The sequence below is a fragment of the Ostrea edulis genome, chromosome 1, assembly GCF_947568905.1.
Source record: "Ostrea edulis chromosome 1, xbOstEdul1.1, whole genome shotgun sequence".
NCBI lineage: Eukaryota > Metazoa > Mollusca > Bivalvia > Ostreida > Ostreidae > Ostrea > Ostrea edulis.
In genome coordinates this window covers 100,472,136-100,543,767 of record NC_079164.1, presented here as the reverse complement: position 1 = coordinate 100,543,767, position 71,632 = coordinate 100,472,136, and the positions used below count along the sequence as shown (strand labels likewise).

Below are 71,632 nucleotides of genomic sequence, written 5' to 3'. Positions count from 1 at the left end.
GCCCATTTTTCAATACCTATTAATATATAGCGATTGTGTTTTGGGGTTAGTTCGTTCTAGATGTGTTTTAGAATCTTCGTTCTAGATATTTTACGTTGACACTGAAGAAGTACAATTACTGTAACTATTTAGGGTACGAGTGACATTTAAGCAATCAATCAATTGTTGTAGCTTTTTACATGTAATTTTAACAATGTTTTTTATAATGCTTTATTTCTATGCTACATATATTGATACGTATTATGTAAACATTGAGTTGTATATAGTCATACAGACATGTTATCGCACATTTAGCTCACTCATGTATAGATTCAATAGATTGAAAGCGTAGGACTTTTCAACAACCTCAACCATTCCTCACGATAAATTAAAGACTAGACATTTTTTGACATCATAGACAGTTGCTTTTTCAACAAAAATGGAAAACGGAAATATTAATTTTTAGTTATTAGTCATCCAAAAACTTACTTTGTTAAACACCACTGATTCCACGCACAAGTACTCTAAAGTTGAAATTAAAAAAGCCAGAGTTCCTCATTGACAATATCCTCGTAGTCTTCGGTGATCAGGTCTTCCACCAGTCTGTTGGAATTCCTATGGGCACGAATTGTGCTCCTTTGTTAGATGGCCTGTTTTTATATTCTTATTCTTTATTCAAAATTTCTACGTAAGAAGACAAAATCTCTTGCTATGGCCTTCAGTTCGACATTTAGATATATCAACAACGTATTATCTATTAATAATAATTTTCATTCATATGTCGATTCGAAATGTCCCTTTGAACATAAAAGACACCACAGAGTCGTCCACTTCTGCTTCATACTTAGATATTTTATTGAAAGTAGATATTAACGCCAAATTAACAACGCAACTTTTTTGACAAACGGGATGATTTCAGCTTCTCCACTGTCAACATCCCATATTTATGCAGTCTGATTAAAATCAAACCCCAAACTCATTATCATATCGTTGGGATATGATAATGAGTGTGGGGTCTGATTTTAATCAGACTGATATTTATGTAGCAATATTCCATTATCACCTGCATATGGTGTTTATATCTTTCAACTGAATCGATTCACAAGAACTTGTTTTCATACACCCGTCATTAGATGTGACGTATTATGGTACAGCGATATCTGTCTGTACGTCCGTCCGTCCGTCTGTTTCGGGTTTTCTGTTTCTATTTTCATTTCTCTCTCACATATTTTGAAAGCTGAAACTTGCTATGTAGCTTAGTTGTGGGTCACTCTAGATCATGTTGCAATTTTTAAATTTATTTCGACCTCTCTTGCAAGAGTTGTGCCCCTTTATTTGGAAATTAATGTTATATGGAAGGTACATAATTTGTCCGGCTAACTCTTCCCACAGTTTTCATGTGAGGACTTTCTTATTTGTTAGAGTGTTTGTGTGGGTATTGATTTTGATTTTCCTCAAGTTTTCAGAAAATCACAAGTTGTTGAACTTAGTAAATTTTGAAGAAATATTACAGTTTGTGGAGGGTACATAACTTGTCTGGCAAACACTCCCTACAGTTTTCAAATGAGGACCTTCTTATTATACGGATAATTTGTATGTGCATGTGGGAAAGATTTTGATTTTCTTCAATTTCTGAGGATATCTTATTCATACAATACTTTAAAAAGTATGTCAGAGCTACATGATGGCTGATACTACCTTTAAGGTAGACAGGAACACAACCTTTGTTTGGAGTCTTTTTCAATAGTTATTGTAAAAAAATAAAGTGCACCGCCACGGCACATGATACGCCCGTCACATATTGTTAACAGTATAGATTGTACCCATTAAAACATTTTTTTTTATATCAACTTAATTAAATGTCACAGTGACCTTAAAGTAGGATGCGACACACCTTCTACCTAAGATGCATTAGTTGACCAATTTTGGTGATTCTAGGTCTAATAGTTTTCAAGTTATGAGCCGGACAAGTTTTTGCCATATATGGCCATATCTTCTTAATGAAAAGTCACAGTGACCTGGTTTTAATGTGCGACACACCTTCTACCCAAGATGTATCTACAAACAAAGTTTGATGATTCTAGGTCTTGTAGTATTTAAGTTACGGGTCGGACACGAAAAAGCTAACAGACGGACGGACAGACGGATATCTTCTTAATGAAAAGTCACAGTGACCTGGTTTTAATGTGCGACACACCTTCTACCCAAGATGTATCTACAGACAAAGTTTGATGATTCTAGGCCTTGTAGTATTTAAGTTACGGGTCGGACACGAAAAAGCTAATAGACGGACGGACAGACGGACAGACAGACAGACGGACAGACGGACGGACATGAACCCATACCATAATACGTCCCGTCTTAAGACGGGCGTATAAAAATCTTGTTAGCTATGAAATATTTTAAAAGTTTAAGTTATATTATTGAATCCAACCTTGCCAATACCTTTTGAACAGTAAATGTAAATTTGACCTACTTTTAAAAAAAAAATGACATTGGTCATAACTTCTAAATGGTAAACGTTAGAGCTTTCACATTGCAGATCAACATTTTTTGTGACACGATCTTACTACTGGTACCAAGATATTTGTCCTTGTGACCTTGGCCATCTTTGGATTTGGCCATTATCGGGGGCATTTGTGTTTCACAAAGACATCTTGTTTGATATCGCATTGCATTTTTTTGTTATTATTATTATTTTAAAAATATCAAACATGCACATTGTTCCTCATACGTGGATTAATTTTGAGTTATTCTAATCTTCCAAATCGGTGACTTTTTTTATAAATCCCGAAAAACCGATGGTCCGGAGAAGCAGATGAAATAAATAGAATAATATTAATTAAGTACAATCTATGTACTCCTAGTTTTCCAATTCAATTTAATTTCACTGTTACACCAAAGGGAAATTTGAGGCTCTGTTATGACATGAAGTTTTCCAAAGAATATACAGGATGAAATTCGGTATCTCGGACATCGATATCTCGAATACCATGGATATGTCGAAGTGATTCGGAAGTCCCAAACACTTATTCCTTAAGTATTTTACCCTCGATATCCTGAATCCTCCGATATCTCAAAGTTTTTTCTCTGTCCCATCGAAGTTTGACAGTATTTCAAAATGTTTCTGTGATGAAACTGGGTTTTTTTTTTCCCTTTTATAATTCAACATATGTGAAACTGATTGAACCATTTGGTCATGGTAATTTGATTTTTAATTTCCCTCAAGTTTCCTCTGTGTGATTTCTGGCATTCCTGAAAATGATACAAGTACTGTTACATTTATCTTTATCATGCAGTTATTTTGTAAATTATATCTATAATCAATAATATAAAAGCTTCCTACTGTCTCTCTGTTATATCTTTATTTTACATCAAAAATCTACAGACTTTTATTGTAAAATAAAGATAAGACAGAAATACACTATACTTATATTCACCCAAAATTTCTAAAAATGCCAGAAATGACTTTCAATACGATCATCTATATATGCAGAGGATGCTTTAATTATATAAGAAGTAATGACGTGTAGTGCCAATCTTGTCTTTGTGCTTGCTGTTGCACCTTTTATTTATATAGACCTCCACGTTGTGGTACTGGGCAATTCTCAGCGATATGCTTTATTCATGTCTGCTATTTCTAACACAAAAGGAATGTTTCTTTTTGGTCCAATTTGATATTAGCATTTCACTAATTAATTATGTGTGTGTATGTCTGTTTCACATCTATCTGTCTGATGTTATTTCTAAAGTAATATTTGCATTTCTGCCTAACCCTGGTAGGCAGAATCATGCTAACTTTGAAGATATCGAGTCATCGACAATTTCGTATCAATACTACATACAACAAAACACTCTCAAACATATACTAAACATAGAGCAATGCACATAGCTAATCAGATTTAATTAACTTATACACTTTAATGGTGTTTCTGTCCTACATCTTACAGCATATTCAATTTATCAATAGGACAAAGTTTAAAATGTACAGCTTTGATAAAATGTGGACTAGATGGAAGATTATTTTTGACTGATTTGTTTTTTACTAATTAATTTTCACTTGTGTTTGTTTGGTTTTTTTTTTTTGGTTTTTTTTTTTTAAATCTACATGTATTTATTTATTTTGTACAGCAAGTACCGGGTAACCACAGATTTAATAATCATATTAAAGAATGAATGAATCAGTGTGAAAGGGTAGTATATGTATGTATGTATTTATGTATATGTACATGTATGTGGCAAAAAACCGAATAAATTATTTTTTTTAAGGATAAAGTTACTCACTTTGATTTATTACCTTGAAAAGGAAGGGAAAATAAAATTTTAAAAAAACTATACAATTTACATGCAAAATAAAAGCTCAAGCATGAAAATATCTAAACTTGCAAATTGTTTTAGCTATGAAATGACTGATTCTACCATATACATACATACATACACACACACATATATATATATATATATATATATATATTAGAAGTTGATTCGGCACAGTTGTAAATAAATATTGAAAATCAGAATGACACATTCCATAAAAAACAATCATTTACTGCTAGCGCTTTCTCCATGTCTACATGGTTCATCAGGCAGTTCAAATATATTTGATATTTGATATTTGAACTGCCTGATGAACCATGTAGACATGGAGAAAGCGCTAGCAGTAAATGATTGTTTTTTATGGAATGTGTCATTCTGATTTTATATATATATATATATATATATATATATATATATATATATATATATATATATATAATCCAAATAGAAAGAGTTGATATCACACAGTCAAAATAATTCAATAAAAAAAGCAGGAAAATATACAGTTCCAAAATATATTTTGGAACTGTATATTTTCCTGCTTTTTTTATTGAATTATATATATATATATATATATATATATATATATATATATAAATTGAATATTTCCAAATTAATACATATTAAGTAAACAAAAATGTTTCTTAGTATCGAGTGCATTAAAATTTATTAAACAATGTTGAAATAATAAAAGAATGATATTGTATGCGTACATGTAATACAAGAGTGCTTTAAAACTCTATGTACATTACATTCTTATGACCCGCGACTTTAACAGTCGGGGAATTTACCCCTACTCTTCCGTCCGTTCGTGCATCATGATGCGCGTGATTTGTAACTCCCCCTACAGTTTTTACACCACACTCAGACTGCATGAGGCTGTGAATATTCCCTACATTTAATTTTCCTAGAGGTTTCTACATGTGACAAGATGTCAAACTTTGTCATTTTTTCGGAAATTAATAATATATTTAATCCTGTCCTGTTTTGTTATATTCGTAAGGTTTTCTACACTTCAGTCAAGTCTACTGGGGGGTGCGGGGTGGGGGTGGGGGGGGGGGGGGGGGTCATGTTAAGCCTACTACGGAGTTTCAACATCTTTATTTTTATGTACAAAGTATATCACATTTTTATTGGAAAAATCTATCATCAAGTTCTTTCGCAGATCATATATATTACAGCTAAAAGTATATTTTGTATTCAATATATGCTTATGTTATTGTATTATTGCAATAATTGATATTTATTTCATGCTAGAATTATGGTTTTTCTTACCGTAACCATATCAAGAGTTGTCTTTCTTGCAATTTCTCCTGTCACTAGTTTAGTATTCCATCCGAGAGCAAATTGGCATAAACAACTACAACACCTCAACCCACCCACCAACGAAAAAAAGACAAAAAGAAACATTTACATCTAAAGTGCACTTTTTTGTATTTGCTGTCTTATTGAATGTCTTCTCCATGCACTTAGCTCCGGCTTTAAAAAAAAAGGTTCCACACTGAAAATACAGAAATTCCATCAAAATTACATTGTCCGTCCGTTTGTATGTCCGTCATCGCTTTCTTTATTACACGAACTGTGCAAAGGTAATTGATGTCCAGATGTCTCTAGATTTTTAGCTCACCTGAGCCGAACACAGGTGCTTGTGGACAGGACTTCCGGTACCCCCCTTCTTTTATTTTTAAATGTTCAATTCCTTGGGTATTTCGGACGTATTTTTGATAAAATATGTAACTTCAGAGTTTATCTATTTCAATGGAATACACAAATCTTGCATAGAAACCTTTTTAAAAATGTCATATCACCGATCATAATATGTTCATATTAATCTATCTTATATTTCAAATTACCCGCCGCTAAGAGAGCGGCCATTGAATTAATATTGATTTAATTGTTAAGCAAGGATTTTTGTTGTTAAAGAATGCTGCCATTACGATATCAGTAAGTAATACTTTATTCATAAAGGCAACAATGTGGTTAGGGTTGCCTTTCCCTTTAAATTGTATAGCGATGTAAGTTATGATAACAATGCTTTTGTTTTTTGTTTTTGTTTGTTTTACGTCCCTTCCAGAATGTCATCAGCCGTCTGAAGGTGAAGTCCCGCAGAATGTCATCAGCCGTCTGAAGGTGAAGTCCCGAAGAATGTCATCAGACGTCTGAAGGTGAAGTCCCGCAGATTGAAACCTAAAACTTTGGTAGACACTTTGTTTGGCTGTATGAGGAGAATTTTTGAAGAAATAACACACTTATACTGTGTGGGCCTTTAAGCCCCGTCATAACACCAGATCACCTGGTCAGGCATTTCACAGTTTTGATAGAGGCATCTCTGCTCTTTATGACTATACCCGTCTTCTAGATATTCCTAAATACAACAAGAGGTACTGTGAGCAATACTCACTAAGAATACCCCCCGCTTACCCCAATCTCCCAAAGGGTGTTGTTAATAGGTATAAATTACCTCTTTCCTGAGTGTAAAAATATGGTATGCCTTTGTAGAAGAAAATGGAAGATATAGTCCGAACACAAATCCATGGCATAAACCAATAATTTTGACCTTGAGATCAAAGTTCAAGGTCATATAGAGGTCATGAAGGTACCCGACACATCGTCTCATGGTGATACACTCATGTGTCAAATATGGTGTGCCTATGTCAAAGAACAAAGAAGTCATGGCCCGGACACGAATCTGCAGACGGACAGGTAGACAGACAGAGTGATTTCTATATACCCCCCTGGACTTCGTTCGGGGGGTATAAAAATAGAAATTTCAAAGATTCCATATTTTTTAAGGTTTTGACTCCCCGCCCTAGCACCGGAGATCCAGGACCTAAGAACCATACATATTTCAATTTTGGAGGACGCTTCTCTCTGTGTGTTCGGTTAGGATGTTTGGTGTCATGGAGTCACAAATATTTTTTAGAAAGAAAACAATGTCTTTCTACTACCTAACCCATAAAGTCCTGTCCTCGCACCAGAACGCCTTGCCCTGGGGTCACGTGTCTCATACTCCAGCCAAGTCTTATCTTATTTCTATACATGTACTTAGTTTCATTGTTGGGTGGTCAAGAATTACAAAGATGATTTTTATAATTATGATACATTTTAACCATATGATCCCCCCCCCCCAGCTGCAGAATTCTCGACCCAGTCGAGGAAGCTGATTACGTTCAAATGTTATCACATGGCGGACGACGGACCAATCAATAAGCAGGACACTCATCATCGTCGCAAACCACGCCTATTGTCTACCACTACGTCATAGATAGGGTAGATAATACCGACCTCAGTAAGCATGGCTAGGGAAGATGGATACTCAGAAGCTGTTGGTTGATGACAAACCGGATGACTTCAGCTTCTCCGTCGTCAACTTCTCATATCTGTGTAGCAATCTGTATATGGTGTTTATCTCTCTCAACCGATATAAACATAGTCTCGATACCCGAAAGCATTTTCTGCGTGTGATCAATTCTTAAATTGAGACAAGCTATTGACAAAGAAATTGATGTTGCAGGGTTTCAACAGTTTCTTATAAAGTCAGCTTTTCGCAATTATTATGGTCGTTACGATAGTTTACTGTAATTTGCAGACACAGCCTGTCATTAGGTTGAATACTGTCTGACATGTTTCATACTGGCTGTTAGGCCGTTCTTTACATACTGATTTTGAATACGGGTTAGTTACTCCGTTAATCTGATCAAGGTACAGGGCTCATGGCGGGTTTGACCGGTCAACAGGAGATGCTTACTCCTCCTATGTATCAGATTGACTGCTTACGCAGGTCGTAATTTTTTTCTGCAATGCTTACTACCTTTATCAACCGATAAAACAAAAAAGAAAACACTTCATTGTTTAAATAAAGTAGTTAACTAGATAACAAAGTCATGTGCAAGACACTGTTAGTATGTATTGATTGTAAAATACACTGGTCTGTTTGAAACTTGAACATATTTTGCGGGAAAACTCGATTTGGAATCTATCGCAATTTGCTAAAGCTACAAGTATATGTGAAGTTCAGTTTGTCCCGCTTCTCTACTGAAACCAAAATGTTTTCAATAATTAAAACCATGAATTGACCTCATTATGAATTATAGAATACATCATTTTTATATTATTTTGGCTGGATCTTCAAGGTGTCTTTTTGATTGAACTAACCCTGACTGAGACTGTGAGAAGTGACAAAAGTATCGTGTGATTTCGTTGGAAATTCGGGTAAAGTGATTTGACTAGGAAGACCGTATATTGGCAAACAATTGCATAACATGATCATATGGGTCTATGTACCATCTCCACACCGTCTATGTTTGCATATTGTAATGCAGTGGTGGATCCAGAGGGAGGTCCGGACCCTCCCCCCTTTCGTCAGAAAATTTTGCGCTAAACAAAGGTGAAAATAACGCATTTTGAGGGTGGAAACACACACACACACACACACACACACACACACACACACACACACACACACACACACACACACCTCCTGTGAAAACCAAAATTAATGGTACATTTCCCCTTTCAAAACTTTCTGGATCCGCCCCTGTAAAGTATTCCCATCAGCAAACATACCACAATAGAAATTAACAATTTCTTTGCCCATTAAAAAATCGTTCGTACCAACAACCCGAGATTATTTTCAAACGCAGATTTCAAGGTGTCCGGATAACGCAGAGGTAGAGCTCTCGATCCTCATGATCAGCAGTGGTTGTGCATGAGAGGGTATGGCGGTCGCCCGCTCGGACACGTGGGTTTCCTCCGGGTACTCCTGTTTCCTCCCACATAAATGACCCCTAGCGCCAACATCCTTGCATCAAAGGACCCCATTCGAAATAAGCTTTCAAGTTTCCATGGGTTATCAGGGGCGGATCCAGGAATTGCGGTTACAGGGGGCGCCACTTTATGATGAAGGGGGTCTGGGGGCCGCCGTGAGGCCCCCAGTGAGTTTAGGGCGAAGCCCTGGTGGGGGTCCAGGAGGGGGGAAGTTCCTGGATTTTACTCATTTTATAGGGCTTAAAATGTTTCTCCTATTAAGTCATTTGTACTATTTTCTATCATTTTTTATAAGATGAAATTAATAAAATGACCTAATTTTTAAGGGTTTTTAGAAAAAATTAAAGTTCTCCCAATAAAGTAATTCAAGAAATCAAAAGATTTTGTCATTCATTTCTACGGGAGTGGGAGAAATTATTGCTTCTTTTATATTTTTTAAACAAGATACCACGATGTACATGTACCTTTTTGAAATGTTTAGGGAGGGGGGAGGGGCGTGTCCTTGGTATGTACGATTATTTGTATGGGGAAAAAACAATGCTCACCACTAATCCGTTATCAATGTCCACTGTTTCTATAAAATTTCATTTGAAGTTAATTATATACTAGTAGCGTGACACTCATTCTGATAGGAATATTAATATGCCGTTCGACTTTGCTATCACGTATGGTCAACTGAATTAATCTCAGACTACTTTTTATTTGGCAGTAATACGCTTCCGTAATATAGAGATTTAATCGGTGCACGGAAATGTCTGTTGAGATAACAGACCTGTATTCAAAGTGCAGTCAAACTTTCTGTTGAATTCTGGAAATCCCACTAAGAAATGGAACCCATACGTTATACTAAAACACTGTCAAAAATTGGATCTGCAGTTGCCAGCAATCAAACAAGACGCACTTGACCTAGCTAGCTTTCTTAGTAAATAATTTCTACTTTCGTTAAACTTTTTCAAGGTTAGTCCGTGCACTATATACACTGTATAGGGAATCCCAATAGTTTCGTGGCACTTAGAGCGGTCGATCTAATTTCATATTAAATACCCATTTGGTATTTGTTCACAAAAAGAATATGGATAATAAAAATCCCCGTCACCGCTTTTAAAGTTGTCACCTAGTTGGGTAGTACTTGCCGGTTCTACGTGGGATGTTATTCTCTTTAGAGAAGTCGAGAGGCATAGCCTTCGTCGATGAAGGCTATGTCTCTCGACTTCTCTAAAGAGAATACGTGGGATGTATGTAGATTGATCACTGTTATATATCTCCACTTTTCGATATAGCTGAACACTTTTTTTTCAGTATTTGGTCTTTTGATTGTCACTTTTTCCCTTCTTTTCTTAATAAGCTTGTATGCCGACAGGGCCCAGAATTGGATTTGTAAATAAATAAAGAGAGAGAGAGAGAGAGAGAGAGAGAGAGAGAGAGAGAGAGAGAGAGAGAGAGAGAGAGAGGGAGGGAGAGAGAGAGAATGTTTGTACAGAGCTACATAAAATTCTAGATCCCGATAAATTTCAGAGTTAAATATATTTTCAGAAATCCTTTTTCTACAAGACTTTCAGCTGTTTTGTATGCGGTGTAAATGTCACTTGTAGGGATCTCGGAGATGGTGCTGGGGTCATTGTAAGGGAGAGATTGTCTCAAGGATATTGCCCCGGAATCTGTTTTTTAAAGGTCATTGGACAAAACGGTCACCCTTGAGTACAAGATTATCACACTTCCAGGAATACTGCATTGGATCCATTTTCAATGTTAATTATTACATACTGAAGAAAATATTCATATTTGAAAATAAATAAGGGTATGAACTGTCCAAAATATGAAATTTACTTTTCATATTTACATTATACTTTTTCCCTGTCCTGTCGGAATCCCCAGTCGTTATAATAGACAAAGTATGTTTATCAAGATTCATACGCGCATTGTCCACAACTACATTGCATTAACGAGGAAATGACTATCATTACAATTGGCAAAGATATCGAAAGCAAAAACATTAAAAATGTAAATGATATAACGAAATGGATTACAAAATATTGAAGTAATCTTGAGGAGAGAGAGAGAGAGAGAGAGAGAGAGAGAGAGAGAGAGAGAGACCTTCACACCAATTTACATGACCAGTGGGTCGGGGTCAAGGCCGGTACTATTGCTAAAGAGGAGAGGCTCAAAGACTCATCTTGTGAACATGCAATTTATTTCTTTAAGCATCATATCAAATAATAGAGACCGAGTATGCAGCAATAAGGATTAACGAGAGAAGCCTCTACCAAAATTGTGTAATTCGTGAACCATGATTCAGGAACTTCGATGCTAAGGTGGGGCTATGTAGTCATCAGGGCGGGGCTCTGTAGTCACTAGGGTGGAGTTCAGTAGTCACTACGGCGGGCCTCTCTGGTCACTAGGGTGGGGCTCTGTGGTCACCACAGCGGGGTTCTGTGATCACTAGGGCGGGGCTCTGTAGTTATTAGGGTGGGGATCTGTAGTCACTAGGGTTGGACTCTGTGGTCACTAGGGTGGGGCTCTGTGGTCACTAGGGCGGGGCTATGTGGTCACTAGGGCGGAGCTCTGTGGTCACTAGGACGGGGCTCTGAAGTTATTAGGTCGGGACTCTGTAGTTACTAGGGCGGGGCTCTGTGGTCACTACGTTGGGGCTCTGTGGTCACTAGGCCGGGTCTCTGTAGTTATTAGGTGGGATTCTGTAGTTATTAGGGTGGGGTTCTGTAGTTATTAGGGTGGGGTTCTGTAGTCACTAGGGTTGGGCTCTGTAGTTACTAGGGTGGGGCTCTGTGGTAACTAGGGTGGGGCTTCGTGGTCACTAGGGCGGGGCTCTGTGGCTACTAGGGTGGGGCGCTGTGGTTACTAGGGTGGGGCTCTGTAGTTACTAAGGCGGGGCTCTGTAGCTACTAGGGTTGGGATTTCTGTGGTTACTAGGACGGGACTCTGCAGTCACTAGGGTGGGGCTCTGTAGTCACTAGGGCGGGGCTCTGTAGTCACTAGGGCGGGGCTCTGTAGTCCACATGGTGAACAAGCAACATTTCTTTAAAATCCTACTACAAAGTCCCGTACATCCAACAAGCAAATCAACAGGTAGGCTTGGCCCTCCATCTATGTTATAAAAAATGAAGATAACGAACAACGGCCAAGCTCAAAAGTCCTATAAAGATACATTGAGAGTATAATAAAAAGGGACCCCTGGAAAAACATCAGCATTTATTTATAGTGTAGTTGTAAAGTTCACACAAGATACCGATATTGATTACAATAGGACAGTGCGTCATGACAGATACTGGGTTTTGTTTTGTTCCTTATTTGTTTAACCCCCCTTAAAGAAGTTTTGACGACAGTGTGTTGTAAACCTGAAACATGCGTGGTAGTTTGCCTCTGGTAAGGTCAACAACAAAAAGATAATGGAGAAACCTTAGGAAAAATAAACGGCGATCACTTTCGATCACAACCAATTCTTACTTTCCGATATAAGCCATGGCGAGCTTCAGACCTGGTTACAGAGGACGGCGATAATGCATGCGCGTTTTGGTCAATTTTGGAGCTACTTTTAGCAGCAGCTCATGAAACATTTCAAGCCCTATTTAAAGTCGCCATGTGATTCCCTTTCTACCTCCCCTCGTCATATTTTCGTAGTTTTCAAAAATCACCGTCTCTTTATCCATGGACGTATCCAGTTCCTCATTTGCTGTCGCCGCCGATTTCTTCGTTGCAGAACTGCGGCTGCAGCAACGATTACCCAATAACTGTTGCGCATGAATTTACATTTGTAACAAAGTCCTTTCATCCTAGCCATTCTGATATGCTGTAGAATCCAAATTCTGTGACCAGGTCACCAAAAACTGGCTACAAGTTATAAACAAAGACCGAGTTGTGATTGATTCTGCTCGCACGATCATCTACATCCGCGATTAATCGTCCGCTGTATCTGCGGTTTTTGACATTTCCAATTGTCGTAAGTACTTCGTATCTAAGACGTAAGCTCGGTGTACCGAAGGCTGAAAGATATTTGCTACAGACAATTTTTTACCTCCCTTCGAAGAATTCCAATTATTTACAATTTTCGACAAAAGGCATCTTTGAAAGTTACCGTGCTATAGAGTATTTATTGAAACATGATGCACCCAGATTAATTTGTTAATCAATGTGTGAAAAGAATTCAAGCGATTGCAGAGTGTCTCTGTAAGGGAAAGTTCTGAAAACAAATACCCTATAAACACTATTAATTTGATCAACTTGCCTTAATTTTGCTACCTTTACAGGTTTTGAATAATTATTCACATTTCGTACAGAAATATTTGAAAACAGAAAAGATCGATTTGTTTGTAGCAAGTGTTCCAGCTTAAGGAATAAATATTCAAAACATGCAAGTCTGTAAACCACTTGAACTTTTTTTTAATTACAATTTTGGTAATGGATGACCTACTCCTTCTAAATATCTATTTAATTTCAATTTTGTATCAATCGCATTGAAGAATATGTTTTGAAAATTCGTCATTTTCTCCAGTTTTTGTCCCTCCCCTAAGGCCCCAAGGATGCAGGGATCCTGAAATTCGCAATTAAGGTCCCCCTTGTCCAAAAATGCTTCGTACTAAATTTGAAAAGAATTTAAATGGTAGTTATCAAGAAAGTCAAAAATGGATTGGACCCACCCTGATACCAAAACCCTACTTCTGGGATCATCAAATTTACAATTTTGGTGAAGGACTACCCGTTCTTTCTAAATATCCATTTAGTTTCAATTTAGTGTAGCACTAAAGAACATGTTATTTTCAGTATGTTACATATAAACATCATTATACTAGTACCAAGTTTGGCCCCGCCCCGGGGTCAAAACTTCAACCCCGGGATCATGAAATTTACAATTTGGGTAGAGGCCTCCCTGCTCTACATCTACTTGCATTTAGTTTTTTGTTTTTACACATGTGTGGTTGTACAGGTAGAAATATTTTTAAAATGTGTCTCTTTTTGACAGTTTTTGCCTCGCCCCTAATGTCCCAGGGGTGCAGGAGCCCGGACATTTACAATTTACGTCCTCCTTGTCCCAAATATGCTTCATACCAAAGAGCTGGGTACTAAAGGAAGCATCAAAATCGGCTCTGTATTCAAATTATGTATGGTGTCCACAACTTGCCAATCGGATCACATCGGCCGATTCCATTTCATGTAGGGTACCGGATTCTGTCGAAGTTTGCCGAATGCCCAACCTGTTGCTGCCAGAACTTCGTAATTTTTCTTTATATCTCATTTGGTTTTCTTTTAAGAGTAAGTTAAACATAGCATTGTTTTTTATTTCTTGTTTACAAAACCCCACAAATAATGCCATGGCATCGACGTTTGAAGTGACAAGCGAAAAGATTACGTGCGCGGATTTAATGATTTACATGCATATCTTTCCAGTGCTAAACGGAACAGAAAGAAATCAGTAAAAGAAATTTGTATCTGGTTTTGATTAACTGTGGGATCAAAAACGAAAACACTATTTTGTCAAACACATCGAAAATGACTTAGTCGTTCATGTATTTACTCCAGCTACGATGCCCTTCCTAAGAAACAGTTAGGATTTTTATACTTAAAGCCAGTGTTTTAAGTGGTTTACCGGGTACATATAAACACTATTTATCGGCCCCACCCTGGGGTCAAAACCTCGGGGATCATGAAATTTACAATTTTGGTAGAGGCCTTCCTGCTTAAAATCACTATGTATTTAGTTTTTCTTACACGTGTGGTTGTAGAGAAGAATAATTTTGAAAAATGGTAAAAAAAATTCCTGCTGCAATGGTTCCAGGGGTGCAGGAGTTTATGTCAGCCTTGTCCCAAAGATGCTTCATACCAAATTTGAAAAGAATCGGAATGGTAGTTATTAAGAAGTTTAAAATGCTTCTTTGTTAACGCACGACAACGGACACCAAACAATTGCATTTACTCAGGTGACCTACTAAAACTTACTGGGCGATTTGTCGTTATATTAGTAGTACTTCTAAGTATGTGTATTATGTCACCAGGAGGACCAGGAAGAAAGACCGAATATCATTTCTAGGTATTTAAAAAAAACCCTGCTGTTTCATAAAATTAAAGTACGCACTAATCTTGGTAGTATTTTTAGTATGTGATTGACGCAAGATATGATTCTTTGTCAACGTAATATAAGCTGTAATTTATGTCAATGTTAATCAGCGTACTATCTGTGTAACCTTGCTGAGTGCAGATCCCGTGTTGTTCGTTTGTTTATTTTGATTATACATTGTAGTGTATCAATATTCTAGTTTAATGAATTCACAGATCTATAGAACTCTATTTATACAGCCCGTTAATTTATTCATGGTTTGTTTAATTAATTTTAGGTAACTAATTCTTGTCTATGATCGATGTCTGCTTCCAACTGCTACATTTATTTTCATAACATTTACATGATAATACTATATCGATAATGTTAGAACTTGTTCCTATTGATTGCATAAAAAATATGTTAAAATGTTTCTAAACTTGGTTATGATTAGATGACTTATATTGATTTTGAATAATTGCCAGAGTGTTAATAATTTAATTAGGACACTAAGACTTATACTCTGTCATGTGCAGCTGTTTCAGAATTTAAGTAAAAACAAACACGTTACTCAAATTCATGAGGAAATGGCTATCATTTCAATTGGTAAAGATATCGGAGGTGAATACATTGGAAATGTAAATGTTTTTGCAGTATGAGCGTTGCCCTTGTTCATTTTGATATACATGTACTAGAGGGCGAAGCCCTCTCACGGCCTGAAGGGCCGTGAGAGCGGAGCTCTCCCTATAGGTAACACGTATATACATGTTTAAAAGGAAAATATAGGAAAATAATGAAAATTAAACCATACCTATGGAACTTGAAAAGTTTGGTACCAATGGCGTCGATTCGAATATTAGCGCGTGGACATGTATTTCTCCATTTTGAATCTTGTCTACCCTAGTTCGCGTCGTTCTGAGATGTTACACATAAAATCCGTAAAAGCATGTAAATCTTATTTTCTTAATATATAATATGATTACGGTGTGACCGTTGGGGCGAGCGCAGCATATCTGAATACATTTTCAAAAAATCTATGTTGAAAACAAGGAAAACTGATCTGGTTCACTGTCAATACGTAGGATTACTGTCTTGCACTTCTCGCCAATGTAGGAACCAGTTTAGCGGGAAATGCAACGAGCGTGTTGTGTCGACGTAGTCTGGTAGTTGTGACGTGACTGTTTACATTTCTTTAGACAATATTTTAAAAAGAAAAAGAAAGGGGGAAGAATATGAATGTCATCCTTTCCTTTCAAATAAGAAAGGTTTGTAATACTTCAAAGATTTTTTATTATTATTATTTTACGAATCGAACCATCCGCCATTTTGTACGAGGTACTTCTGGGATTGGCGTCAAAAAAACATTTTTGTTAGAGGTTGAGATTTAGCTCGGATTATTTCCCGCGCTCTAGTCATTAGCGCTGGCTCGCTGCAATCACTCCACGATTAACGCCATGTTTTTTGTTGTGGTTCAAACGCTATGTTTGTAAATTTGCTAAATAACGACGCTAAATATGACGTCACAATGTACTGTTTTCATCAATTGCGTTATATTTCCCGCGTTCAATAAATAGGCGGATCAAATGTCCAAAATTTAGGATGCTTTGATACAGTTCCGTCCGCGTGCTAACTTCGGGTTGCTTTTGTCCTGCTTTGGATATAGATACTAATGCCAAAACTTTTTTGCTTCGCCCTCAAACACGGTCACGCCGTAAAACATATTACCCTTGCTTAGCGTCATAAAACTAGACAAGGATAAGTTGATCTTGGGACATTTGAGACAAACAGCTCATATATACAGCGTACTCTGTCAGGTCAACCGGAACACTCCAACAAGATCATCACGCTATTCTACATCTCAAATTGACAAACTTTCAATCATTCTGTCCGGACATCTTCCTTTATATTCCACTATATAGTTAGAGAAGACAAACAGAAAAACAAACTTCATATATAAATCATAAATGTATATCAAACAACATAGGAGGAACAAAGTTATAAACATGTATAATACGAATAGCGTAATAACAAGCAATGTACTATATACAATGTGCATATCAGGGGTGGATCTAGGAATTAGGAGGCGCAACTTTTATGAGGTAGGGGGTTTGGGGGGTCGCCTTGAGGCCCCCAGTGGATCCAAGGCGAAGCTGGGAGGGGGGTCAGGGGGACGGGTGGAAACTCCTTGATTTTATAGGGCTTGAAATATATCTCCTGTGTAGTCATTTTTACAATAAAAGTAATTCAATAAATCAAAAGATTTTGTCATTTCTTTCTTTGAGAGTGGAAGAAATTATTGCTTCTTTTATAGTTAACATTTTTTTTAAAACAAAAAATCCATGATTTACCTTAAATTTTATGAGTGTTTGAAAGAAAAGAAGTATGGGGCAATTTTGTATAAAGAACAAATAAAGATAACGAACAGTGACACGGGGCATCCGTTCTTAAGGTCATCTCCGAGGACCCGTGACATTCACACCTGATGCGGAGCGTTTGGCGATGGAACTGTCACTACCTGTTTTAACGACTTAGGTCTGTCGCGGCCGGGATTCGAACCCCGGCTTTCCGCATGCGGGGCGAACGTTCTAACGTCTTGGGCACCGCGGCGGTAAAATGTGAGTGTTATAAATGTAGACCTGTATACGGCATAATATATAGTAGGTAAGTCGGAATATTTAATATTTTTTAGTGGACGAGTGGCCTGTAAGTCCAGTGGATATATAATATGTAAAAAAAAAAAAAAAGAAAAGAATATGAATGATATCATGATGGTGATATTGAAATATTGTGTAATGTAAAACTTATACGGTACCAATATTGATGCCTCAGATGCGCATTTCGTCAAATAATGTCTCTTCAGTGATGCTCAAGCCGAAATTTTGAAATCCGAAATAACAGTAAACTTTTAAGAACTAAAAGGAAAAACAGAGTGCCAAAGACTGGAGTCAAATTCGTATAAGGATCAGAGTTATGCATGAGGGAGATAATCCTTAATTTTGAAATGAATATCTAAATTTTATCACAGCAATTAGATATACATCCGTATTTTCAAGCTAGTAACGAAGTACTAAGCTACTGTAACTGTCACTCAAAACGACGGTAATCGTCCGTGCTTTTTGGCGTCGGAACCATGTAATTATTTTTTACGTCTAAAGGTCAATGAGATCATTTGAAGTTTTGCCATTTAAAATGAAAGACAAAGGATCCTGGCCTTGCTGGACGCCATCTCATCTCTCTACCAGAACAAATAAACTCTTCACCATGATGAAGAGAATCGACAGGGACGCTGTACAGCTACCAGCTCCTGATGTAACGGAACCAGATCTTAGATCTCCGGTCATGTTTTGCCTTGACGCTATTTCTGTGGTTGTGTCCAGGACTTTCACAATTATCTCTGTTTCGCTGCACAAAGGTAGATCTGTGGACAAAAATAATTGTTAGGTAATATGACTGTATACAAATTTTTGGGATATTTTGAATATTTGAATATTCAGCTTGATTTGAAAATATTGTCACAGTACCTCCCCTCTTCAGGATCTGATCGGAGTTAGTTTCATTGCACTTGAAAGTATATATTCTATTTTCACTGTAGGTGATGCAGTCCATTTTCGTTATGTCACAACTTCGCAAATCTAGATTTTGGGTTATTCTATCACATATTCTCACCACCTGAAAAATTGGCATCCATTTTTTTTTTCATTTTCATTCCTTTTCCAAACACAGTTTGTTAAGTTGGTTAGGCAACCATTGTTTGATACACGAAGAAAATACTAGTACCTGTAACATTTTACTTTCACAAAACATTCCGGAGTAACCTTTGGGACAATTGCACGCGATTTCCGGTGCCAACACATCCTTGGTACAGGTCAGATTCCCGCCATTAATGCAGGGCCCTTTGTTATCGACACTGTGCTTTTTACAATCTGAACCTAAAAAGTTTTTCACAGAGTTAGAAAATGAGGAGGATATACATGTAGGTCGTCTTTGAGATCCTTTCAAATCAAAATATTTCTGATTTGGGAATTTTACGGAGGAAGAAGTCCACCCCTAGGCAATATTTTCAGGAGGTGCAATCAATATCTATGGTTTAATATTCAGTATTGCATAAAACTAGGTAAAAAAGTGAATTTTGATCAATCACGGAGGGCGTCCACCCCCTCTAGATCCGCACTTTTAATTTGTTAACTGAAAGTTATCAGAATATTTCATATCTTTTGTGTGCACATGTAGTTTTCAGCTGCAAATAGAGCTTTACTTTCCTTTTTCATATTCTAATCTCTCACTCTTTCTCCTTACATTTTAGTTTCGGTACGCTGTCCGATTTTTCACCGGCTTTAGGACAGGCAGTACGGTTATGGTACTTGGCCTCCAGTACGTTCAAGACAGTGCAGATACACTCGGGTTTGATGTACACACCACTATGGCCACATTGCAATGCGTTTCGTTCTGAAATAACAAGTTCTCATATTAAATACACAATTTATACACAAGAACTCTCACTCACTCCCTCTTCTCTCTCTCTCTCTCTCTCTCTCTCTCTCTCTCTCTCTCTCTCTCTCTCTCTCTCACCAACGAAACCTGAAACTAGTGACAACGTTCTCGTAATGTCTGGGAGACAATTCACAAATGCTATCGTAAAGGCAAAAATAATGTACCATTTCAGGTACAGGTAGTTATAAGGACATACATGAAAGATTCAATATTCTCTTTTAAAATTTGAATTCTGAAGAAGAAAAAAATATTTTTGAGAGTGAATACCACTCCCCACACCACTTGTTCCAACTAATCTAATATCTTGTATCTAAACCTTTAACATTGCGAGTTACGCTTACGTGTGAGAGCGCTCGCATACCCGTAAGGACAATGTTTGTCCTCGTAGTGCACTCGTGTCCTTACAAAGCAGGTCAGAGGGTTAGGAGTTGTCCTTATTTTGCACGTGTTATCTGTCCTTTCATGTCCGCCCCCGTGTTAAGATTGTTGTGACTTAGAGACTTACCTTGTTTTCTGATTTGACAGGCTGCTGCTGCTGCTGCTGTGTTGATGAGAAAATCTGGAACTAAATATGTATATTGAACATTTTAGATGCAAATCATAGGAATTCCACATATTGCAAGATACAAAAATGAATCCCATCGACACCTAGTTTTTTTCCCCTTTCTATTATTTTGTCTTTTTTCGATAGTTCAGTGACTGAGGGTTCACTGGTACAGACCTCCCTACATGAGCGGGAGGTCGTGAGTTCGAGCACCTGCTGCTACAGACGCAAGTCGTTAAAAATAAATAGTGACTGTTCTTTTCCCAAGCGCTGGACACAATTCACAATTCAATTATTCACTCAAACCATTCATAATGGCGCATGAGGTACATACATGTACCCGGTCAATATAATTTTATAATTACATAAACAATATTGCCAAGGATACAGTTATATAAATAATACATGCACATATATATTCATTAGCACAAAATAGAGGTGGGGAATAATGCATACAAAAAGATTCCGGAATTCGGTGTGAATATGTACGTCATCAGGAAGGACACCAATCTAACTCCTCAATTTTAATAAAGATGCAAGTTTTTTTTTTAATGTTTAAAGTTTGATGTTTATTCACATTTACTTATGTATTTGGTATGTGGCAATATATAGAAGCCAAACATTCTTTCCGTAAAGTGAATAGGGATTTACATTCTACGATAAAGTGGTATTCGCCAGCGAATTTAGTCTTTGTTTAATTACAGCAGTAATCCATTTGACATTAAACATTACAGAGCGCTGTCCTGTCCAAATATTAGAAAAACCACAGGAATCTAAAACATTTCCTATAAAAATAACTCATGAGTTCACAATCTCATTATTGTACATGCATTGATTAAATAAATATCTATATACAGTAAACACAGTTTTATTTTCTTGGCCTGGAAACATGTTTGTCCTATACGAGATTAACCTTGAATATATAAAGAAAGACAGAGGAAAACAACCTGATTCACCATAGACCATACATGCTGGCGTACAACTTTTCATAATATATTTCAGAAACTTTAAATGTACTCTTTCGATAACATCCAAATTTTTATATCCCCAAATATTTCACAGCCATAGAGGTATTACTACTTTATCAAACAAATCAAACTGGTGTTCTAATGGTAAATTGAATTGTCTTATTTTTCTAATAAAGCCCTACATTGCTTTCTGTGATTGTTCGACTAGATGTTTTTGGCTTTACAAAAAGATCCACTTCCAGAAAATTATCAGCGTAAAATGATATAGAAAACTATAGGTACAAAAACAACTCATCTTCGATAGAAGTACTAATACTTTGTTTGTAAACCAACATTTTTTTCTATCTAAAACTCTTCTAGGTCATTAATATAAATGGAGAATAGAAAGCGGGATAAACTTTCAACTTGGTGAACTCCGACATTAGCAGAAAAAAATCTGATGACATCTATCTTATACTTATCTTGGATCGTATTCCTCTATACATATCTGCACACACTGTAGAAACTTGTACGTATGTTTGAAATTTTACTTAAATTTGACTGATCAAATAAAAGAAACTCAAATTTAAGTTTGATTTGTTTTTAAGAAATCCAATAAAGGTGTTCCGTTTCAGTTTATCTTTTGGTGACATGATGGTGCATTTGATTACAATTGTCATAGGAATTATAACTATTTATGTGGAGGAAAAAATCACTTTATGATTATACACGTTATGATACGTTGTTATGATACAATGTACACGTGATGATATTGTAATGATATAATATACACGTGATGATATTGTAATGATATAATATACACGTGATGATACATTGTAATAATGTAAATACAATAAATAATGTAATGTACACGTGATACTTTGTAATGATATAATGTGATATAATTTTATTTTCACGTACCCTTAGGCAACATGTATTGTTGTTTATCCTGTATAATGACGCACTGTGTCGGTCCTTCTGTAGAATGAAAAGGTGAAAATAACGAAGTGATCATACAAAATTAAGAGTTGGGCAAACGCGGATTCCTGGACATACTAGAGGAGGAGTAAGCATCCCCTGTCGACAGGTCACACCTGCCCTACATGCATATCTCGATCAGGTAAAAGGAGTAATACGCAGTCAAAATCAGTGTGTAAAGATCCGTCTAACAATATGAAAATATTGGTACAGTAAAACACGGTTATAGTAAACGTCTAGGGCCAGTGGAAAAGGGTTCGTTATAACCAAAGTTTATTATATCTAATGATATTCTAGATAGCTTCCTATCATAGGGGAATACACATCACTTCGCAATAAGTGTGTATTTGTTATAATCGTGAATTCGTTATAAGCGTGTATTCGTTATAAGCGTGTATTCCTTATAAGCGTTTATTCCTTATAAGCATGTTCCCTATTTCTAAGCGTCTTCACTGTATGATATATCGTTATTTCTCTTATTTACTATTACGGATCGCATATCTTGTTTGTTTTAATATAAAACCAATGCAAACACTGGGGAAATTTGAAACCACAATGCAAACAATCATATAGAAAGTTATTCCATATCATGTACTAAGCTCATTTTAATCTATAGATAGATAGATGTATTGCAAGGCCATTTCTGGAAATAGAAACAGCACAGGTCTGATATTGACGAAATGTCAGTAAATGTTGTTAGATAAGAAGAAATCAAGCATTACATCCAAGACAAAAAACTGAAATAGATATAATGATATAAAATCAATTATGTGTTTCTGTTTTACTTAATCAACTTGCAAAATGTAATCTACCATGACTGGTGTGGATGAAAATAGATAACAACGTGGATTGATGAAAGTTCGTGTTTATATGTGAATACAATAAATTCATTTATGCCTAACCATTCACTGGCGCAATTATTTACATAATAGAACAGAATAATTTAAATGGCCTGTAACTAACAGAAAGAGAGAAGAGAGAGAGAATGAGAATTTGTATCATTTGAAACTAAGCACAAAGTCGTTTACATTGTTATATCAAATGATATTTATTTGGTTAAACGTTAAAAGTCAAATTATCTAGTTTTAGGTGCAAGAATAATGACTCAACCGGTGAGAAATGATTTTCCAACACGTATCAACATATCAAATTGCAAGTGTTCTGTAAAAACAGTAGTTCCTTGAATTGGTTATCTTTTCTAACTAGCAGGTTCTACCAAAAGTGCACCATTGTAAGAAAAACAAACTTACCCAGCTGTTTCATGGAATAAACTGAGCGTACAAAAAGAAATGTTAGCAGAAGTTCAGACCAAGCTTCCATCTTTATGCTTCGTTTACTACAAAGTACAAAAGATACATCTGAAGAAAAAGAAAGAAGGTCATGAGCCTTCAAGGTCATCCGAACTCGTGTATCACGTGACCAAAACAGTGGCATGTTTTTCAAACTCTGGCAACTGAATGGTTATTTTTGGTTCGTTTTTTAAACGGTAACCGTAATGGTTATCGTTTAAAAAATGAAGCAAAAATAACCATTCAGCCTCATGACCTTCTTTCTTTTTCTTCACCAAATTGCCTCGATTTCGGATCATGATATAATACTGACTGTGTCAAGCTTGTACTGCCAAGGCATCAAAATGATAGCATTTTAATTTGTGTGGGTGACTACATCCAAGCTCAAACCACATTATATACGGTACATGAGGTACATTAGATAAACATACATTTGAGTACGAATAAGGTCAGAGTATGTACAAATATACAATATACATGTAGTGAAAATATTTCCAAAATATGTAAAGGAGGACAGACGAACTCATAAATTTTCTGAGATAAACATATATAGTTTTTCAAGTGTATAAATCTTACTGGTTGACATAATTTCACGAAATTTAATAAAGTTAGGTCTCGTTTATACGTATATTGTGTAGGTAATCTTTTCTAAATTTGACAACGCACTGCATTCTAATATATAATGGAATTCGTCTGCAATGTTTTATTCATTACACAAAACACAAAATCTTTCATTATATGGAATACTAATCCATCTGCCAGTCTACTGGAAGGTGATGATTTTTGGTGCGAAATTTAAGAAGAATAGTTCTGAATATTTTAGACAATTTCTCTACAATATTTTTCAAGTTCAAAGTCTATCTCAAAAGTTCTGTATATTCTACCTTTAGATGAATTAAACATATCGCTCGACCATGTTTGAATAAATTGATATTTAAGTCTTTGACAGTATTTGTTATCAATTTTTCATTTACGTTCTCTTGGTGGTGCCATATATTTGAAAGTCCACACATTTTTAAAATTCTATTAATACATTGTCCAAGGCATTGGTCTATAATTGGCGTGATTGGCTTTGTCACCCTATTTGAATATTGGAGTAACTTTAGCACGTTTCAAATTAGAGTGAAAATTCAAATGAACCTTTACTTAACATCCTCTGCTGTTTCTGCTTCACAAAGCTGTTGATCAGAGACATTGCAAAATGGAGTGACGGAAGGTAGACAGACAGACGGACGGACAGATAGATGGATAGATAGATAGATAGATAGATAGATATATGACGGGCATTATAGTAGAACTGATATACACAGTGTATAAGGGGTGTAAGGTTGTAAAGTTCACTCGTACTGACAGAAAGTGTAAACATACATACAGGTATCACACAGTATAAACATTGTTTTCAAATCTATTATAAATCTTAATTACGTCAAATGATCAGGATTTGCATAACATTCTTTGCACAAAATGTGAATTTCTTACCTGTCTATATCCACAGCAACAACAATATGAATTCATAACTAGGTCAGCCAACTAAATATGCGTGTCTTTTCTTGATATGATAACTTTCGTTTTGATATCTAGCACAGCATTACGTGGATAGCAAATGTGAGAGAGAGAGAGAGAGGGAGATATATATACATCATATCAGGGGTAGTTCTTGCATTGCGTGCAGTCAGAAAAAAGAGGAAAATTAAAGATAAATATTCCGTCATTTATTTATTGCCCATTAGTCATCTGACAGTGGGGATTTTATTTTTGAAAACACGTAAAAATTTATAATTTCATAGTAGTTATTTCTTTAAAGGGATTTTTTGAAAACGATATTCATATTCATAACCCATAATACAACTAATGAGCTCTTTGCCAATAAAAAAATAAATCTTCCCGGTCATGTTCTTTCATTTCAAAGGAGTGTTAAAAACTGGGTGACTTTGTTTTCTATGGCATGTCAAACGTTGCAATATTTGATCTTTTCCATTTGAATTGTATAATTTTCCATTTGTGTTCTATATTTTCCATTTGCATTGTATAATTTTTCATTTGCATTGTATAATTTCCATTTGTATTGTATAATTTTCCATTTGTATTCTATATTTTCCATTTGCATTGTATAATTTTTCATTTGTATTGTATCCAGGGAATGTTTATTTTGATTTGTTACGAAGGATTTCATTAGTTAACGTCATTTATGTTTATCAGCTTCTATTACCCAAACTCTGCTCACCGTAGCTCGTTTTTGTTGTCATAAAAAATCTGAACAAAGAATGATTGAGATTGAAAATTTGTCATTTATTACAATACCAAATGACGAAAGAAATCTTCAACATAAGATTTTGGGGGAAATCAGATAATACATTCTACATGAAAGTACCTGCAAAGCTAAATTACTCAAAGTCTGATTTCCCCCAAAGAAGACAAAATAACTTAAATAATGCTACGCTATAAGATGACAAATAAAAATTCATCAAAACAAACCCAGAGCAAAAAGATGGCGAACAAATAAGGCCACAAGATATGAAACACAGTATCATATCGGCGCCATCCAAGGTGAGCAGAGAGAAATAACTAGTTTGACTGTGGAGAGTTAATAAACATCTATCACACATGAACAGTTAAATACTGACCCGATTGCAATTAACAGTGTATATGGTTACCAAAGTTGACACATTCCTGTGCTATAACATAAAGGATATTGTATATAACAAGACATACTTTGGACATATCTGTGTATAAAAGGATAGCGTAACTAAGTGAGTCAGTAAGGTATATTGCACCAACCACATATAGCAATGTATACAGTACCAATGTGTAGCATATAAAACAGAAAAAATTTCTCTACAACTTGCAAAAAAGAATTACTACAAAGAAAATATAACAGATACCAACTTGCAAAAAACCTATTTTGTTTAAATATTTACATAGTACCAAACTTTTTGCAGCAGTTAAACACTGACCTGCTCGAAGTCTTAAAATTGATATAACAGTCAATTGATACAGTCCTTAGCAGCAGTTAGACACTGACCTGCCCAAATTTTCAATTGATATATGCACGCAAGTGATGCAGTCTTTAGCAGCAGTTAGACACTGACCTGCCAAAGGTTGTTGCTGAACCTGAATGCGCCCTGACTACCAAGTAAAAAAAAAAATCAGAGGATGGGGTAGAAAATAAGTTAAAGGTTGAACGCAGGTATTCTTATGTAGCGACGAAAGGCATTAGAGTTCCATCTGCCTAATTGTTTGATCAGATTCTCAGAATAACCCAGACTTGTGGCATATGTAGCAGCACCTATTCTAAAACTATGACCTTTGTACAACTTTGGGTTCAGACCAGCAAAGGTTGCAGCGGCATAGAGTTGAGTGGAGACATAAGAATATGTAACAGGGTTTTCCCCTATGAACTGGAATAAGGGTCCCGAAGAATGCTTGAAATGTGATAACTAGCGATGCAGAGCTGCCACAGGGCACATTGTTGGATCTATGCTGCTCACAAGTGTAATGACAAAAGGATTGTTATGTTTCTGATTTTTGAAATGATGTAGAACTATCTGCACTGATTTCAGTAAAGAACCCTCAAATTGAAAGGCTACATTTGACCGCTGCACCACCAATCTGTAGACGTGCTTAGCACACAGGGCCGTAGCAATGACGGTTCTTTATCGTGCTAACGCCTGTGCAGCGATACGGAATATCTGTTTTAAGGTCATTACGGAAAGACCCGTGATTCTCACTTTTAAATGCCGAGTGTTTGGCAAAGGAGCAATCACTGTCTTTGTTTATGTCTTAGGTTTGATGTGGCAATGACAGTAACGGTTCTCGAACTCACGACCTCTCGCCCACAAACCAAGCGATATATTACTGAGCTACCGCGATCAGGCCCATGCAGGACTAGTTATTTTTGAAAATACGTAGCTAACTCTAGTAATGGCGAATCCCCCCCCCCCGATCATTAAAAAAATAGAACTGTTCAGAAAACCATGCACATTTTTATTTTGGCAGAATTCAGTAGATTCGGGGGACTTAATTCGGCCTTTGGGTCCCCACAAATTGTTAACATTGAGTTTGGTTTGTTAAAACTATTCAATGGATTAATCTTAAGTTATCGTTTATCGAATTTGGTAATGCGCGAGATGTTGAAGAGGTAAAGTTCAGGAGCCACGTTTCGCAGGAATGTACCGTATTTGCTAAGTGTAATGGCGTAACCCCACCCCCCACCCCCAATTAATTGATCGCTTTTATGCGTCTAATGTGATCAGCATATTCAAACTAGTCTCCTATTTAACCACGGGCTGATCTAGATAATTTTGAACGAAAGGATGCAGTAAACTGCTGGATGGCTGGGGTTAAGATCCCTAGTGAGTCCAGTGCAAAGCCTTGGTGGAGGGGGGTTGCAGGGGGAGGGCGAAGTCAGTGGCGGATTTAAGAGGGGGCGCAGTCGGCAACCCCCCCCCACCCAAATTTTCAAATTTAAGGTAAATCTTGGTATCTTGTTTAGAAAAATATATTAAAAGATAAAAGAAGCAATAATTTCTTGCATTCCCGGAGAAATAAATGACAAAATCTTTTGATTTCTTGAATTACTTTATTGAGAGAACTTAATTTTTCCAGAAACCCTTAAAATTTGCGTCATTTTACTAATTTCACTTTATCAAAAATGAAATATTTCAAGCCCTGGCTTCGCCCTCTGGACCCCTACCAGGGCTTTGCCCTGGACCCATTGGGGCCGCCTCAAGGCGGCCCCCAGACCCCCTGCCTCATAAAGTGGCGCCCCCGTAACCACAATTCCTGGATCCGCCCCTGGAAGTCCCCTGGAACAAGTGCGTGCTGACAAAATAAAACGTACATGCAAGCTTTTTTCGACATCTATATATAAAATATCATATTTGTGAAGGGAAGAGGGGGGGGGGGATCTCTCGGCGCAAGATTCCTCATTGCTAGCTACATGTATGTTCAACTAGTCCTTATATGGAGCTGATCGCGGTAGTTCAGTGATATACCCTTTGGTTCGTAACTGTGAGGTGGCATGCTCGTGTTCTACTCGTGTCATGGCTGCATCAAACCAGTTAATACTTTTCCATACGCATTGCTATCTAAAAGTGAGAATCACAGATCTTTCGGATAAAGTGACCTTAAAAGCAGACATCCTGTGTTGCGACAGGCGTTGACACGTTAAAAAAAAACCCACTGCTACGCCACTGTGCGCGTACATGTAACATAGTAAGTCTATTTGTGGTACCTGCAGCTGGTGACGGCTAAATATAAGTGGGACCTAAACTCATGAAATCCTTCGTAACAATTCAAAATAAACAATCCCTCGGATGCAATACAAATGAAAGATTTTGTAATGCAAATGGAAATTATACCATGCAAACGAAAAAATATATAATACAAATGGAAAATATGCAATACAAATGGAAAATTATACAATACAAATGGAAAATATGAAATACAAATGGAAAATTATACAATACAAATGGAAATTATACAATGCAAATGAAAAATATAAAATACAAATGGAAAATTATACAATACAAATGGAAAAGATCAAATATTGCAACGTTTGACATGCCATAGTTTTCTACGTGTGAAGTATATCTGTGAATCATTAAACACAATCAGCAGCGCGTCCTTGTTCTAGACAATCTACACTAAGACGGAGAGGGACAGAAAGATAGAGGTCACAAAGAACCTAACCAGTAAAATCGACCGCCGTATGACCAAAGAATCTAACCGGTAAAACCTACCGCCGTATGACCAAAGAACCTGACCGGTAAACCCGACCGCCGTATGACCAAAGAATCTAACCGGTAAAACCGACCGCCGTATGACCAAAGAACCTGACCGGTAAACCCGACCGCCGTATGACCAAAGAACCTAACCGGTAAAACCGACCGCCGTATGACCAAAGAACCTGACCGGTAAACCCGACCGGCCTATGAACAAAACATGATTTTTAAATCATAGAAATATAATGACACGGGTTAAAAAAACCCAAGTCGTTTGCTCTCATTCGACTGACTAAAATAAACATTCAAAACTCAACAAGTGTGCTTTTTAACATGAAAAGGTAAATATAACGAACATTGATCATTTCATAACTCTTATAAGGAATTCAAAATCAAGAGTTGGGGGCAAACACGGACCCCTGAACACATTAGAGGTGGGATCAGGTATCTAGGAGAAGTAAGCATCTCCTATCGACTGGTCACACCCGCCATGAGCCCTACATCTCAATCAGGTAAACGGAGTAATCCATACTAGTCAAAATCAGTGTATAAAGAACGGCCTGACAATTGGTATAAAACACTTCAGACAGCATTTGACACAATGACTGGTTGTATTGGAAAAGTAGATCGCTATAACGACCATAGAATTTGCGAAATGCTGACTTTAAACGAGACTGTTGAAACCCCTGCAACATCAACTTGTTTGTCAGTAGACTGCCTCGATTTAAAAATACATTATTGACCCAGGAATTTGAACAAGTAAATCCATATCCAAGGATAATAATTTATTATCACTGTTTAACATTTGTTTGATAAGTCACATGAGGATCGATCCACCTTAAAAGGATTTCGTCGGAGTTGCAATAACAATGTATTTTGCATTAAATAAATCTTAAGTCCAAGGGCTATAACTCCTTCAAAAATAGTGGGACAGCATTCCCCTTGTAATATGCACATCTAATCATTGTGATCTTCCTTTGTACTAAGTTTCATTGAAATCCCTCAAAAGAGTTTTAGTGGAGTTGCGAAGACAAGGTACTTGCATAAAACAAAACTAATCCAAGAGCCCCAACTCCTTAAGAAATAGTGGTGCAACATTAATCTTGTAATATGCACATCTCCACATAGTGATCTTTCTTTGTACCAAGTTTCATCAAAATCCCCCATAAGGTTTAGGAGGAGTTGCGAAGACAAAGTATTTTGAATAGAAAAAACAACAACGAAGTCCAAGGGCCACAACTCCTTTAAAAAACATTGGACAGCATTCCCCTTGCAATATGCACAGCTTCACATTGTGATCTTTCTTTGTACCAAGTTTCATCAAATTCCCCGAAAGGGTTTAGGAGGAGTTGCGAAGACAATGTTAAAGGGACAGACAAACGGACGACAGCGGTATAGCATAATAAAAATGCGGGCGCATAAAAACTAATCATACGTAGAACAAGCTCTTGCATACCGAATCAGTTGAGAGACATAAACTCCATATGCAGATGATAATGGAATATTGCTTCCTTAATATGGGTACCTGGTAGTTGACAATGGAGAAACTGAAGTCATCCTGTTTGTCATGAAGTTGAGTTGTTAGTTTGGCATTAATATCTACATGTATATTCAATAAAACATCTAAGTTCGAAAAGCAGATGTGAAAAATTCTATGGTGTCTTTTATTTCAGGTTCACTAGGATATAATTCCAATGTTATTTGTTACAACTGTTTTGATTGGACAAAAATAAAGCTGAACAATAGTTTACACATCAATAAATCCGAAAACGCGATGTATTCATACACGCCTGAAAACAAATAACGTAGTGCGGGGAAACTATTAAAATTTTTGCAATTGTTAATAAAGTGAATGAATTGGAATTATAAGAATCAAACATTCTTTTTGAAGAATTTATCGATGTGTAAATTCGGGACAATTTACTCACTAACTTAACATAAAAGTGCTTCGCACTTTTATTCAGTTTGTGAGTAAAATGTCCGGAGTTTACACATCGATAAATTCTTCAAAAAGAATGTTTAATCCTATGATATCGAATCGACATATGAAAGTGATTATTGTTAATAGATAAAGCGTCTTCGATATATCGAAATGTCGAGTCGAAGGCCACAGCAAGAGATTTCGTTCTTCTCATGTAGAAGCTTTTGTATAAATTCTGCCTCGTAAAAATATAAAAACAGAACAGGTAATAAAGGAGCACAATTCGTGCCCATGGTAATCCCAACATACTGCTAAAAAAAAACCTGACCACCAAATACTACGAAGATATTGTCAATGAGGAACTCCAGCATATTCTTAACATCAACTTCAGAGTACGTGTGCCTAGAATCAGAGTGGTGTTTAACAAGGTCATTTTTTGAATGACTGATTCCTATAGAAGAATATTTGCATTTTCCATTTTTGTTGAAGAAGCAACTCTCTATGATGTCAAAACGTCTAGTCTTTAATTCATCGCGAGGAATGGTCGTGTAAAGTGTTGAAAAATCATTTCGCATTTGATTCAGTCTGATTAAAACCAGCCCCATTCGCCTATCGTCGTGACTGGTTTTAAGCAGACTGCATTTGATTTTCACTTCTGGCATTTGTAGTCGCACAGTACGTCTGAAGTTTCTCCTTAACAGCTCTTAATATTTTCGTGAGAAGCAAAGATAGGGACTTAATAAAACGTCTACTGGATCCAACAATGTATCTATTTTTGTAAGGGGTTTTATGTATAGGTATAGGTACAGTAACTCATATTCATTCGACCCATTGACTGGGACATTAAATATGTCTAAAACTGAAGCATGGCTTTGAATAATTTCGTCTTTTGAAAGGGCAATTGGATTATATGTTGGATTACCAAACTTGAAAATCATACTAAGTTTGTTTAAAATACAGTTCTAATAATGAGCCTTACAAACAAAGACAATGTTGTTACTAGCTTTGTCAGCTGGAACATAACATATTCCTCATGTAGCCTTTTATCATTTTAGTTTACTAAACACAGAAGGACAAGAGGCCCATGAGTCACATCGCTCACCTGATTCACCTTGTCGTTCTTTAAGGTCACAAGATCAAACAGAAAGTATAACAAGGCATTGTCATAAAGAATCTACACAAAATATGAATGCCCTACCTTAAATAGTCCAGCAGATATTAGATAGGTCAGGGTTGTTTTTAAAAAGTACAAAATGTAGGTCAAACTCCAGGTTCAAAAGATCAAACACTACTGTATCACAAGGTCTTGCCATAAAAAAGGTTATACATAAAATATGAAAGCCCTTCCTTAAATCAGAATATAAGATGTGACAGAAAAACTTAACATTGTGAATTTACTGGATGATATTAATCAATATGGGGATCTTTGATATCTTTTCACCTTGGTAACGCTACATCTTCCATCTTTTCACCCTGCGTTATTTTCATTTTCAAGCATTTCGTAAAAATAAAGACTATTATGAACCCCAAATTAGTAAGAAATTGAATGTCTTTTTATATTCTTGTGACACATTATCATGGTTCTTTCTCAAATTATTTCAAACCTTGAATTCAGCTCATGAAGCAAACATCCGTGCGAATTTTCTTAGGTACTCGATATTAAACACGAGTGTTTGAGAAAAGTAACTACTTTCATTCAAAGTAGATATATACCTAAAATGTGTATGAGGTGTGTGAAAAACTATAAACGCTAAGTGATGTTGTTATAAGAAACCTTCGTATCTATCACGCATTCTTTCAATATTACTCGTAGAGTTAGGTTTCACATTCTAGTCATTATACCCGTTGGCAAACATATACATATCTACATAATGGATGAGACATTCATAACTTAAAGGAACTAGAGTAAGTGTATTATAGATAAAATAGGTTACAACTACCTTCCGTTTCACCAAAGATTCTACTTTCATTCCAACAACAACGTGTCACTTCGCTTGATAGATCGCACATACTTTTGGGAGAGGCTTCTCGTAGATTTTAATCAAACAGGTCTTACTTTTGTTCTCAGTGACCATTCACATTGAAAAAATAACATAATGTGGTCACTTCTATTGAAACCATAGCACCATAGGTGCGAGTACTTTCGGTTTAATAAATGAGTAACTTTCTTACATCTATTGCATATTATATGCGAGTGTATGTGTATGTATATATACGTATGTGTGGAAACATATCATGTGCATATATATATTATCTGAATGTTATTGTTCCTAATTTGTTCATCTGTTTGCTTGACCCATATGGGTGTATTCTGCAATAAAGTATTATTATTAATGGGTAAAAAATATGCAATTCGGCAAGATATATATACATGTATTATTCAAAATTATCATTGATATGCAGCAAGTCTAACGATACATATGTAACTCTATATATTCGGGGTGTTGCTAAAACGGGGAATTGAAACGGAACGGAACATATTCAATGAAATGATATCAGGAGGAGGTCAGCATTTTGTAAAATCAAAAGGATTATAAAGAAGCTTAAGGTAAGCAGAAATTACAAAGGAAACGAGAAGACATACTCAGAATCATCTTCACAAGTGTTATTGGTTAGTGCGACGTAAAGAATCAATGACCCTTGACTTGTGAAGATGACTCGGGATCCAGCGTTTGATATACTACAAATAAATACATAATATCCACATATATACACAGATTGGTCTTTCGAGCAAAAAATACTGAAATATGAATTTATGCCCAAAGGCGGACCCAACGCCGGCGACACCACCCCTCGTTTAGTATGTTTCCCCAGACCTCCGACCTGTGAGACTGTAACCCTCCGTTCTGAAATTTCAGGATCCGAATCTGATTGCACATGTATGTACTTTGTGCTTACTCAGCCCCCCCCCCCCCCTCCCCCTCGCCCCTCCGACTTTTACATCTTCGTATCCTACGTCAATGGGGAGGCAAATTTTATTTATACTTTCACAAGGGCATGAGATACCATTTTTAATTATCTTAATCTAAAGTGTTCGGTTATACAATCTAGATACATATCGGTGGGTTTTGTTTCGTTTCGCACTTTATAGGTATTTTGTAAATATTTTGAATATATAACTGATGAGATAAAGAATCTGAATATTTTTTTTTAATCATATTGAGAAGTCTCCAGCATTAGCGGATGCACAACAAATAGACCTATTTATGCTAGCGCTCCGGACCGCAACAGCAAGAGTTCTTTAACCTGCAAACACGTACCTGCCGCGACACAAGACCTCTTAAAAATCAAGGTCATATCCGAAAGACCCATGATTCTGACTTCTAAATATTGTTTGTTTACGTCTTAGGTTTGATGCGGTCATGGCACGAGTGGGGCTCGAACTCACGACCTCCCGGCCACGAAGCTTTCACTCTCACCACTGATATCAGCTACCGCGACCCGTCTATCGTCTAACAACACTATAACATAAGATACAAGAACTCGAAAACATTCTTTATTTTGAAGGTTATAAAAGATACCCAATAAAACATATTTACACAAAACATAAAATATATAACAAGTTCATGAAAAAATGAATTAAGAAATGAAAGGCATAACGAAACTTATGAGAAGTCTGTTTCACTCAGTATGACAATTCCTAAAGAGACGTCCCCGGCTGTAGATGAAGGGTTACAAAGTTTGATCTGTGCATGGTGCACAGACCCGTCTATTTACTTATAGGGCCAAGGTGTACCGCGACACGGGACTCCGGTTTCTAGTCTTGTCCGAAAGTCCCACAACTGTTCCTCTCGCCGTTCCTCGGTGTTATACCACCGAAATGATCCGTCACTACATACTGTCTTACGCGTGTGACGTGGGACTCGAACCCATGACCTCCCAGGTCCACAGCGAAGGTCAGCCACCGCGACCGGCAGGGGGATATTCAATACACAGAGCTGTGTTGAATCATGATGTAACAATATTGAGAAAGATCGGGAGTGTGTGTGTGGGGGGGGGGGGGGGGGTCGTCTCTTTTAATTATCATACCTCTAACCGTAATACTATAAATCTAAACGTGTACTGATATCCTATTTTTATTATCTGTACAATTACAATTACATGCGAGTTTGCATTGAAGTCTGAGATCAGTTGACGTCATGATATTCCCCAGATCTAGAATGGTAATACCAGTAACTATTTCCATTGAGGAATGACAATAATTTTACCTTCTGTGTTTGGCACAATTGAAAATGAGCAAAATATAGAAATCACGAGTCTGTAACGGATTCGTAAACCTGAGTGATTCTTGATATTCAGTAGAACTTAGCCGTCTGAAAAATCTTTCCCATCATGCATCTGTGCTTAATATTGGCCATTGGATTAGCATTTTACATGATAGGGTGTCAAAATAATTAGTTTTATATATTATTTAATGAATACACAATCCCCATATACATGTAGCAGTTTACAAAATAGATATACTTCATTTGTAGTCAATGTAGTAGTATTGTATTAATGTTAATTCAATAATATCCTAAAACATGTAGAAAATTGGATTTTAAAGTTTTAATTAAATAATATCCTAAAATGTGTAGAAAATTGGATTTAAAGTTAATTTTTTCAGTCAATCCGTTACATACATATCTTTTTCTCCCTTATCAGAATAAAAGTTCAAAGTGACTTCAAATACCCCAAGATCTACAGCAGACTTTTCAAAACTAGACCGGTTAATATACTCAATATCGGACAGGAAGTAACAGTCTCAGCTCTTGATGCAGACCTTGTTGATGCAGAATTCTGATCACTGGGGTTGTTTGCCTCTGTTGTTGTCGTCACTCTCTTCAGTATGATTTCCACTTCACGGCAGAGAGGCAGACTTCCTGGATACAAAACGATCGCGTAAAATTACTTCATTAAAATCGTGCTGTGTCATTACATTGTAAATCATGTTGTGTCGTTACATTGTAAATCGTGCTGTGTCATTACATTGTAAATCGTGTTATTACATTGTAAATCGTGTTGTGTCATTCCATTGTAAATCGTGTTGTGTCATTACATTGTAAATCGTGTCGTATTGTTATATTATAGATCATGTTGTGTCATTACATTGTAAATTGTGCTGTGTCGTTACATTATAAATCGTGTCATGTCGTTACATTATAAATCATGTCGTGTCATTACATTATAAATCATGCTGTGTCATTACATTATAAATCATGTTGTGTCATTACATTAGAAATCGTGTTGTGTCTTTACATTGTAAATCATGTTGTGTTGTTACATTGTAAATCATGAGGTGTCAATTACATTGTAAATCGTGTTGTGTCATTACATTGTAAATCGTGTTCTGTCATTACATTGTAAATCGTGTTGTGTCATTACATTGTAAATCATGTTGTGTCATTACATTGTAATTCGTGTTGTGTTGTTACATTGTAAATCGTGCTGTTTCATTACATTATAAATCGTGTTGTATCATTACATTATAAATCGTGTTGTGTCATAACATTATAAATCGTGCTGTGTCATTACATTGTAAATCGTGTTGTGTTATTACATTGTAAATCGTGTTGTGTCATTACATTGTAATTCGTGTTGTGTTGTTACATTGTAAATCGTGTTGTGTTATTACATTGTAAATCATGTTGTGTCATTACATTATAAATCGTGCTCATTACATTGTAAATGGTGTTGTGTCATTACATCGTAAATCGTGCTGTGTTATTACATTGTAAATCATGTTGTGTTATTATCAATCGAGTTGTCATTACATTGTAAATCGTGTTGTGTCATTACATTGTAAATCGTGTTGTGTCATTACATTATAAATCGTGTTGTGTCATTACATTCTAAATCATGCTGTGTCATTACATTGTAAATCGTGTTGTGTCATTACATTGTAAATCGTGTTGTGTCATTACATTGTAAATCGTGCTGTGTCATTACATTGTAAATCGTGTTGTGTCATTACATCATAAATCGTGTTGTGTCATTATATTATAAATCGTGTTGTGTTGTTACATTGTAAATCGTGTTGTGTCATTACATTGTAAATCGTGCTGTGTTATTACATTGTAAATCATGTTGTGTTATTATCAATCGAGTTGTCATTACATTGTAAATCGTGTTGTGTCATTACATTGTAAATCGTGTTGTGTCATTACATCATAAATCGTGTTGTGTCATTATATTATAAATCGTGTTGTGTTGTTACATTGTAAATCGTGTTGTGTCATTACATTGTAAATCGTGTTGTGTTATTACATTGTAAATCATGTTGTGTCATTACATCGTAAATCGTGCTCATTACATTGTAAATGGTGTTGTGTCATTACATTGTAAATCGTGCTGTGTTATTACATTGTAAATCATGTTGTGTTATTATAAATCGAGTTGTCATTACATTGTAAATCGTGTTGTGTCATTACATTGTAAATCGTGTTGTGTCATTACATCATAAATCGTGTTGTGTCATTACATTCTAAATCATGCTGTGTCATTACATTGTAAATCGTGTTGTGTCATTACATTGTAAATCGTGCTGTGTCATTACATTGTAAATCGTGCTGTGTCATTATATTATAAATCGTGTTGTGTCATTACATTGTAAATCGTGCTGTGTCATTATATTATAAATCGTGTTGTGTCATTACATTGTAAATCGTGTTGTGTCATTACATTGTAAATCGTGTTGTGTCATTACATTGTAAATCGTGTTGTGTCATTACATTGTAAATCGTGTTGTGTCATTACATTATAAATCGTGTTGTTTTATTACATTATAAATCATGGTGTGTCATTACATTATAAATCGTGTTGCGTCATTACATTATAAATCATGCTGTGTCATTACATTGTAAATCGTGTTGTGTTATTACATTGTAAATCGTGTTGTGTCATTACATTGTAATTCGTGTTGTGTTTTTACATTGTAAATCGTGTTGTGTTATTACATTGTAAATCATGTTGTGTCATTACATTATAAATCGTGCTCATTACATTGTAAATGGTGTTGTGTCATTACATTGTAAATCGTGCTGTGTTATTACATTATAAATCATGTTGTGTTATTATCAATCGAGTTGTCATTACATTGTAAATCGTGTTGTGTCATTACATTGTAAATCGTGTTGTGTCATTACATCATAAATCGTGTTGTGTCATTACATTCTAAATCATGCTGTGTCATTACATTGTAAATCGTGTTGTGTCATTACATTGTAAATCGTGTTGTGTCATTACATTATAAATCGTGTTGCGTCATTACATTATAAATCGTGTCTTTACATTATAAATCGTGTTGTGTCATTACATTATAAATGCTTTTGTGTCTTTACATTATAAATCGTGCTGTGTCATTATATTATAAATCGTGTTGTGTTATTGCTTTTTAAGAAATACATTTACCCTGTTTCTCCTCTTTCGTTGAAGTTTCGTTACATTTGAAAACATATAATTCGTTTTCACTGTAGGTAAGGCATTCTTTTTTAGTGATGTCACAATTGTTCAAATTAGGATGGGCCGAACCTTCAGTCCTATCACAAATCCTTGTCACCTACAGAGAGCAAGCAGTCAAAATGAATTAAAACTACATGCATATGCATACATTTCTACTGTTTTTATTTTCAATCACTTTACCAGTTGTAATGATAGCAATTTCGTCATGAATGCATATAGATGTGAACAATATGCGTACGAATCTTGATAAATATTGTACGTCAATTTAAAAGCTGGAAATTACGAAAGAAATGAAAGTAAAATGTAAATATAAAAAATAAATTTCATTTTAGAAAATACATGTGGGTATGAACCGCAACGCTTCACACCTGCATACTTTTCATGACGCGCTAACGCACTTCATAAGGAATGGCGCAAAGCGTTGCAGTACATGCCCTCATATACAGATGTATTTCCAAAAATGAAATCTATTCCTTAAATATATTATACATATGATATCGAATTGAAAACTATTTAGGTCATCTGGTAAATTTGGATGAAATTTGATTTTTACCATCTAATTTTAGTAAAGAGAGGGGGGAAAAAGGACTTCGTTTGTGGGTTCGATTCTTGACCCCGTCAATTCATCAAACGTTTAACATAGGTAGTCATTTTTCCTGCACTAAGCCCTGACATTTGAAGTGGAAGTAACGGTTTTTCTAAAATGTGAAAAACTCTAGTTTCGTGTGTTAGATAACAGCGAAATGAAAGCACTTCCCTTCCCAGTACATGGAAAATAAGCTTGAATATAGCGTATCATTTAACGTAACCGATGACTCCAGTAGGAATATAATATCTCTGGTACCTTTATCATCTCATTTTCACAAAACATGCCTGAAAACCCACTAGGGCAATCACATGCAATCATTGGTGCCACTTCATCGTTTTTACAGGTCAAATTTCCACCGTTGATGCATGGTCCATTGTTATCTAAGCTGTATCTTTTACAATCAGGACCTAAAACATGACACAAATTCGTACAAAGCTTTCTATATTTGACGAGGGCCCAGATTTTCCCTGAGAATGTTGATTTGAGCAAGCTAATACGATAACTCCAATCAGTGCTTTACGATATTCCCAACTATCAAAGTCTCCAACACATAAAAACAAGAGTTGTCAGAAGACAACATACTCTCCGGAAAGCATGAATCTACTTAACCTATCCCTTTAGTTCAAAAGGTTAAAGTTTTTGAAAAATAGATCAAAGTCCAAGGTTAGTAGGTCAAAAGTTTTGATACCATATCAAAGGCCTGGTCATAAGGCATGTAACTATGAAATATCAAATCCCTATCCCCTTGGTTCAAAAGATATAGCCAATCTTAATATTTTGGAAAAAAAAAGTCAAAGTACAGGGTCAATGGAAACAAAAGAAATGGCCTCTTGCGAAGCATCTATATCAGAAACATCAAAGCCCTGTCACTCTCAGTTCAAAAGATATAGCCCAGGTTATTTTTTTTTAAAAGTAGGTCAAAGTCCAAGGTCACAGGGTCGAAAGTCTTGGTATCAAAACAATGGTCTCTTCATGAGGCATCTATATGTGAAATATCAAAACCCTATCCCCCTTGGTTCAATTTCAAAAGATATAACCCAGGTTAAAGTGTTTTCCTTAAAGTGTGACGCCGACACCAGGGTCATGACAATAGCTCTCCGGACAGTCGTCCCGGCGAGCTAACAATAATACAGCTATTGCTGCAAAACCTTAGGACAGTTATCTAATAGCACACATTCATTTTTCTTCAAATTATGATAAATAATATAGTATGATTCAAAAGGAAATTCATACTAACAAAATTAAGCTCAAAATGTTCATCCTTCTACATGTTTATTTTGAAAAATAATGTCAGTATTTTGAGATGCGTTACGAAATCTATGAAAGATTATGCACGGTTTCATTTAGTACTTACATCTTAACTTTGTTACGTTATCTGAAGTTTGTCCTCTCGGGCAAGCTGTGTGAGAATGATACTTTGCCTCGTACACATTATAAAAGGAACATACACACTCAGGCTTGATGAAGACGTCCGTTTTACCACATCGTAAAGCTTGTCTATCTGTAAAGAGAGCACCTGTTCTTATTACCCCCTACAACATAGCACCTGTTCTTGTTACCTCCCACAACATAGCACCTGTTCTTATGACCTCACACAACATAGAATATATTATTATTACCTCCCACAAGAGAGCACCTGTTCTTATTACCCCCTACAACATAGCACCTGTTCTTATGACCTCACACAACATAGCACCTGTTCTTATGACCTCACACAACATAGAATATATTATTATTACCTCCCACAAGAGAGCACCTGTTCTTCTTACCTCCCACAACATAGCACCTGTTCTTATTACCTCCCACAACATAGCACCTGTTCTTATGACCTCACACAACATAGCAAATGTCCGTATTACCTCCCACAACACAGCAAATGTTCGTATTACCTCTCACAACACAGCAAATGTCCGTATTACCTCCCACAAGAGCCCGCCTGTTCTAATTACCTCACACAAGAGAATATATGTTCTAATTGCCACCCACGAGATAGTAACCGTTTTAATTACATCCCACGTGATAGCACCTGTTCTTATTACCTCAGGAATTAATTTTCAAAGTTTTCTCTCAGTTACACACTGTAGACATACGTTTGTCCACGTGAGATTAATTTACGCTATGTACGCGGTCATCAATTTTAGACGGGAATTGTCACAGTGTACTTAAAGTGCATTAAGACGTACAATGGCAATCCAAGAAATCCGCGTCATTTTCATAAAGTTTTCAATCAGTGACATGCGACCAAGAAAAATATGATATACCTGATGTGCGACATTTCCCTTTGTCTTCCGTTGTCAGGAAACTTGGAATAACTATCAAAAAGAAGGAAAAGAATAAAGCCACACAATTATACAAATATACATCTTACCCTGTATGCAAATTCTATATTTTCTTAAAGAACATAAAGTATCCGTATCTATCTAGTGATATAGCTATTGTTGTTAGAAATTGATGTACAAAGTGAGTGCTTCCAGGAAGTCTTCCTTGGTGAGTAGTCTGTTTTAAAAATCCATGTCAAATAATCATCAATACCAACCAGAGAAAAACTCACGAGCCTACCTCGTGGCAAGGATAACTTTTGTTTGTCTTGTATAATCACACACCGGCGAGGTACATCTGTAAACATTTAACAGTTTTAGAACAATGACACATTGATCACTTTTCGTTATCTTCACCTTATATTAAAAGAGAGCCTCAGAGAACAGCTGCTGTATTGGGATTTTCATTGGTATTTCTACTGATTTCCCGGGAAATTGCCCTGTATTTCGCTTATATATATATATATATATATATATATATATATATATATATATATATATATAAGTAAAGATATATTGCAATAGAAATATAGGTATAGGTCTCAATTAAAATATAGAACAAAAGTAAACCTTTAGTTTTCAAGTGAGGGTAAGCTTACCTGAATTCTGCGTCAAAGAAAACGAAACTAAAGATGCACAAAAGATAATTAATGATGGTATCCCCATTATTTGTGTCACATCATTGACGTGGTGATCTGTGTAAAATACAGTTAACATTATTTAGCACCAATACATGTATACCAGAGAGAAAAAATAGAAACGCCAGTATGATCACGTGATACTGCTATTTCACTCTCATGAAAGTACCACAGACAAAAAAGTTGTATATGATGAAATAGATCACATCACAGTATATCATGAGACACCACATGGTACAAAACGTGAAGGAGATAGCACATAATACATGATATTACATAATAAACAATGAGATATCGCGTAGTAATTGATTTATATATCACAATATACATGTACATAATGAGACATTACATAGTTCATGATGGAAATATCGAATAGTGGAAAATGAGGTATCAAGCAGTACATGTACACGATGATATATCACATAATATGCGACATCATATAATACATAATGAGATATCATATTGTACATGGTGAGATATCACATTGTACATGGTGAGATATTACATAGTACATTATGAGATATTACATAGTACATTATGAGATATCATACTGTACATTATGAGACATCACATTGTACATGATGAGATATTATAGTATAGTTACCGATCTATAAAGAGGGCTTCTTTATCGTCATCAACGAAAACCCGTGTTCGCTCGTCTCAACGGTCACACTGTAAACATTAGATTCACTTGTGTATTTCTGAATTATCTCTAAACAGTTCAACAATAAATCAATTCTATACAGGACCTCTCAAGGTAGCTCAGTGGTAGAGCGTTCGCTTCGTAACCGGGCGGTCGTGACTTCGAGTCCCACTCGTGCCATGGTCTCGTCAAGCCTAAATCGTAAATATTAGTGGTGATTGCTCCTACGCCAAACGTTCGGCACTAATAAGTGAGAATCACGGTTCTTTTGGATATGACTTTAAAGACGGAGGTCCCGTGTCGTGACAGGCATTGGCACCTTAAAGAACCCTCACTGCTACGGCCGTAAGTGCTAAGGTTTGTGGTACTTCACCTACTGCTGGTGAGGTCTCAATAAATGAAAAATTATCGAAGGGACGCGTACAACCAGTATACAATCTCTATACAGTTTAGTTGTGTATTTCTAGTGGACGTTTGCGAGAACGACTGACATTCACAGTCAACGACTAACCTGAGTATTGTATGGAAGCACGATATCGTTAAATGTATGTAATGTCGAATTGTTAGACAGTATATAGGGAGCTTCTCCCTCGCTCTTGAGCTAGTTTGTTTTTTTGTTGTTGTTTTTTTTGTGTTTTTTTTTAATATAGTGTTTAGTGATTTCTCTTGATCCCGCAGAAGCAAAGACAAGCGTGTTCAAACTACTGCACGTTACAAAATGGTGACATTGCAGTGACTGGTGTTTGGCTGTCCAGAGGCTTGCTTCAGGAAGAGTGTGTTTGGAAGTTTGGGACTGTGTGTCCTTATACGCACGTGATTTCGTCCTAGGGCGACGACGGTTGTCGTCGTGAACGGCAGATGCTTTTGCTGAAGAGGTGTCAAAAATCATAGAGAAGACCCAAGCTAAGCTTCGGGACGAAGCGGGGGATGTGTAGCAGACAGTATGTAGGGAATTTTTTACTGCATTGTATTCAGTGGAAATTACATGTCAACGTTAATAATACAAAAATTATGGTTTTTTCCAAAGGTCGACCTCCAAATAATACATTTTACTTTAATAACAAAGTTATTGAAATTGTGAAAGAATTCAAATATTTGGGTATATCTTTTTCCAGATCAGGATCCGTTTAACAAGGCAAAAAAACATTTATGTGAGCAAGCCCAAAAAGCCATGTATGGGGTTATACGAAAAATTAGACAATATAATCTATCAGTTGAATGTGAACTTGATTTGTTCGATAAAGTTGTTGCACCTGTACTTTTGTATGGTTGTGAGATTTGGGGGTTCGAAAATCTTGACATTATTGAGCGAATGCACTTAAAATTTTTAAAATATATTTTCAACTTAAAAAGTAGTACTCCAAATTATATGGTCTATGGAGAAACTGTCCGCTTTCCTTGATATGTAACAGTGTATACAAGAATGATTTCTTACTGCGGAAGGTTATTTTTAAATCCAGATAGTAAATATTTACGTAATGATTTACTTATGTAGCATTCTCTGTCTATAAATTCACATCAGTATTGTGTAACATACCATATAATGTCATGCCATGCCATACTATACAATTGTTAACTTGTTTATTATTTTTGTAAACATGTATGCCATAAGACGTATGTCTTCAGCAATAAAGAATAATAAGTATAATTATGTACATGATCTATTCTGTAGAGAAAGTTATAAGAAATTCTTGGTTATCTTGTATTAAAATTATTTTTAATCTTTGTGGACACTCCAATATATGGAATGAACAAGCATTTTTTAATACAAACTGGTTAAAAATTACTGTTGAATGACGTCTTAAAGATCAGTATATACAGAAATGGCAAAGTAATATACGGGAGTCATCTAAGGGTGAAACGTATGGCATTTTCAAAAGTGAATTTGGGTTTGAAAAATACTTGAATACTTTACCTAAAAAACTTCGAACAATATTTATCAAATTTAGAACTTCAAATCACCAACTCCCAGTAGAGACTGGAAGATGGTGTGGCACTCCTAAAGACGAAAGAACTTGCCATATCTGTAATACGGGTCAGATAGCTGACGAATACCATTTTAATGTAAGTTTTTTGAATGTTATAGAAGAAAGTATTTGTGTAGAAAATATTGTCATAAACCGAACTCTTTCAAATTTTCAGAGTTAATGTCAACTTCAGACCCTAATGTACTTATCAAATTGTGTAGTTTTATATCTAAAATATATGACCAATTCTGTACTCCTCAACTCATTTTATGTATATAAAACAACTCCCTGCTTTTTTCACGTGTACCTTGCATATAATATATTCTATTTGTAAATATTGTATATATTGTACCTCATGTACCATAATATGGTGTGAGTGAATAAAGTAAACTGAATCGCTAGTGAGCTAGCTTTTCTAGTGATATGGTAGAGTCTCTCTCTAAGCAACGACGAGCTTGATCATATCGCTACATGTTACAATATTATTACGGTAGGCCTGTTACCTTTCAAACCACTTGAACTTCTTTTGTTTATCGGACAATAATCAAAACATAAAAACACAAGGTCATTGATTCATGCATGCATATCTGGGTGTAAAATTTCAACTCGCACAGATACCTTGATTCAGTGTTTAAACTTTACAAAAAGTCATTGCATCATGATAAATCGAAAGTAAGTTTATCACGCAGGAGTTTTGCGTTTTCTTTTATCATAAAAATATATGAAGTTGTTATACAGCTTTGTTCAATCCAACACACATAAACACTAAATACTAGTTCCTTGTTTGACCCCATCCTGGAGTCAGAACGTCTACCTCGGATATCATGAAATTTACAATTTAGGTAGAGGCTTTCCCGCTCTACATGGCCAGATCTATGTATTCAGTTTTTCTTACAGACGTAAGGAAGATTTTTTAACATTGGTCAAATTTTGTTCCATTCTTAAGGCCCCGGGGGTGCAGAAGTCCTGAAATTAATACTTTATTTCTTTGTCCCAAAGATGCTTCATACCAAATTTGAAAAAAAAAAGGCAGTTATCAGGAAGTTAAGAATGATCAAGTGTTCACGCACGGCGCATGACGTCGACAGATGCTGACCTAATGCAGTAGATTAGGTGACCTAAAATATTTATGGGGATATTAGGTCACATAGACTTTACTGTTTTAGAAAGTGTAAGAGTATGGAAATGAACCGGAACAGCTCTATAATGTTTCTGTAATGTTTGGACAACTTGACCATTTCTGTACAATGTCATTCCATCGGTTCATCACTTATTTGTGTATACAGATATGTCACGAAAATATTTCCGTTTTATATGCTCGTGTCAAAGTCAGCAGTTGACTGAAAAAGTCGGTTCATCTCGAAATTGTAAGTCCATTTAGCTGTGTAATTCAATTGATTTTAAATCATTTCTAAAAGCTGTATGATCCGATGTTTATGTATCATTTTTGTACATAATTACTTTTTAATTAGTGTTTAAAGTTATTAGCTTTCCCTTTTAAAAATACATGCTTGAAAACATTTGCATGTAAAAGAAAATAGTGAGAAGATTACTTAGAAAGTAAATATAGTGTGGTACGTATAAATCAAATTATACAGTGTTAAATTAGGTGTCTCAGACGCAACTGTCTAATTTTAAGGCTGAAAGAGTGTAAAACAACGAATTACTAAGACGTACTTGATATTTTTATTTCTATTAAACTTATGGCACTGTATTGTTACGTAACAAAATACACAGCTTTACACAGATAAGACCACCGATGATCTGAAATTTTTAGAACTGGTCAAGTGACTGTCACGAGTGACGCGGTTGTTTGTAAACACTGATTTAAAATTAAATGATGGCTATATATTGTTATCTGCAACGCGTTGCGTATACGTTTTGGGGTAATAAAATCCCGAGTACATTAATTACGATACCAAAATATACATCGGGTTGACAGACGTATCCTCTATATATATTAATTTACTACCATCTTTGTATTTAATTATATTTAAATTATTTTCATAAATTCTTATACTATCCAGCTTTTACTTGAAACAGCAAACATAGCTAATTGGCTTGAAATTTAATGATGATTTTTATATACATATACTCTTGCTTGCAGTATTTTATTTCTTCCTCTTAGTCTTATGCCTTCGTATCTGTATATTCTTGCATGAAAGTTTTCTTTTATTTTGTATTCTTTTGTTAATCTGTGATATGTCTGTATATATGCTATGTGTCTTTCTCCTTGATATACATGAATGTGATCTGATAGTCGGTTAAAAAGCTCTGCAGAGCTTGTGCTTGATATGTTGAATGTATATAGTGCCGACTTTAAATCAAATTTACTTTATAAAAGATTAAACTGACAATAAATGATTTTGGTTAAAGCAGGTGAAATAATGTATGTCATGTCATAGTCATACAGCCTCATATAACTACATACGTGCGATGATTTCATGCATTTCCGAATAAAATGGCGAATTGGTATTCGCGATCCCCTAGCAGTTATGTATTTATAGCGGTCGGTTGGATTTGGACTGTGCCTCTTGTGAGTGAGAGGAATTTCGCTGAGATTTCAAAACGGTCGACACTATCGATTGTATATATAAATCAAAAGTAAACAGTGAAACGAATGAAAATTAATTGACTTAGACGTTTAAGTATGTGATTAAACAAAGTAGTAAGCAAATAATAACACTGGCTTACCTCATCTCACGTCAACACAAACAAAACATACAAAACGAAAGTAGGGGGATATACAGTATACAGTGTACTTTATGATAATCAAGGGCGGATTCAGGATTGCGGTTATAGGGACGCACTTTTATCAGCTGTTTATGGGGCAGGGGGTAAGGCGGCTCCCAGTGGCGAAGGAAATTTTTGTTTGGAATGTAAAATAAAAACCGGTATACAGTAACATTTTTGAATCGTCGTGTGAACAAAGAGAAAAAGAATGAGTAATAGTTGAAAAAATAAACGAAAAATATTTGTACAAAAACAATATGTGTTTTAGGTAACATAATATAGTTTTTAAAAAAGAGCAAAGTTGACATAAAAAATCCATGCACAATTCTAAATAATATTTCGGTTGAAATGTAAGATTGTTATCTCCATTCAAAGGTAATTTTAAATTACATGTACTAAAACTTTTGATTACTTTTTGTCTTGGTAAATTGTATTTTGGACAATTCATGATGAAGTGAAATACAGTTTCAGGAATATTTTCACACATATCACATATAAAATACCTTGTAAATTACCAGCATTATTTCGCAGTTGACAAAGAAGTACATTTTCTTTACGATTTACATGTCCTGGGTTAAAAGGGATTTAGTGTTTTTACAGCTATCTTAAATACTAATAATGTTGGAAGCTTATAAATACAATGTACATATCCAAAAATATTTACGTGAATAGTAGTAGTTTTTGTCTATATAAATATAAATACAACATGTGTTATATTGATGATAATAGATTAGTCGATACGCGTGTATCAATGCGTGATATCATTACAAAGCACAAAGTACATGTACTGTTGAAACGCAACTATATGTAAAACTATGGTGTCATTAGACCAAGCAAACAATTTCCCAAAGAATATTGCTGATTTTAAGGTCAAGGACACAGTAAACGAGTTAGATATTTTGACCAACAACATGGGCATAGGAAAAGTTTGTAAAACTACTGTGTACGTTGAATTTAATGAACTAGGTGATGTATTTCTAAGTACCGCTGAATCTACCTTTGGTCTAAGTGGCAGGGAAAATAACTGTGAAAACAAGTGCAACAAACCATGGTCACTGGTATTAACCTGATGATAGTAACGATCGTTACTATCATCCCAAGATGGCGAAAGGAAATTCCGGTAAGACCACGCTTACTTATTATATCTATTTGTATTGTTTATTTGCGAATGATATGTAGGTAACTAAGAAATATCATACATTAGCAATAATTACGATCAGATGGTTCCAACGCAAGGAAGAATTTTCACTTGGCGAAAAGATTGCACAATAAAATACCTCTTTAGAAAATAATCTAAATCTCAAATTAGAAAGTAAGAAACATAAGCAAGTAATAGATTCGTGTTGGTTTGAACATATTTTATTGTAACTGAATTTACGAAGGGATTGAGCACAAGTTCGTAAAACTTAGAACGCTCTCTCTCATATACATGTATATTTAACAATCTGCTTTGGTATGCATGGTAAAACAGACATTGTAAATGTAAATATTATCTAGCGCATGTTGATCGCTTACAGAAAAACAAATTAGCGATATATACTAATTAATCAAAACGACCATTATGTTTGATAGAAGCTTGCATGATAGTAAACAAATATTCGTTTTCACTAAATTACTAAGAGAATTACTAAAGAAGAACATGAGTATCGATAATATGTAAGTTGCTAATTCCAAATATACCATTAAAAATGTAAAACTTATTCGGTACCAATTTTGATACACCAGATGCGCATTTCGACAAATAATGTCTCTTCAGTGATGCTCAACCGAAATGTTTGAAATCCGAAATAACAATGAAGTTTTAGAGCTATTATAGGGGAAAACAGTGTGCCAAAAAAGTGAAGTCAAATTCGTCTGAGGATAAGATCTATGCGTGAGGGAGATAATCCTTAATTTTGAAATGAATTTCTAAATTTTATAACAGCAATTAAATATACATCCTTATTTTCAAGCTAGTAACGAAGTACTTAGCTACTGGGCTGTAGAGACCCTCGGGGACTAACAGTCCACCAGCAGAGGCCTCAACCCAGGGGTCATAATGTAAAACCTATACGGTATCAATTTTGATGCATCAGATGCGCATTTCGACAAATAATGTCTCTTCAGTGATGCTTAACCGAAATGTTTGAAATCCGAAATAACAATGAAGTTTTAGAGCTATTATAGGGGAAAACAGTGTGCCAAAAAAGTGAAGTCAAATTCGTCTGAGGATAAGATCTATGCGTGAGGGAGATAATCCTTAATTTTGAAATGAATTTCTAAATTTTATAACAGCAATTAAATATACATCCTTATTTTCAAGCTAGTAACGAAGTACTTAGCTACTGGGCTGTAGAGACCCTCGGGGACTAACAGTCCACCAGCAGAGGCCTCAACCCAGGGGTCATAATGTAAAACCTATACGGTATCAATTTTGATGCATCAGATGCGCATTTCGACAAATAATGTCTCTTCAGTGATGCTTAACCGAAATGTTTGAAATCCGAAATAACAATGAAGTTTTAGAGCTATTATAGGGAAAAACAGTGTGCCAAAAAAAGTGGAGTCAAATTCGTCTAAGGATAAGAGCTATGTGTGAGGGAGATAATAAGAATATTTCTGGCTTCTTTATACCTTGGACATGTATAAAATAAAAAAATAAAAAAATAAAAAAGTAATGATATTCATATCTTCAACTTTTCCACAAGTATATAAAGGACTATTAATGATGCTACAACGGAATAAATCGCTGTGTAATATACAATTGTGCCCAAGCCTTCTATGAATAATATTTAAACGACGGTTGCCACATGCGAAGTAAAGAGGAGGAGAATTTTCTTTCTTTTTTTAAAAATAAAAAATTATTCATAAATATCCCCCGTATGCATGCGTGTAGTAACGATTATAGGGAAAACATGGCTCAAAAATTAAAATCCTTGCGTTTCTACAAACTCTAGAGATTACTGGTCCAAATATGTCAAACAAATGTGACATTAAATCAATGTTCGATTTTCTACAAAATATTAATGAATTGAAGATGTAATTTTTTAAAGAGTACCTTACGCTTGAAAATACTTTTAAAAATAGGCAATTGTTAACTAAATTTAGAAAAATGACCACTGCCTAATGATATAAACTGTTAGACATAAGAAAATACCTAGACAACAAAGATTATGCACTATATGTAATGCTATTGATGATGAATTTCATTTCTTTTTACAGTGTAATAAACATATACAGCCAAGGAATCCACATTCCTACAAGAAACTTAAATATATACTTAGCCCAACAATCGAAGTTATATCAGCGGTTTGTACTTTTATAAAACAATAACTAGAATTAAGAAATAAAAGTTCTACGTCGGTGTGATAAATGAGTAAATTGCTTACATCTATTCCACATTATATGCGGGTATATATGCATGTGTATATATGTCTGTGCACACACACACACACACACACACACACACACACACACACACACACATATATATATATATATATATATATATATATATATATATATATATATATATAAGCACTAAGTTCCAACAACACCCGATACCTAAAAGTGTCGGATCCACAACATGGATACAAGGTCAAATACAAAAAATTATACAAAGCACTAAAACGACCAACGACACGAACAACCAGATTGTCAGATTTTCGGGACGACCCGTCCCTTCTTCAGGACAAACGAAAAGAATTACATAATGTGGACAATATCAACGGAGAATAATTATATAAATACATCTAGCACTACAACTACACTAATCTACAAACGTATTTACAACGCAAACAACATGTTTTTTGGTCTTTAGGCTTGTCAATCAATGTCAAAAGTGGAGCGAATTAAGACACGCCTTATTCGTCCAAAGCGCTGATCCAAAATCTGATTTAGTAGTAGCAGTAGTAATAGTAGTAGAAGTTAGAAGAAGTAGTAGTAGTTAGTAGTCGTAGTTGTTGTTGTTGTAGTAGTAGTCGTAGTCGTAGTAGTAGTAGTAGTTGTTGTAGTAGTAGTAGTAGTAATAGTTGTTGTTGTTGTTGTTGTAGTAGTAGTCGTAGTAGTAGTAGTAATAGTTGTTGTTGTAGTAGTAGTAGTAGTAATAGTAGTAGTTAGTAGTAGTAGTTGTGGTAGTAGTAGTAGTAGTAAAGTCTTATATTTAGAGATATAGAATTACAGATATTGTTTAAAGTGTCAATCAGACGTCATCCGAGGTCTTTCAGTTTGTTTAGTCACCAGGGTCGCTTTGTAATGGACGTAACAGAGACGTCTCTCGTGGACAGTCAGTGCACGCTAACAATTACAACAAAGTGCATTCAAACCGAATCAACAGAACGCTTGAGTGAAGAAGTTTTGTATCAATATATTAAACATTTCATTCTTTTGATTAACATTATTTATAAACAAACTCAACGGTAGATGGCACCCCCAATACTATTTCACAAATATCAGCCTCTATGGGTGACCCAGACTTTTGTTGATCATAACATGCTGATCTTTGTCATTACAACTGTTGATACAATTTCACAATATTTCACTTGTATATTGACAAACAATTATCGAGCTGTACATTGTTGAATTGTGCCATTTATTTACATTTTTCAAATTGCAATGATGGCCATTTCTTCATGAACGCATTGCAGTTGTAAACATTGCACGTATAAATATAGAACTACTTGATAAATATAATACGTGTATTTTAACGTCTGAGAATTTCAACAGAAGTGAAATTAGAATGTGAATCAAAAAATAAATTTCTGAAAATAAATGAGAGTGTGAACTGTTCACGCTGGTATACTTCATGGAACACGTTTTGTGTAATGCCATTCAACAGAGAAATTGTGGTTTGTATTTTTCTTCTTTTTTTTTTAAAAGAGATTATCATATCAAGAATGTGTGTATGCATTGGTAAAACCCAGATGTCATACCTTTCCCCCCCCCCCTTATTTCATGCTGTATAGATTTTTTAAAATTCTTTTTATAATCTGAATTCGATAAAAAAAAATCTGAGAGAAACCTTTTTCAAACATTAGAAGCTGTAATGAAAACAGAAAAATCAGTTGTAACAGCGAACTTTAAAAGTATCGTAAATGGATTCAACGGTGACACAAAACAACCCATATCATTTTATATATGATTTTGAAACATATTTGGAAAAAGAATGAACATGTGGTGTATTCATGTTTACTTATGTATTTGGTATGTGACAATATATAGAAACCAAACATTCTTTCCGTAAAGTGGATAGAGATTTCCATTCTAAGATAAAGTGGTATTCGCCTGCTAATTTACCAGTATTACATAGTATGGAATTTCTATCGTTTGCTGAAATTCCGTACCACCTACCTACCTCTATGGGTAAATGGTGGTTTGTTGTTCTGAATTGAACAAGAGGTTTCCAAACATTTTTCGGAAGAATGCTTAAGTATTTATCGAAGCCAGAGTTTAACTATTTTTTATTTTTTTTATATAGATTTGACCCTTTGACGAATTATTCATATCATTTGTCCACTTCTGTATAAACTGGTTTTGTAGTCTTTAATTACAGCAGTAATCCATTTGATATTAAACAATACAGAACACTGCCCTGTCCAAATATTAGGGAAAAAACACAGGAATTTAAGACATTTCTTATAAAAATAACCCCATGAGTTCACATTCTCGTTATTGTACATGTATTGATTAAATAAATATCTATATACAGTAATCACAGTTTTATTTTCTTAGCTTGGAAACATTTTTGCCCAATACGAGATCATCCATGAATATATAGTGACTGAGGAAAACGACCTGATTCACCATAGACTATATATGCCGGCGTACTACTTTTCATAATATACTCATATTTCAGAAACTTTAAATGTACTCTTTCGATAACATCCAAATTTTTGTATCTCCAAATATTTCACAGCCATACTACTTTATCAAACAACTCACACTGGTGTTCTAATGGTAAATTGAATTGTCTTATTTTTCTAATAAAGCCCTTCATTGCTTTCTGTGATTGTTCGACTAGATGTTTTTTGGCTTTACAAAAAGATCCACTTCCAGAAAATCATCAGCGTAAAGTGATATAGAAAGCTTTAGGTACAAAAACAACTAATCTTCTATAGAAGTACTAATACTTTGTAAATCAACCATTCTTTTTTCTATCTAAAACCCTTCTAGGTCATTAATATAAATAGAGAATAGAAACGGGGATAAACTTTCAACTTGGTGAACTCCGACATTACAACAGAAAAAAATCTGCTGACGAATATCGTTCATACTTATCTTAGATCTGATTCCTCTATACATATTTCGTATAAAAAGTATAACATTATGCAATAGCAGTGAAAGTCACGTTTATTTCAGATTTCACAGTAGGCGTTGACACGATAAAGAACCCCTACTGCTACATGGTCCAGAGCGCCAAGTAAAAATCTGTGGCCCTTCCTGTTAGTGACGTCTCTACTTAAGAATGTAAAACTTATACGGTACCAATTTTGATGCACCAGATGCGCATTTCGACAAATAATGTCTCTTCAGTGATGCTCAACCGAAATGTTTGAAAACCGAAATAACAATAAACTTGCTAGAGCTATTTTAGGGGGAAAACAGAGTGCCAAAAATCTAAACAATCATTCAATGATCTTCACATTCTTAAAGACGTCAGGTTTGAAGAACCATTATCGTTTATGTAAGGCAATGCCTGGATTTCGGGGGGGGGGGGGGGCGGCTGGGAGGGGGGGGGGGGCTGCACACACTGTAGAAACTTGTACTTTGTTTGAAATTTTACTTAAATTTGACTGATCAAATAAAAGAAACTCAAATTTAAGTTTGATTTGTTTTTGAGAAATCCAAGAAAGGTGTTCCGTTTCAGTTTATCTTTTGGTGACATGATGGTGCATCTGAGTACAATTGTTATAGGAATTATAACTATTCATGTGGAAGAAAAAAAATCATAATTTTTCCTCGTCCTCCATATTTGTTTACATTAGTAATGCAATATTCTGCCGAGATATAATCCCTTGTAAAATACAGTGAAAAAATATATATCTTTTTTTAATTTTCACATATAAACTATTTTGTAAGTTTTAAAGCTTAAAAATAAAACTGATAATTGATTTATTCATGATTCATTATGTAAATGTACGTTTTGCCAAGAATATTGTCATTTAGACGTTGACGGAGGTGTTGTAGCGCAGCGTAATACGCCCTCTGGTGAGAGATTGGATTCTGACTTCTAAATAGTGTTTGTTTACGTCTTAGGTTTGGTGCGGTCATGGCACGATGGGGCTCCAGGGGCGGATCCAGGAATTGTGGTTACGGGGGGCGCCACTTTATGAGGTAGTGGGTCCAGGGCGAAGCCCTGGTGGGGGTCCAGGGGTCCAAGCCCCCAGAAGTTCCTGGATTTTACAGATTTTATGGGCCTATTAAGTCATTTGTACTATTTTCTATCATTTTAATAATGTGAAATTAATAAAATGACCCAAATTTTAAGGGGGTTTTGGAAAAAATTAGGTTCTCCCAATAAAGTAATTCAAGAAATCAAAGGATTTTGTCATTTATTTCTCCGGAAGTGGAAGAAATTATTGCTTCTTTTATCGTTTAGTACATTTTCCGAAACAAGATACCGCGATTTACCTTAAGTTTGAAAATTTTAGGGGGGGGGGGGGCGCCGGCTGCGCCCCCTCTAAATCCGCCACTGGGCTCGAACTCACGACCTCCCGGCCACGAAGCTTTCACTCTCACCACTGATATCAGCTACCGCGACCCTTCCATCGTCTAACAACACTATAACATAAGATACAAGAACTCGAAAACATTCTTTATTTTGAAGGTTATAAAAGATACCCAATAAAACATATTTTACACAAAACATAAAATATATAACAAGTTCATGAAAAAATGAATTAAGAAATGAAAGGCATAACGAAACTTATGAGAAGTCTGTTTCACTCAGTATGACAATTCCTAAAGAGACGTCCCCGGTTGTAGATGAAGGGTTACAAAGTTTGATCTGTGCATGGTGCACAGGCCCGTCTATTTACTTATAGGGCCAAGGTGTACCGCGACACGGGACTCCAGTTTCTAGTCTTGTCCGAAAGTCCCACAACTGTTCCTCTCGCCGTTCCTCGGTTTTTTACCACTGAAATGATCCGTCACTACATACTGTCTTACGCGTGTGACATGGGACTCGAACCCATGACCTCCCAGGTCTGCAGCGAAGGCTCTACATAACCAATCAGCCACCGCGACCGGCAGGGGGATATTCAATACACAGAGCTGTGTTGAATCATGATGTAACAATATTGAGAAAGATCGGGGAGGGGGGGGGGAGGGGGTCGTCTCTTTTAATTATCATACCTCTAACCGTAATACTAATATGTTGTACGGTGTGACCGTTGAGACGAGCGAAGCCCATTAACATCTTGCAACACAACTTATAGACATTTTATCCGCGTCTTCGACTTCATTTAACGCGGGAAATATAACGCGGTGGATGTAAACAGTTATAATGTGACGTCATATTAGCTGCAATGTTTTTTTTCCTTCTTCTCTCAAACCAAGCAAAAACAAAACGTTTGAAGCTATAAGAAAGCTTGTCTGGACTTTAAAAACGTTTATGGTACTTTCTAAACAATCTAATTATTTTAATTACGGGTTTGTCCATGAAGTATACCGCAGTGACGGCGACATTTTTCCAGAAGCATTATGGGTAATACTCATCTTTTTTCAGCTGATGAAGAGCAAATCACGTGACTCATATGCGTAATCATTGGAGCGAGCTCGTTCGCTAATATGATTACGGTGTGACCGTTGGGGCGAGCGCAGCATATGTGAATACATTTTCAAAAAATTTATATTGAAAACAAGGAAAACTGATCTGGTTCACTGTCTTGCTCTTCTCGCCAATGTAGGAACCAGTTTAGCGGGAAATGCAACGAGTGTGTTGTGACGTATCCTGGTAATTGTGACGTGACTGTTTACATTTCTTTAGACAATATTTTAAAAAGAAAAAGAAAGGGGAAAGAATATGATTGTCATCCTTTCCTTTCAAATAAGAAAGGTTTGTAATACTTCAAAGATTTTTTATTATTATTATTTTACGAATCGAACCATGCGCCATTTTGTACGAGGGACTTCTGGGATTGGCGTCAAATAAAAATTCTTCTTAGAGGTTGAGATTTAGCTCGGATTATTTCCCGCGCTCTAGTCATTAGAGTTCGCAGTACGAGCCAGCGCTGCGCTCGCTATAAATCTAAACGTGTACTGATATCCTATTTTTATTATCTGTACAATTACAATTACATGCGAGTTTGCATTGAAGTCTGAGATCAGTTGACGACATGATATTCCCCAGATCTAGAATGGTAATACCAGTAACTATTTCCATTGAGGAATGACAATAATTTTACCTTCTGTGTTTGGCACAATTGAAAATGAGCAAAATATAGAAATCACGAGTCTGTAACGGATTCGTAAACCTGAGTGATTCTTGATATTCAGTAGAACTTAGCCGTCTGAAAAATCTTTCCCATCATGCATCTGTGCTTAATATTGGCCATTGGATTAGCATTTTACATGATAGGGTGTCGAAATAATTAGTTTTATATATTATTTAATGAATACACAATCCCCATATACATGTAGCAGTTTACAAAATAGATATACTTCATTTGTAGTCAATGTAGTAGTATTGTATTAATGTTAATTCAATAATATCCTAAAACATGTAGAAAATTGGATTTTAAAGTTAATTTCTAATTAAATAATATCCTAAAACGTGTAGAAAATTGGATTTAAAGTTAATTTTTTCAGTCAATCCGTTACATACATATCTTTTTCTCCCTTATCAGAATAAAAGTTCAAAGTGACTTTAAATACCCCAAGATTTACAGCAGACTTTTCAAAACTAGACCGGTTAATATACTCAATATCGGACAGGAAGTAACAGTCTCAGCTCTTGATGTAAACCTTGTTGATGCAGAATTCTGATCACTGGGGTTGTTTGCCTCTGTTGTTGTCGTCACTCTCCTCAGTATGATTTCCACTTCACGGCAGAGAGGCAGACTTCCTGGATACAAAACGATCGAGTAAATTTACTTCATTAAAATTGTGTTGTGTCATTACATTATAAATCGTGTTGTGTCATTACATTATAAATCGTGTTGTGTCATTACATTATAAATCTTGTTGTCATTACATTGTAAATCATGTTGTGTTGTTACATTATAAATCGTGTTGTGTCATTACATTGTAAATCGTGTTGGGTCATTACATTATAAATCGTGCTGTGTTATTACATTGTAAATCGTGTTGTGTCATTACATTGTAAATCGTGTTGTGTCATTACATTGTAAATCGGGTTGTGTAATTACATTATAAATCGTGTTGTGTCGTTACATTATAAATCGTGTTGTGTCATTACATTGTAAATCGTGTTTTGTCATTACATTGTAAATCATGCTGTGTCATTACATTATAAATCGTGTTGTGTTATTACATTATAAATCGTGTTGTGTTGTTACATTGTAAATCGTGTTGTATCATTACATTATAAATCATGTCATGTTGTTATATTATAAATCGTGTTGTCATTACATTGTAAATCATGTTGTGTTATTACATTGTAAATCGTGTTGTGTCATTACATTGTAAATCGTGTTGTGTCATTACATTATAAATCATGTCGTTATGTTACATTATAAAATCGTGTCGTGTTGTTACATTATAAATCATGTTGTGTCATTACATTGTAAATCGTGTTGTGTCATTATATTATAAATCATGCTGTGTCATTACATTGTAAATGCTTTTGTGTCTTTACATTATAAATCGTCCTGTGTCATTACATTATAAATCGTGTTGTGTCTTTGCTTTTTAAGAAATACATTTACCCGGTTTCTCCTCTTTTGTTGAAGTTTCGTTACATTTGAAAACATATCGTTTGTTTTCACTGTAAGTAAGGCATTCTTTTTTCGTGATGTCACAATTATTCAAATTAGGATGAGACGAACTTTCAGTCCTATCACAAATCCTTGTCACCTACAGAGAGCAAACAGTCAAAATGAAAGAAAACTACATGCACATGCGTACATTTCTACTGTTTTTTGTTTTCAATCACTTTACCAGTAATAATGATAGCAATTTTGTCATGAATTCAATATAGATGTGAACAATATTCCTACGAATCTTGATAAATATTGTACGCCTATTTTAAAAGCTGGAAATTACGAAAGAAATGAAAGTAAAATGTAAATTTAAAAAATAAATTTCATTTTTGAAAATACATGTGGGCATGAACTGCAACGCTTCACGCCAGTATAGTTTTCATGACGCGCTAAGGCCAATGATAAAAAATTTTGAGTTTCCGCTAACGTTCCAGAAAAAAATAGGGTAGGTAGATAGGAAATAAATTTTTTTTTTAATTTTATTTTTTCAAAGTATGCAAAAACATTGTAAACTTTAACAAGTGTAGTATAGGAAGGAGGAGAAAATCTTTGGCTGGACCGGGAATCGAACCCGGGACTCCTGCATTACTAGGCAGGTGCTCTAACCACTGAGCTATCCAGTCCGTATAGCCCTAATTACTACATTCCTCCCTCCTTAAGATCAATTATAATTTTATAATTGTCTTTCAATATCAACCCAGGTTCTTTTCTCCCCTGACAGGCCAACCTGCACCACCAGGGGTGGTCAACGGCACCAAATGTAGTATGGGAAGGAGAAAATCTTTGGCTGGACCCCTGCATTTCTAGTCAGGTGCTCTAACCACTGAGCTATCCAGGCCAATATCCACGGTCCGTATAGCCCTAATTACTGCACAAGTTAAATTTTCTATTGAATTTTATACTTTCAAAATAAAATTTTGCTTAAACTGCATTGCAAGTAAACTTTCAATCATAACATTTCACCCGTTATTGGCTGAAGATTATTTCCAGATGTTTTATAAGAAACTGTATTTTTCAATGAAATATATCTAGCATAAAACACAAAGTTAACTCCTCTATGCCACTATGCTCTACAAGTACCAGATATATTGTTTCTACATTTAGATTGGTTGTCATAGGAATACTTCTATTGGATGCAAGGTGAAGATAACGAACAGTGATGACAGGAAAATAATGTGATGGTTTTGAAAAAATATATTAAATCATCACCAAAATATCAATATCATTAACATATTTTAAGATTATTAATACATTTCTGAATGTATTTTCACAATCTAAATGGAACAAGGGTAGGAAGACAGTCTGTGCAGATCCCACTTATCCTAATGGGATCCAACTCTCTTCCAGCTAAAACTTTTTACCGGACATAAATTTTTATTTTAAAAACAATCTGCACATCTTTTTTTCCTCTCGGCTCTCACCAGCCATGAACAACTCAGATGCGCTCACTGCTTTATTTGCGGCCTTTTTCATAGTGTTTTCAGTTAGAACTGCAGCAGAAACCAAGGATGTGCATACAAATTTGACAGACTGGACATTCATGTCTGTCACTCTGCATCATGACCTCCATATAAAACTAGGGTCCCCGTGTATACACAGTAATGCCCGCTGAAACGATAGCATAAGACAGTGCATGGCTATAAATAGCCACCGTCTAAAAAGTAAAAACAACATAGGAGTTGGCAATTTTAACAAAAGAATGTCTTCTATGAAAACATGACACTTGGCAGAGTCTCTCGACCGTCTGTTAACTTCAATTGTTAAATCACCGTTGCGTGAGCACGCATGGAGGTACTAGCCGCTGGGTCAACCATCATCCATGCTGTTAGTTAGAAACATTATCAATGTTGTTTAAACGCTTGACACAATACCATGCAATTTTGTATATCATTAAAGCGTTTGAATGACTTCATCTCAATGTCTAACTAAAACGAAAACCAAGAACCGGGAATATATTTTTTCCGGGAAAATGACGATTTTTTTTTTTAAATATCGAAAAAAAATTCTAGGGTCGGGGCTATAATTTAGGATCGGTCGGGTTTGCGGAAACACAACACATTTTATCAGTGGCCTAACGCACTTCATAAGGAATGACGTAAAGCGTTGCAGTACATGCCCTCATATACAGATGTATTTCCAAAAATGAAATCTATTCCTTAAATATATTATACATATGATATCGAATATTGAATATAATTGAAAACTATTTAGGTCATCTGGTAAATTTGGATGAAATTTGATTTTTGCCATCTTTTAGCAAAGAGAATCAACCCATGTAAAAAAAAAAAAGGGGGGGGGGGCTTCGTTTGTGGGTTTGATTCTTGAACCTGTCAATTCATCAAACGTTTAACATAGGTAGTCATTTTTCCTGCACTAAGCCCTGACATTTGAAGTGGAAGTAACGGTTTTTGCAAAAATGTGAAAAACTCTAGTTTCGTGTGTTAGATAACAGCGAAATGAAAGCACTTCCCTTCCCAGTACATGGAAAATAAGCTTGAATATAGCGTATCATTTAACGTAACCGATGACTCCAGTACATGGAAAATAAGCTTGAATATAGCGTATCATTTAACGTAACCGATGACTCTGGTAGGAATATAATATCTCTAGTACCTTTATCATCTCATTTTCACAAAACATGCCTGAAAACCCACTAGGGCAATCACAAGTAATCATTGGTGCCACTTCATCGCCTTTACAGGTCAAATTTCCACCATTGGTGCATGGTCCTTTGTTATCAAAGCTGTACCTTTTACAATCAGGACCTAAAACAGGATACATATTGCGTACAGAGCTTTCTATAAATGATGAGGGCCTACATTTTCCCTGAGAATGTAGATTTGAGCAAGTTTCAAGATAACTTCAATCAGTGCTTTGCGATATTCCCAACCATTGAAGTCTTCAAAGCAAAACCAAGGCTATCAGAAGAAAACATACATGTAGCTCTCCGGAAAGCATGAATCTACTTAACCTATCCCTTTAGTTCAAATGGTTAAAGTTTTTTTTTTAAATATATCAAAGTCCAAGGTTAGTAGGTCAAACGTTTTGATACCATATCAAAGGCCTAGTCATAAGGCATGTAAATATGAAATATCAAATTCCTATCCCCTTGGTTCAAAAGATATAGCCAATGTTAATGTTTTGGAAAAGAAGGTCAAAGTTCAGGATCAATAGTTCTGGAAACAAAAGAAATGTCTTATAATGAGGCCTCTATATTTGAAACATGAAAGCCCTATCACTCTCAGTTCAAATTAAAGATATAGCCCCTGTTAAAGTCTTTTAAAAGTAGGTCAAAGTCCAAGGCCATAGGGTCGAAAGTCTTGGTACCAAACCAATGATCTCTTCATGAGGCATCTATATGTGAAATATCAAAACCCTATCCCCCTTGGTTCTATTTCAAAAGATATAGCCCATGTTAAACTTTTTCCTTAAAGTGTGACGCCGACACCAGGGTCATGACAATAGCTCTCCGGGTAGTCGTCCCGGTGAGCTAACAATGATTCAACTATTGCTACCATACCCTAGGACAGTTATCTAATAGCACACATTCATTTTTCTTCAAATTATGATAAATAATGTAATATGATTCGAAAGGAAATTCCTACTAACGAACTAAATCAACCTCAAAATGTTCATCTTTCTTTAACATGTTTATTTTGAAAAATAATGTCAGTATTTTGAGATGCGTTATGAAATCTATGAAAGATTATGCATGATTTGATTTAGTACTTACATCTTAACTTTGTTACGTCGTCTGAAGTTTGTCCTCTTGGGCAAGCTGTGTGAGAATGATATTTTGCCTCGTGCACATTATAAAAGGAACATACACACTCAGGCTTGATGAAGACGTCCGTGTTACCACATCGTAAAGCTTGTCTATCTGTAAAGAGAGCACCTGTTCTTATTACCTCCCACAGCATAGCACCTGTTCTTATTACCTCCCACAACATAGAATATATTATTATTACCTCCCACAAGAGAGCACCTGTTCTTCTTACCTCCCACAACATAGCACCTGTTCTTATTACCTCCCACAACATAGAATATATTATTATTACCTCCCACAAGAGAGTACCTGTTCTTATTATCTCCCACAATATAGCATCTATTGTTATTACCTCCCAAAACATAGCAAATGTCCGTATTACCTCCCACAAGAGATAACCTGTTCTTATTACCTCCCACAACATAGCAAATGTCCGTATTACCTCCCACAATAACGCCTGTTCTAATTACCTCCCACAAGAGAACATCTGTTCTAATTGCCTCCAACGAGATAGCACCCGTTCTAATTATATCCCACATGATAGCACCTGTTCTTATTACCTCAAGAATTAATTTTCAAAGTTGTCTCTCATTTACACACTGTAGAGATACTTAATTTCCGCGTGAGATTAATTTACGCTATGTACGCGGTCATCAATTTTAGACGGGAATTTGTCACAGTGTACTTAAAGTGCATTAAGACGTACAATGGCAATCCAAGAAATCCGCGTCATTTTCATAAAGTTTTCAATCAGTGACATGCGACCAAGAAAAATATGATATACCTGGTGTGCGACATGTCCCTTTGTCTTCCGTTGTCAGGAAACTTGGAACAACTATCAAAAAAGAAGGAAGAGAATAAACCCACACAATTATGCAAATATACATCTTACCCTGTATGCAAATTCTATATTTTTTTAAAGAACATAAAGTATCCGTATCTATCTAGTGATATAGCTATTGTTAGAAATTGATGTACAAAGTGAGTGCTTCCAGGAAGTCTTCCTTGGTGAGTAGTCTGTTTTAAAAATCCATGTCAAATAATCATCAATACCAACCAGAGAAAAACTCACTAGCTTACCTCGTGGCAAGGATAACTTTTGTTTGTCCTGTATAATCACACACCGGCGAGGTACATCTGTAAACATGTAACAGTTTTAGAATAATGACACATTGATCACTGTTCATTATCTTCACCTTATATTAGAAGAGAGCCTCAGAGAAACCCTGCTGTTGGGATTTTCATTGGTATTTCTACTGGTTTCCCGGGAAATTGCCCTGTATTCCGCTTATATATAAATAGATATATATTCCAATAGAAATATAGGTATAGGTCTCAATTAAAATACAGAACAAAAGTAAACCTTTAGTTTTCAAGTGCAGGTAAACTTACCTGAATTCTGCGTCAAAGAAAACGAAACTAAAGATGCACAAAGGATCATTAATGATGGTATCCCCATTATTTGAGTGTCACATCATAAACGTGGTGATCTGTGTAAAATACAGTTAACATTGATATGCACCAACACACCAAAGAGAAAAAAATAGAAATGTGAATATGATCACGTGATACTGCTATTTCACTCTCATTGAAAGTGCCACAGATAAAACAGTTATATATGTATTGATGAGACAGATCACAGTCACAGGCACTTATTTCGCTTGGAGGCCTAATTACTATATACAAGTTATATATAGTAATTAGACCCCCAAGCGATCTCCATGAACTTTATCGGGTTTTTTTAATTAAAAAAATCGTACTAATATTGCTCTCGTTAGATAAAGTGATGGGACGTCTCGCTGGGAAAACTACATTTTTTTCATTAAAAAAATCATGAATAGAAAAAAGTGGGGGATAGAACGCAGGTAGTAAAACCAAAGGGACGGGTAATTTTGTCTGTAATAATAATAATATACATGTAGGTACATGTATGTAACATACCACCCCTTTTATCAGGGGGTGGTATGGCTTAGACCCCAACTATGATTATTACAGACAAAATTACCTGTCCCTGTGGTAAAACCAAGTCGTCCTTCCTTTCCTTCATCCTTTGCAATATGATATGTCATTGTGAAATGTTTATGTTCGAAATCAAGTTAAAATAAATTGAATATATATATATATATATATATATATATATATATATATATATATTCATTGTAGTTTGCGTGCTGTAGACCGAAAACCTGTGGATTGCTATACTACATTGTAGTCTTGTGCAATCTGCGTGGTCCGAAATATATTCTCATGTAGCAAGTCCTGTAACCTGTCTGTATTGATGTCTTTATCCATTACTTGTTGATGTGTTGCGCCAATAAAGAATTTGAATTTATAACAACATTTCTTTTTGTCATTTCTTTTTTTTTTTCTTTCTTTGTCATCACAAAAATGAAGTTATTATAAAAACAAGTATAAATAACATATTTTCGTAAAGACAAAAATCATTTTGTTATGAATGAATTCAAAACAGATTTTGATTACAAAAAGATAATGTTCCAAATGGCGCCCCCTAGTGTTCGCCACCTTGCGGTGGACACTAACGATATTTACAAACAAAGAATATAAACAGTAAATCGAATGAAAATTAATTGACTTGAACGTATAAATATATATGCGATTAAACAAAGTAATAAGCAGATTTATAGGACAGTGTTTGCAGGAGTTATATTCCTAAATCTTAGATATCTAAAAATAAAGCTGGCTTACCTCATATCTCTCTACTCAGAATGTTTTAAAACGAAACTAACAAATGATTATGGTGGCGCTGAATATCCAACAGCCTATAAATACTATGAACAGCAGGAACGACCTATATGTAGAAAGTACAGACATTAGAGTATATACATACTCAAAGAATATATATAATTTGAACATTGCAATGAACTATTAGGAAGGTGTGTGGTATGAAATTATTTGGATAGTTTACATAGGCAATTGATAGTTGTACAGTATAAATAAGTCAACAGAAGACACAACATAGGAAAAACAAAAAATGATACATAAAAAAGAAAAACGAATATTGGTTCTATGACAATAACACAATTATCTTTGTAGACAGCTAAATTCACGCACGAGTCAAAATACTGCAATGTTTTGGTTGAACGTAAAATTGTTATCTCCATTCAAAATAAGTTTCAGAGATAAGTAATGGTAATTGCAAATTACTAAATCTTTGGATTAGTTTTTGTTTTCGTAAATTGTATTTTGGATAATTCATGAAGAAATGAAATACAGTTTCAGAAATATTTCCACATAGATCACATATTTGATTTTCTATCAGAGGACCAGCTTGTAAATTACAAGCAGTATTTTCACAGTTGACAGTTTAACGATTTCCATGATTATAATGATAGGGTGAAGATAACGAACAGTGATCAATCTCATGACTCCTATAAAGGTGAAAATAACGAACAGTGATCAATCTCATAACTCCTATAAAGGTAAAGATAACGAACAGTGATCAATCTCTTAACTCCTATAAAGGTGAAGATAACGGACAGTGATCAATCTCATAACTCCTATAAAGGTGAAGATAACGAACAGTGATCAATCTCACAACTCCTATAAAGGTGAAGATAACGAACAGTGATCAATCTCGTAACTCCTATAAAGGTGAAGATAACGAACAGTGATAAATCTCATAACTCCTATAAAGGTGAAGATAACGAACAGTGGTCAATCTCGTAACTCCCTTAAGGAATAATTTTCATCTTAATTATTTGATGACAGATTGACTTGTCTCTTTTAAAATTACAACATAAATCATTAGCGATCATTAGTAGTTTGTTCTCCAGAACAAGTGGTTCTAATCTCTCACCATCCCTAACCACCCCCTACCCCCACCCCCTTCTTGGCGCTAAATTCCTGTTACGTGCCACAACTGTGGTTATAATGTCCCTCACTATACTACTCTTGCGTAAATCCCTAACTGATAAACTGCTTACATGCTTTCTAACCCCATAGGAGGGAGGATATGCAATACGATACAAAACATATCAAAGTGCCATCTATGGTTACTCTTACACCGGCTTCATCGCAATATTGGTGAGTTCGGGTTTGATTCAAACAATATTTATTCAATGAGTTGATGGGATTGGGCAGCTTAGCTATATGAGCCCTCTCCCTAATGATCAAACTGTAGGTGTTTATGTACAAAATTGTATAACAAATGTAATTAATTTGGAGTCAACATGGAAACAAATAACAGACATATAATATTTGCACGTAGTACAGTTTAATGTAGTTATACAAGTATAAATAGAGTATTGATGCATTCTGATAAGTCAAAAATATATTTAATATATTTGAAGATTATCTTAATCTTTTGATAATTGCAATAAATCTGTACACAAGTTCAAAAGGTTTCTTATTTGTTTCAAAATCAATATAAGGATTTCCAAATAATACCGTGTAATAGATTAGTGGATACGCGTATATCATTTTCTGACATAATTGCATTTATATTATGAAGACGTTTATGTCTATAATTGTTATACTCAGGACATTCTAAAAAGTAATTATTTGCATCCTCACAGAGTGCATCACAATTATTACACTATATTCATGTGAACTTGAGATAAAAGAAACCATGGAGTCCTCCACATCTGTTTCGTACTTAAATATTTTATTGGAAATGAGCAAACTAACATCTCAACTTTATGACAAACAGATTGATTTCAGCTTCTCCATCGTCAACTTCCCATATTTAAATGTGGCAATATGCCATTATCACCTGCATATAGTGTTCATAGTTGCACGCAAGAGCTTACTCTGGGTATGATCAATTTTTTAATCGAGTCAGGCTAATGACAAACAAGTTGATGGTGCAGGAGTTTCAACAGTCTCGTTTAAAGTTAGCATTTCGCAAATTATATGGTCGTTATAATGATGTAGTTTGTCAATACAACCTATCATTGGGTCAAATGCTGTCTGACGTGTTTCATACCAATCGCTAGGCCGTTCTTGGCACACTGATTTTGACTACGGATTGCTCCGCTTACCTGATCAAGATATAGGGCTCACGGGTCGTGTGACTGGTCGACAGGGGATGCTTACTCCTCCTTGTCACTCTTTATTTCGTATGCCTTATATGAGCGATGAGATTGGTCACTGTTCTTTATCTTCACCTTTCACTTGAAGGAGTCTGACAAGTGTTGGGAAAAAAGATCCGAGTTCAAATTACTGGCATTGTTTTTTAACTAGAAGTGTATATTGATATTTTATTTTCTATCACCAATATTGAAATATTCAATACTACTCCTACAATACAATGAACCAGTGCTTTTCTTGTACATGTAGTGGTAGTAGTAGTAGTTGTTAGTAGTAGTAGTAATAATAGTAATTAGTTCTTAGTAGTAGTAGTTAGTAGTAGTAGTAGTTAATAGTATAGTATTAGTTAGTAGTAGCAATTAGTTGTTAGTAGTAGTTAGTAGTACTAATAGTAGTTAGTAGTAGTTGTTGTTGTTGTAATAGTAGTAACAGCAGTAGTAATAGTATTAGTAGTAGTAGTTAATAGTAGAAGTAATAAGTTGTTAGTAGTATTTGTGGTAGTAGTAGTTAGTAGTGGTAGTTAGTTGTACTAATAGTAGTTAGTAGTAGTAGTTGTTGTAGTAATAGTAGCAGCAGCAGTAGAATTAGTAGTAGTAGTAATAAGTTGTTAGTAGTATTTGTAGTAGTAGTAGTTAGTTGTTGTTATTAGTAGTAATAAATTGTTAGTAGTATTTGTAATAGTAGTAGTAGTTAGTAGTAGTAGTAGTATTTATAGTAGTAGTATTTGTAGTAGTAGTAGTAGTTCGTTGTTGTTAGTAGTAGTATGATTGATTGATTGTATCTTGCTTAACGTCTCACTCAAGAATTTTTCACTGGTAAGGAGACATCACCAAGACCGGTGAAGGGTTTCCTCGGCGCTTACGGCCATTGAGCAGTGAGGGTTCTTTAGCGTACCACACCTACTGTGACACAGGTCATCCGTTTTTAAGGTCATCTCCGAGGACCCGTGACATTCACACCTGAACACCTGATGCCGAGTGTTTGGCACTACCTATTTTAACGACTAAGCTCTGTCGCGGCCGGGATTCGAACCCCGGCCTTCCGCATGTGGGGCGAACGCTCTAACCTCTCGACCACCGCGGCGGTTGTTAGTAGTAGTAATTAGTAGTAGTAGTAGTTAATAATAGTAGTTAGTAATAGTAATTTGTTGTTGTTAGTAGTAGTAATTAGTAGTAATAATAATTAGTAGTAATAATTAGTTGTTGGTAGTAGTAGTAGTAGTAGTAGTAGTAGTAGTAGTAGCAGTAGTAAAGCTAAAGTCTTATTTTTAGAGATATAGAATCACAGATATTGTTTAAAGTGTCAATCAGACGTCATCCGAGGTCTTTCAGTTTGTTTAGTCACCAGGGCCGCGTTACTCGCACATTTATAATGGACGTAACAGATACGTCTCTCGTGAACAGTCAGTGCACGCTAACAATTACAACAGAGTACGTATCTCGTGGACAGTCAGTGCACGCTAACAATTACAACAGAGTACGTCTCTCGTGGACAGTCAGTGCACGCTAACAATTACAACAGACTACGTCTCTCGTGGACAGTCAGTGCACGTTAACAATTACAACAGACTACGTCTCTCGTGGACAGTCAGTGCACGCTAACAATTACAACAAAATACGTCTCTCGTGGACAGTCAGTGCGCGCTAACAATTACAACAGACTACGTCTCTCGTGGACACTCAGTGCACGCTAACAATTACAACAAAGTACGTCTCTCGTGAACAGTCAGTGCACGCTAACAATTACAACAGACTACGTCTCTCGTGGACACTCAGTGCACGCTAACAATTACAACAAAGTACGTCTCTCGTGGACAGTCAGTGCACGCTAACAATTACAACAGACTACGTCTCTCGTGGACACTCAGTGCACGCTAACAATTACAACAAAGTACGTCTCTCGTGGACAGTCAGTGCACGCTAACAATTACAACAAAGTACGTCTCTCGTGGACAGTAAGTGCATGCTAACAATTACAACAGAGTACGTCTCTCGTGAACAGTCAGTGCACGCTAACAATTACAACAGAGTACGTCTCTCGTGGACAGTCAGTGCACGCTAACAATTACAACAGACTACGTCTCTCGTGGACAGTCAGTGCACGCTAACAATTACAACAAAATACGTCTCTCGTGGACAGTCAGTGCACGCTAACAATTACAACAAAATACGTCTCTCGTGGACAGTCAGTGCACGCTAACAATTACAACAGAGTACGTCTCTCGTGAACACTCAGTGCACGCTAACAATTAAAACAAAGTGCATTCAAACCGAATCAACAGAACGCTTGAGTGAAGAAGTTTTGTATCAATATGATTAAACATTTCTTTTCTTTTGATTAACATTGTTTTAACATTAACATTGTAGTAACGATAGATGACAACCTTATTACACCGAGTATAGTCAGTATACCCCAACATGCAGGGTGTAGGCTATGTTGTGACCGGCATGTTGGCTATGTTGTGACCGAGGTGTAGGCGATGTTGTGACCGGCGTGTTGGCTATGTTGTGACCGGGGTGTAGGCTATGTTGTGACCGGCGTGTTGGCTATGTTGTGACCGGGGTGTAGGCTATGTTGTGACCGGCGTGTTGGCTATGTTGTGACCGGGGTGTAGGCTATGTTGTGACCGGCGTGTTGGCTATGTTGTGACCGGGGTGTAGGCTATGTTGTGACCGGCGTGTTGGCTATGTTGTGACCGGGGTGTAGGCTATGTTGTGACCGGCGTGTTGGCTATGTTGTGACCGGGGTGTAGGCTATGTTGTGACCGGCGTGTTGGCTATGTTGTGACCGGGGTGTAGGCTATGTTGTGACCGGCGTGTTGGCTATGTTGTGACCGGGGTGTAGGCTATGTTGTGACCGGGGTGTAGGCTATGTTGTGACCGGCGTGTTGGCTATGTTGTGACCGGGGTGTAGGCTATGTTGTGACCGGCGTGTTGGCTATGTTGTGACCGGCGTGTAGGCTATGTTGTGACCGGCGTGTTGGCTATGTTGTGACCGGGGTGTAGGCTATGTTGTGACCGGCGTGTTGGCTATGTTGTGACCGGCGTGTTGGCTACCGAAGCGGCAATAGAGGTGATCGAGGTTCGTTTTTGCAAAATATCTCAATTCATGGATATATTTCGCAGGAAAGCATATGGTTACCGAGGAAGCATTAATTCAGGAATATGTGGAAATAAATATATTCACTGTACACTTTATAGTTTTATCAAACACCTGAACACGATTCCGACGATCGGGGCAAGTTTGGCACTACCACGTGTCTATGGTCAAATACCAGAGAGAAAAAAATCTGAGATAAACTTTTTTCAAACATTGAAAGCCGTAATGAAAATAGGAAAAACCAGTTGTAACAGCGAACTTTAAAAGTATCGTAAATGGATTCTTTAATAAATATACAACGGTGACACAAAACAACCCTTATCAGTCTGTAAATGATTTTGAAACATATTTGGAAAAAGAATTAACATTTGGTGTGTTTTTTGGGTGACCATTTATATTTTGCTGATGACTCCATTGCATTTTTTTCTTATTTGATCGGAATGTAAAAGTAAAAAATAAAAAAACAACTGAAGATAACTTTAGATAGGATGGTGTCATTTTTCAATATAACGGTAAATCAAAATCATAAGATACCCCAGATTTTGGACGCATCTTTGCGGTATTTACGTGGAATTTTTCTAGAAAGATTTCAATTTTTTGGGGTAATGTTTTTCGACGAAATATTCGCTCAAATTTAACAAAGTTCAGAAGAAATGCACGTTGATCAGCTCTACATCATAACAGATCGATATTATATACCTATCATAACAGATCGATACTATATATCTATCAAAACAGGTCGATACTACCTGTTACCTATCAAAACAGGTCGGTAATACTTATCGTTCCATTAGAGAAACCGTTTCGGTATTGTCAAAATATTGTAGAAAATTATAAAATTGCATTATCCTGTATATATGAATATAAAAACAGAAACACACTCTGCTGACTCCTGTGTATTTCCTACATATAACAAATTATCTCTGGTATCTTGAATATAAACTCAACTGTTAGAAATAAGAACTACAAATAACAACTTATGGTCGTATCTGCAGTAGGTATACTCTTTATGTCACGTGATTATATATATATATATATATATATATATATATATATATATATATATATATATATTGTATATTTACTGGGTTTTTTTAATAAACAGGATTCAAATTGAACATCTGTTGCCTTGACGTCTGTTACCGAATAAAAAACGATACGTATAATGTCAGCCTGTTAATACATGTATGTTGTCTCGTACAAATGCACTATTGAATGTATAATCATTGCTCCTACAGTTTTGATCTATCAAAATATCCATGCAGATAATGTCGAATTTACAGGCGCAGATCATCAGACCAAACGAGACGCGAAGCTGGAATTGTATAAAACACGGAATATATATATTTAAAGGAAGGTTTTGCCATAAAAAGAAAGACAACTTTCAAATACATCGCTGCGTACTGTGCACAGTACTGAAGATGGACGTTCTGGGGATGCGTTTATTGAATTCAGATGTACTATCTAAA

General features: G+C 35.7%; 3 protein-coding genes and 1 long non-coding RNA gene across 9 annotated transcripts; 1 reads left to right on the top strand and 3 right to left on the bottom strand.

Moving 5' to 3' along the window:
• Positions 1-17,040: 17,040 nt before the first annotated feature.
• On the bottom strand, positions 17,041-25,567 carry LOC125670065 (uncharacterized). Its single transcript, XM_048905003.2, has 8 exons — positions 24,838-25,567; positions 23,320-23,405; positions 22,013-22,069; positions 20,106-20,165; positions 19,406-19,555; positions 18,887-19,038; positions 18,631-18,778; positions 17,041-18,527 (listed from the first exon to the last, which is right to left on the bottom strand). The coding sequence occupies exons 2-8, from the start codon at positions 23,387-23,389 to the stop codon at positions 18,337-18,339; spliced, it is 828 nt and encodes a 275-aa protein (XP_048760960.2). The 5' UTR covers positions 23,390-23,405; positions 24,838-25,567; the 3' UTR covers positions 17,041-18,336.
• Positions 25,568-34,482: 8,915 nt separating this feature from the next.
• On the bottom strand, positions 34,483-47,361 carry LOC125670106 (uncharacterized). 5 transcript variants are annotated; one of them, XM_056140899.1, is made up of 9 exons: positions 47,292-47,341; positions 42,592-42,659; positions 41,949-42,044; positions 41,489-41,647; positions 41,293-41,343; positions 40,386-40,532; positions 39,287-39,438; positions 38,392-38,539; positions 34,483-35,864 (listed from the first exon to the last, which is right to left on the bottom strand). In XM_056140899.1, exons 3-9 carry the CDS (start codon positions 42,013-42,015, stop codon positions 35,683-35,685), a joined length of 906 nt encoding a protein of 301 aa, XP_055996874.1. In that variant the 5' UTR covers positions 42,016-42,044; positions 42,592-42,659; positions 47,292-47,341; the 3' UTR covers positions 34,483-35,682. The 5 variants fall into 5 exon arrangements, with proteins under 5 accessions (XP_055996874.1, XP_048761034.2, XP_055996879.1 ...); XM_048905077.2 differs by having other exon boundaries at positions 41,591-41,647; positions 47,292-47,340; XM_056140904.1 differs by lacking the exon at positions 47,292-47,341 and adding an exon at positions 42,737-43,260.
• LOC125670122 (uncharacterized) lies at positions 43,241-54,000 on the top strand. The gene is made up of 3 exons (XR_008796070.1): positions 43,241-44,105; positions 44,274-48,450; positions 53,667-54,000. It is a non-coding gene; the product is annotated as an uncharacterized LOC125670122 (long non-coding RNA).
• A 1,107-nt stretch (positions 54,001-55,107) lies between these two features.
• On the bottom strand, positions 55,108-67,145 carry LOC125670073 (uncharacterized). 2 transcript variants are annotated; one of them, XM_048905031.2, is made up of 9 exons: positions 67,016-67,145; positions 64,722-64,824; positions 63,408-63,505; positions 63,096-63,152; positions 62,800-62,850; positions 61,983-62,144; positions 60,863-61,014; positions 58,196-58,343; positions 55,108-57,372 (listed from the first exon to the last, which is right to left on the bottom strand). In XM_048905031.2, exons 3-9 carry the CDS (start codon positions 63,472-63,474, stop codon positions 57,191-57,193), a joined length of 819 nt encoding a protein of 272 aa, XP_048760988.2. In that variant the 5' UTR covers positions 63,475-63,505; positions 64,722-64,824; positions 67,016-67,145; the 3' UTR covers positions 55,108-57,190. The 2 variants fall into 2 exon arrangements, with proteins under 2 accessions (XP_048760988.2, XP_055996900.1); XM_056140925.1 differs by having other exon boundaries at positions 61,983-62,129; positions 67,016-67,034.
• Between the last annotated feature and the right edge of the window lie 4,487 nt (positions 67,146-71,632).

Bases quoted from the DNA above. Each gene is read 5' to 3' on its own strand.
- LOC125670065 (XM_048905003.2), bottom strand. From the start codon at position 23,389: ATGGAAGCTTGGTCTGAACTTCTGCTAACATTTCTTTTTGTACGCTCA. The intron at 19,556-20,105 runs GTAAGTCTCTAA...TTGTTATTTCAG, and splicing joins CTGTCAAATCAGAAAACAAG to AACGAAACGCATTGCAATGT. The intron at 18,779-18,886 runs GTACTAGTATTT...CCAATTTTTCAG, and splicing joins GTGAAAGTAAAATGTTACAG to GTGGTGAGAATATGTGATAG.
- LOC125670106 (XM_056140911.1), bottom strand. From the start codon at position 42,015: ATGGGGATACCATCATTAATTATCTTTTGTGCATCTTTAGTTTCGTTT. The intron at 41,344-41,488 runs GTACATCAATTT...TCTTTTTGATAG, and splicing joins TTCCTGGAAGCACTCACTTT to TTATTCCAAGTTTCCTGACA. The intron at 35,865-38,391 runs GTAAATGTATTT...TTTTGTATCCAG, and splicing joins AACGAAAGAGGAGAAACAGG to GAAGTCTGCCTCTCTGCCGT.
- LOC125670073 (XM_048905031.2), bottom strand. From the start codon at position 63,474: ATGGGGATACCATCATTAATGATCCTTTGTGCATCTTTAGTTTCGTTT. The intron at 63,153-63,407 runs GTAAGTTTACCT...ACATGTTTACAG, and splicing joins TTCTTTGACGCAGAATTCAG to ATGTACCTCGCCGGTGTGTG. The intron at 62,145-62,799 runs GTATATCATATT...TAATAAGAACAG, and splicing joins AGGGACATGTCGCACACCAG to GTGCTCTCTTTACAGATAGA.